Here is a 72,089-nt window from a genome sequence, read left to right on the forward strand (position 1 = left end):
ATTATGATTTCCACAATATGGGTATCGTATCCGAGGTTATCGAGGGTGCAGAGAACAATTAAAAAGGTCTTTAAAAATCAAATTTTGAGATTTTTTAATTAGATTGGTAACGGAATGTGTTTTGTACATATTGTGAGTGAAAAGTCGAAACGTAAATATTTCTATATTTAGGGAATGAAGAATTAATTTAGCATGTGGGATATTGTTAGACAGGCCTTTTATAAGATAATTTAAGTTTATGAATGAATTCTAATTTTGACGATGTAAATGACACCCATGAAGAAAATTTTGTAAATTTCATAGGCGCCATCATGGATTTCGATTTAGACCCGCTATACGTTATTGTTGACCCCAAAATCCATGAAAATGACACCCATGATAAGAAGTTGGTAAATTTCATAGTCGCAATCTTGAATTTCGATTTTGATCCGATATTCGATATTGTTGACCCCAAAAACCATGAAAATGACACCCATGTAAAGAAGTTGGTAAGTTTCATAGGCTTTTATGTAAAAGGCATTAATTATTTTCTCAAAATTGATTCCTTTGGAATTCTTTTTGATGTCATTTCTAATAACTACTAGATTCTACTACCGCTTCGGAAACAAATGGCGCTCTGAAAGAGAAGAAGCGGCGCAAGAAACTCTCCCAGCATTCTTTTTTTGCGCTCTTTTCAATAAAAATATAGAATATTGTACAGTCATTTCTATCGCTATAAAATAATCACAATCTAGTCCCAGGCTGTCCGATCATTTAGATATTCAGCAGTGGAGTAATAGGATTTACGACAGAGCCATTTTTTTTATAAAACATTTAAATTTATTTATTTATATGTGTATAGAACATCATTGGGTTTTATAGCTGATTTATTGATGTCTTATGGATATATTTTATTTTGATTAAAAGGTCAAAGTTATGACTTATCTAGTATTTATTCAAACCTATTGTTTACTTATAAGAAATTTTTTTCCGATTACTTACCAATGTTATGATATTATGATTTAATGTTATGCTATTAATATTTTCCTTAAATTGAGAAGTGTATTAGTTACTAACAGATTTAATTTTATTTTTTGTATATATATATATATATATATATATATATATATACAAAAATTATATTACCAATGTTTATGGTAGCAGTAGACTGAGGGATAATAAATATTTAAATATTTAATTCTCAAAGTCTGTGTCTCGGTGTCTAGAGAATACCAGCGTTGAGAAGTAAAATTCCCAACATAATGCTGACTAGACACCATTTTGGTTCTGTAATGTCCATAATATTATTATTAGTAATAAGATTTCTGTATTTTTGAACCAAATAAAGTATTTAATTACTAATTAATATTATTAAAAAAACATGAAAATGACACCCATGAAGAGAAGTTGGTAAATTTTACAGGCGCCATCTTGGATTTCGATTTTGACCCGATATTCGTTATTGTTGACCCCGAAAACCAAGAAAATGACACCCATGAAGAGATGTTAGTAAATTTCATCGGCGCCATCTAGGATTTCGATTTTGACCCGATATTCGTTATTGTTGACCCCGAAAACCATGAAAATGACACCCATGAAGAGAAGTTGGTAAATTTCATCGGCGCCATCTTGGATTTCGATTTTGACCCGATATTCGTTATTGTTGACCCCGAAAACCAAGAAAATGACACCCATGAAGAGATGTTAGTAAATTTCATCGGCGCCATCTTGGATTTCGATTATGACCCGATATTCGTTATTGTTGACCCCGAAAACCATGAAAATGACACCCAAGAAGAGAAGTTGGTAATTTGCATAGGCGCCATCTTGGATTTCGATTTAGGCCCGATATTCGTTATTGTTGACCCCGATTATCATGAAAATAACACCCATGAAGAGAAGTTGGTAAATTTCACAGGCACCATCTTGGATTTCGATTTTGACCCGATATTCGTTATTGTTGACCCCGAAAACCATGAAAATGACACCCATGAAGAGAAGTTGGTAAATTTCATCGGCGCCATCTTGGATTTCGATTTTGACCCGATATTCGTTATTGTTGACCCCGAAAACCAAAAAAATGACACCCATGAAGAGATGTTAGTAAATTTCATCGGCGCCATCTTGGATTTCGATTTTGACCCGATATTCGTTATTGTTGACCCCGAAAACCATGAAAATGACACCCATGAAGAGAAGTTGGTAAATTTCATCGGCGCCATTTTGGATTTCGATTTTGAGCCGATATTCGTTATTGTTGACCCCGAAAACCAAGAAAATGACACCCATGAAGAGATGTTAGTAAATTTCATCGGCGCCATCTTGGATTTCGATTATGACCCGATATTCGTTATTGTTGACCCCGATAACCATGAAAATGACACCCAAGAAGAGTAGTTGGTAAATTTCATCGGCGCCATCTTGGATTTCTATTTTGACCCGATATTCGTTATTGTTGACCCCGAAAACCATGAAAATGACACCCATGAAGAGAAGTTGGTAATTTGCATAGGCGCCATCTTGGATTTCGATATAGACCCGATATTCGTTATTGTTGACCCCGATTATCATGAAAATAACACCCATGAAGAGAAGTTGGTAAAATTCATAGGCGCCATCTTGGATTTCGATTTTGACCCGATATTCGTTATTGTTGACCCCGAAAACCATGAAAATGACACCCATGAAGAAAAGTTGCCAATTTTATAAGCGCCATCTTGGATTTCGATTAGACCTTATATTTAGAGATGAACTTATAAATCATACATATTTTACACAATTTTCTATTACATGGTATAGCTTAGAAAGTCTTACACAATAATAAATAACGAATTTATTCTTTAAATAATTAAGCACATTACCCTGAATAATATATATAAGTAAAAGAAATCGAAAATTCGTAGCAAACAGTCACTTTAATTTTGAATGAATGATATGTCACATGACACTCAAACCAAAACAAACCACAGAGTCGAATATATGTTAGAGCGAGACAGCGTTTGCCGCCATTATTTTTAGTGCAATATCATACATATTCGAGTATATAGAGAGTTGCGCCAGGCTGTCCAATATCCACAGACCATAGTTTTTTTTTTTTTTTTTTTCTTCTTTTGGCAATAGCGTTTACTTTTTGCCAATAACGTAAATTAAAAGATTGGGAAACTAAGTTAAAAAAGGATACGGAACACGGGAAAGGATCAGATATGTAGAAAGAGGATTGAAACGGATATTAAAAATTTCATAAATATACATATATACTTGCTACTTACACAACATTACAAATATTTAAACTTTAATATGATTCTGAAGAATGAAAGATGACAATATTTTATAAAATTTACATGGATACATAATTAGACAGGATATACAGGTAGGAAAAGGAACATTAAGAGATATTAGATCATTCAGGAATGAGGAGCGGTCGTATAGAGAACATGAAAAGAAAATAGATCATTCAGGAATGAGGAGCGGTCGTATAGAGAACAAGAAAAGAAAATGTGATCTAGATCACATTTATCGGATTCACATTCACACATGTCAGTAGATACAATGCCTAATCTATTAAGATGAACAGGAGTGCAAACATGACCCAAACGCATTCTTATGATAGAAGAACATACTAACTTATTGCATTTGGCACGGAAAAACCATGGTTTAAATGAAATAAGTGGCTGAAGGTTAAAATATTTCCTGCCTTTTGATTGACCAGTTTCAGTCCGAAGCCTATTCCAACAATCCTGAAGGTGAACTATAGGAAGAGCACCTAGATCCTGGCAAAAAACTTTATAAGGGAAAATGTCGCCATCGACCACGGCTTCATTAGCTAGTTGGTATGCTTTTATATTACCAGGAATGTCGCTATGGCTGGGGATCCATACAAACAACACAGAAAGACCAAAGTGATTGCATTTATTTAATAGATTTCTTAATTCTATGACAACAGAAGAAATGTTTTTTGATTTAAATGGGAACCTATTGAGAGACTGTAAGGCACTTTTTGAATCAGAGAAAATTATTGTTTTTGGAAGTTTAAATAGAATAATATATTCAATAGCCTTAAAAATACCATAACATTCCCCAGTAAACACCGATGTTTCCGGAGGTAGTTTAATTTTCTGTGATATTTTAAATTGAGCGTGATAGACACCTACACCAACGGGATCCGAGGAGGAATGTTTAAACGCGTCTGTGTAAATATGATGGTAATCAACCCAAACAGTATTTTTAAGAAGATTAAACGAAAAATTTGTACTAATATCGTGCTTATTTAAATCTGAGTTAAAATTAATTTCTGGAAGCAACATTATTGCTTCAAAGCTAGTACTGAAAAGAGGATAATTAATGGATCGATGAATAGGAGCTTTTATGTTGATAAATTTCTTAAAACTATTGATTAGACAAGGTGGTTTTTTATTTGACCAATATGCAGATGAATCTATATAATGAGAAAGTTTCTGAAGTTTGTTATAAAGAGAGTGGTTAAGAAACTGAAAAGATCGGAATATAATTTTGTCTGCTAAATATTGACGACGTAGATGTAGTGGAGGATCACCACATTCTACTTGAAGAGCATTGATAGGACTTGACCGCATAGCACCAGAAACTACTCGTAAAGCTTTGGACTGTATGAGATCTAGTTTTTTAAATGCCTTAACACTACCAGGCTCCAGCAAGAATGTACCATAATCTAATATACTTCTTATAAGAGCATTATATAACAATTTCATGCAAAAAGGGTGCGCACCCCACCAAACACCTGACAGACATCTTAAAATATTAAGAGTACGCTCACATTTAGCATTTAGGTAATCACAATGTGGGATACCAGTTAGTTTCGAATCTAAGACAATTCCCAAAAACTTAACATTATCTTTAACTGGAATCTGATAACCCTCATAAAATATAGAAATAGGAGGAGGAGTTCTTGATCTCGTGAATAAAACTATTGTACTTTTTTCAGGTGATAGATCAAGGCCATTTAAGTCCAACCAAGTTTTTAAATTTATCAGCGGTTGTGTTATAGAAGAACTAGCTTTTTCAATAGAAATATCACGACAGTAAATTAATAGATCATCAGCATACTGAAGAACATTTACACAATTAAGTGATGATTTTAAATCGTGTGTATAAATATTATACAATATTGGGCTAAGTACTGATCCCTGGGGGAGGCCCTTTGAAACAAGTCCAGTAATTGACTTCCTGTCATCTAGTTTCAGGATTATGTATCTTTCGGAAAGCATGTTTATGATAAAATTTGTTAATAGCAGAGGTATATTAAGTTGTAAAAGCTTACTCTTTAAAATACTTATTACGACATTATCATAGGCACAATTTATATCTAAGAACGCAGCTATTACTGATTTATTATTTGAAAATGATAATTGAATATTAGAAATGAATATACTTAAGCTATCAATAGTACTTTTCCCACGTCTGAAACCGAATTGGGATTCACATAATAGACCGTTATGCTCAACAAACCATTCTAAACGATTTTTTATAAGATGTTCTGTAATTTTCATCAAAACAGAAGAAAGTGCGATTGGGCGATAGGCAGAATGGTCTGCAGAACACCTATTAGGTTTCAGTACGGGAATTATTTCTTGACGTTTCCACGTGGAGGGGATGTTACCAGATGTCACTATGGAATTTATAAGAGATAAATAATAAAATAAAGCATCATCATCTAAATTAGAGATAAAGGAATACGGAATACCGTCCAGTCCAGGAGCAGAATCCTTAACATGAGACAATACACCTTTTAGTTCAGTGAGAGAAAATATACTGTTTAAACCAAAACAGTTATCATTATTTATATTTATTACAGGGTAACCAATTATTAAGTCTTCAGGAACGACAGGTGGAGCCAATTTATTTAAAAAGCTATTAACTTAATGAAAAGGGATTGATTTTGGAGATGAATCTTTGTATGCAGATCTAAACCTTCTTATATTTTGCCATACAAGAGCTGGTTTGACATCAGGTGATATTGAATACCAGAAATTTTTCCAGCCATCAAATTTCTTTTTCTTTAGAAATTTTGAAGTTTCTGACATACTCTTTGTAAGAATTTCAAAATTCTCATCAGTGGAGCATTGACAGTATGTTATTTCAGCATATTTTCTTCTCTTTACTGCCTCAGTACATTCGTTATCCCACCAAGGAGGAGAAGGAATAAAACCCAAAGAGCTATTTTTACTTGGAAATATCTCATTGGCAACCTCAATAAAGATTGTTGCTAAAGAATCTGCACACTGAGATTCTGTACCTGGATTAATTTTTGGAAGTGTAATAATTTTGTTTTTTATTAGATCTTTATATAAATCCCAATCAACATCATTAAGCTTATATTTTAAACGAGGAGAATAAGTTTTATGTAATACTTTATTGTTATTATTGCAGGTTGGAAATGATAATAATAGTGGGAAGTGATCACTACCAAAAGTAGATCGTAATGGATCCCAGGACAAAGAAGAAGCAAGATTAGGTGTAGTGACTGTTAAATCTGGAGCACTTGGGCCCTCTTCAGGATGAGAACGTCGTGTAGGACGACCATCTTTTAATATACACAAGTTCACTGAATCAAATATATCTATTAATGTGTTACCATAACTATTAGAAGATAAGTAACCCCAGGATTCATGGCGACAGTTAAAATCACCAAGGATCATAAAAGGCTTCGGAAGAATGGAAATAATATCTTTGATTTCATTTAAGATTGTAGAAGAAGGATGAGGTATATAAATAGATACATAACAGATATTTTCAACTAAAGCAGCAATAATAGAAAAATCATTACTGTGAGAAGGAATAGAGAAGAGAGAAAAGGAAAGAGGGTGTTTCACAAGCATGGCTACTCCGCCATGCCCATCCACACGATCTTCTCTGAGACATGAATAACCTCGAATCTTAAATAAAGATCCTGGTTTCAACCATGTCTCTTCAAGAACACAGATATAAGGTTTATATTTATTTAATAAATAAATAAGATCACTTTTTTTAGGAGTGATGCTTTGACAATTCCATTGAAGAACTTTGTCCATTATTTGGTTTATAAATTTGAGTAATTGCAGAAACTAATAAGGCAGCGTTGGACGGTGAAAATTCATTCGATTGACTAAGAGATTTTATAAGAGAAATAATTAAATCAATTACTGAGGATTCCAAAGGATTTTCATTTACTTTGTTAATTAATGCACATCCATTAGAGGGTTGGGGAATATTAAAATCCCTTAAAATTTCTTGGTGAGCAGATTTGTCATATCCTTTGCTAAGTGTAGGTGGAGGCTTTGGTTTAACAAAAACAGTTTTTTTATATGAAGTATTGTTTATAGCTTTATGTGTTGAATGTTGATGCTGGGTTGGAAAAGTATTAGGAGTGATGTTAGGTGATGAGAGTAATGTATCTGCATATGAAATTCGAGAGACAGTTGGATGTATCTTTGAAGCTTCTGAATAGGAAATACAGTTTTTAGCCATTGATTCCTTTATAGCTCTTTGTCTTTCATATTCTAAACATTTTTTATCAGTTGCAATATGGGAACCTTTACATAAACAACAAGATATAAAATCATCTTGAACAGAGCAGTTATCACCACTATGTCCTTGACCACATCTAAAACATCTTGGTTTAGATCTGCATTGAGATTTCACATGACCAAACCGACAACAATTGTAGCATTGAATAGTAGGATATATATACAAGTCTACAGTAAGAGAAGTGTAGCACATATATACTCGTTTAGGCAAAAACTGTCCATCAAAAGTAAATACCACAGACTCAGTACATTTAAGATGGTTTTGTCCATCAATCATCATCTTTCGTTTTATTCTCCTAATTTTTATGATTGGGCCACAGCCAATAGGAACAGAAACATTATCTTTTATTTCCTCTTCAGACCACTCAGCTGGTACTCCTCTGACTATTCCTATTCTACTCACAGAAAATGATGGAATAAAAGCCTTATATTTTTCATTTTCTAAATTTTTGTTTTCAACAAAGTCATTTGCATCTTGGTACTTAGAAAAAGAAATAGATAACCTATTCCGGCCTATCCTTTTTAAACTTCCATTCACAATATTTTTAATAGAATTTCTTTTGAGAAAACGACCAAATGTAACTGGATGTAAAGTAACATTATCATCGGGAGATGAATACTGTTTCTGAATGTGTACAACAAAAGGAGCAGCATCTAATGAGTTATATAACAGCCTTGCAACAGGTGGCTGTGGTTGTTGTGGAGTGTCTGTGTTATTTGTTTGAATGTTCTCTACTACTATAGAAGAATTATTGCAGGAATCGACTTTGGAAAGAATTTGTTTATCACTAATGTCTACACATTTGCAATCACTTTCCTTAATATCTTTCTTATCACCACGGTGTTTTCGTCGTCTTTTATTACAGTGTCTGCATATTCTGGGTCGAGCTGATACTCTTTTACGGCCACTAGATGTCTGAGACACAGAACCATCTGTATCCATCGTGCTACCTTCGTCATTATGAGAAATTGTCACTACATGCCAATATCAGGGGCTGTCCCCCCAGGATCATCCGGGGGGTCCATCATATAATAGAAAAGTGAAGAAAAGAAGACTTACCAATAGGATGAAATTTACACAAATTAACACTTTAATAAAAACTAACTACTAAAATATATACAATCTACAACTTATCTGATCAAAATATCAAAATATTTACATGAAATTTAAAAATAAAATGAAAAATTAACAAAATTACGTGCGACCGATCTTAAGTTTCCCGCCCTTTTTCCAGACCATAGTTAAATACACTTTTTACTTGAGAAGGCTGTCTTTGAGTGCAAGGTCCTCGTTAGAGTAAAAGAAAAGTGCTCTGTGGCAAGGTCACAGTCTGGTGTGTTTTTATTTGTTGTACTATGAAAGTAATGTTTTAATTTACATAAAATGAATTTGAAAAACGGAATCTAGAATCTTTTGGTATTCGATACATGTAATATTTTATTTCAGTTCGAGAATACACGTAACTTTAAATATTAATTTATATAAATAAGTTTTAACAATGCGGTATGCTCAATTAGTTGTTGGACCGGCTGGCAGTGGAAAAGCAAGTATTTATTATTTTTCTATATAACTATTCTATGTATATACAGACTATTGTTTTATTTTGTCGGATTTCAATAACAACAATCTGAAAAAATATTATGCATATTTAGTTTCATTGAATAAGCTGTGTTAATGTACAACCTAATTATAATTAAATGTAATTCCAGTCAACTTATTGCTCAACTATGGTAAAACATGCAAGTGATTCAAATAGAATTTTAGAGGTTGTTAATTTAGATCCAGCTGCAGAACATTTTGATTATGAGCCTCTGGTGGACATTCGGGAGTTAATACATCTTGATGATGCAATGGAGGATGAAGATCTCCATTTTGGGCCTAATGGAGGACTTGTATTTTGTATGGAGTAAGTATACATATAAAAACAAATACAATAATCAAAAAAAAACCATTGGTGCCTATCTTTTTCCACAAAAACATGTACCTGTAGGAGATATAAATTATAACAATTAATAATGTTTCATTATTTAATCTGTAATAATATATTCTAAATATTTTATTGTGTTCCTAACATACATAATTCCTAATGGTGTTCTATTGTATGGTATAAGTATGGTTAGGTCTGATTTTTGGACACTATGGACCATCTTAAGTATCTGAGTGAAGAAATTTAAGAGCCCACTATATTATATATATTATAATGATAAATACAATCAATCATGCCACACAGACCTCCATTATCCACAGTACTGACTTTCCTGGTTTCTATCACACATACCAACATTTTTCCTAAGAGCTCTCTTATTTGTTGTGTTATTAATGTCAAATATATTTATGTTAAATTTGCCGAACAATTCTCCATGCATAGTAAAAGATAGAGCATAATTTTATGGCTCATGCCCAGGTATCTTCATCGTGTTCATTAACAAGGTCTCAATTTGATGTTGAGAGTCACATCCAAATTTAAGCAGGTCTACAGGTGCTATAAATGATAATGTGTTAAGAACCACATGCTGTCAGCAGTTGACAATGTGCACAGTATGTCCCTGCTGAAGTCATAGAATATTTATCATGATTAATTTATATTGGCTTGTATGTACATGCAGATCTACTTTCAACATGAGAAAGCATGAGTAGAAATTATAAGAAAACTGTCACTAGTTTTACATATTCTTGTGGTTCAATCTTATAAATTTTTATGTATTGATCAGAATCTTTTGTAAATCTATAAAAAAGTAGCTCACATAAAAAGGATTTTTTTATTAAGAATACTGATTTGCAGGATAGGTTAACATCCTTAAGATACTTGATAATCAGACTAATTAATTTCAGGACTTTACTTGAAAACTGTGAATGGTTAGAGGAGCAACTTGGAGATGTTGATGATGATTACATATTATTTGACTGTCCAGGCCAGATTGAGCTTTACACACATTTATCAGTTATAAAAAAACTTGTAAACACACTTGAGAAATGGAATTTTAGGATATGTGTGGTTTTTATGATCGATTCACAATTCATGGTAGATGGTGCAAAATTCTTATCAGGTAAAAATAGCATTAAGTATTTTTATTAAAGGTGGCAATTTTATCATGGATTGTTAAAACCAGCAACCATGGACATCCACTATATGGAGATCAAGAGATGTTTTACTGGCCTTTGGAGTCCCTAAATTGGTCTGGTTCGGGAATACAGAATACATGGTTTGGGCAGATAATTTCAAAAAGTGCCTGTGTGGGGCAAAGTTTATTGAGAAACACATTAATTTTGAGGAATTTCAGATAGCTTAAGTAACAGATAATTAAACTTTTAGCTAAAATAATTTTATTTGATATTCTAGTCTGAGTTTGTTTGCTTGTTTTAAGCTGCACATTCCTCATTACAGGCACAATGGCAGCTCTGAGTGTAATGGTAAATTTAGAACTGCCACATGTGAATATCTTAACAAAAATGGATCTTCTCAGTAAATCGGCAAGAAAACAGTTAGATCAGTAAGTGCTTGCACATTAATTTCACACTGATTAATAATGTCTAGTTTTAATATAGATCTACGGGTCACTTATTATAGTAGTAGCAGCGGAACTATGTTCATCCAGGGAGTACTGATATTATACTATTTCTATGGCAAAATAATTGTGCACTTGTGGTTACTACCATCTTAAGACTTACCTGCTCAGCACGGGCACTATAGGACAGGAGAGAGGAATGAGATGCAGTATTTTTTACATCCTATCTATGGAGGCTGATTAGTTTTTCGCTGGATGATGCACATGCGGCCACTGACGCTGTTGTGGTACTGCAAGGTATGAAACTCTTAATCCCATCCTCCTTGGGGTTGCAGGCCTATAGGTTGCTGGTCACAACCTTGCTTTGACCACTCCTGGAAATGACCTCTCGCCGAAAGCTGGAGTGCTATTAGTATTGGGTCAATGTGGTGGTGTGATATTTTTCTACATACACATTGCATCCCTGGTTGCCTATTTTATTTAAGCGACAATCTCTAGGTATTTACTATGGAGTTCAATAAAACAAATAAAAGTATTGATAATTATGTAATTCAATGTTTGTGACCATTTTATAAGAATATTTTTAGGTACCTAAGTAAAATAATATGTCATTATGTACTTATTGTACATTATGATATTATTTTTACTTTACTTATACAGTATGGAAACAGTTTATATGAAATAAATGAAAATACAAGTAATACTGGTCCACAGAAGTATAGTAAAATTAATAATTAAATTAAAATCCCTAAATTATGAAAAATAAATTTTCAAAGAATCTAATTATCAAAATTGAATTAGAAAAAAGAAAACTGTCTGTTTAGACTACGTACTTTGACCCCGAGGAGCGACAACGTAGCTCACGGCGGCGAATTGGCTGTTACTTCTCTTCTCGTAAACAAGCTCTCAACAATAACATAATTATTAACGAAGAAATGAAATTTGATTGAAACATTTCACTTGAACTTTAAGAAAGTTAAATGAATAAATACAACTTTAACTTTTTCAACAAAAACTTGAAACAATCGCGGGCTGCGTAAAGCACTCGCTTGGACACTCCAGACATCGTACGCACATTCCGAAAGCTCGCGTTAAACTGAATAACAAATTACAAATACTTAAATGAAATGGCGAAAATAAATAAAGGCGTAAAGTATTGATAAACTAGAATTGTGGGCATACCCCACAATTCTAGTTTATCGATACTTTATTTACAATTACTAACCAACCATCTAAAAAGGCATTAAAAACTAGTAGTTTTGCGTTATTCCAATGTTTTAATATTTTTAACAATTAATAAATGGATATTAAGCTTTGTAAAAAAATAGTTTATTTTTGTAGTTACCTACGAAACCACTGTTTTCTGAGTGATTTCCTGAGCAGCGAACAAATAGGAGGCTCCTTTGCACAAGATGCCGGCTAGATTATGGATACCACAACGGCGCCTATTTCTGCCGTGAAACAGTAATGTGTTAGCATTACTGTGTTTCGGTCTGAAGGGCGCTGTAGCTAGTGAAATTACTGGGCAAATGAGACCTAATCTTAAGGTGACGAGCGCAGTTGTAGTGCCGCTCAGAATTTTTGGGGTTTTTCAAGCCTGAGCGGCACTGCATTGTAATGTGCAGGGCGTATTCATTACCATCAGCTGTGCGTCCTGCTCGTCTCGTCCCTTATTTTCATAAAAAAAAAATTAAAAAAAGTTAGTTGGTACGATTTTTGATAGGTTGCTTTCAAATTATTGTTTATTCACGATCATTATCTCTAAACTACTTCATCATTTATAAAAAATAAAAAATCTGAAGCTGCTTAGTTTTAAATACCTAGGTAGATGTAGTATTTTTACAATAATCATTACAGAACAATCTCAAATAAACAGCTTATTATGTATTTATCGATTAACAAAGCTAATTATCGATAGAAGATGTCCTTCCCTACGCCGGACGACGACCTTGCCTTTGAATAGCGCCGCAGTCAAAGAGATACCGCCGGCACGTGTATCTCTTTGACGGCCGCGGGCGGCGCAATTCAAAGGCAGCTAGGCAAAGCGCAACGCCGCCTATATTGAAAAGTTCATTGAATCATTGACCCAGTAACACGAATCTTACAGGACGTTTAAATTTGTTCAAAATGAAAAGCCTACTTTTTGACAAAACCACTGCACGGATTTCGTTAATTTTTGGTGTATCGTCAGCGAATATGCTAACAAGTATGTATCTACATTTATTTCATATAAGCTGTTTCCATACTGTATACTGAATTATTTTATGAAGTTATTTTGTACAATTTTAACTAATATTATATTGTTTCATTGTTTAGTTACTTAGATCCCGATCCTCACATTTTATTATCGGATATGCGAAATGTGCAATCAAGGTGGCATGAAAAATACAGAAAATTAACAGAAGCAATTGGTGACGTTATTGAAAACTTTAGCCTTGTAAGATTCTACCCATTGAACATAAAGGATGAAGAAAGTATAGAGAATATTCTAATTACCATAGATAATATTATTCAGTATGGGGAAGATGCTGATGTTAAAGTGAGAGACTTTGATGAGCCTGACGAAGATGATGGAAATGGTGATGATTAAATCAGTAACTCAATTTTGTCTTATTCTTACTATTCAGTCCCATTGAATCATACGTTTTCACAGCTCATGTTCAATTTCATATAAAAATAGTTATAAGTACCTTTTTGATTTGTGAATTTTAGACGCTCTGTTACAGGGATTCTTTACACTTTCACTTTTTTATGGAAACGGAGGACAGAGTGTACAGGTCACCTGGTGTAAAGTGAACACCACCGCACATATTCTCTTGCAACACCAGAGGAATCACAGGAGCGTTGTCAGCCTTTAAGGAAGTTGTATGTGGAAGAAAGTTCCTTGAAAACGCATTGGCTGAAAGTGCCGCTCAGGATTCTTGAAAAACTCAAAAATTCTGAGCGGCACCACAATTGCGCTCGTCACCTTGAGACTAAGACGTTAAGTCTCATTTGCCCAGTAATTTCACTAGCTACGGCGCCCTTCAGACCGTACGCGACATATGTGGCCGGACCTGCACTTTGTTAAGCGCTAGAATGTGGACGGGCTTAAAGTATGGCCGTGCTATATTTATGACGCCCAGCTTCTTCGAGCCAATTTGGCTTTACCCTCCAGATGACCGCGGAATTGGCAATCGCTCGAGATTTCGAGACCCAGTATTGCGATACTAGGCTTTAAGGGAGGTGTTATAGAAGAGCGGCGATTAGGTTTTTTCCTACAAAAATATTACAAATAACACGTCATTGGTACACGTAACACAACTTATACAGGATCTTGAGAGTTTGAAATAAGAAAAAGTAGGTGTCGACGGCCAAAATTAGTTTTCGTTTATGTCGACCCCGGGAAACCGATATCGACAGCAAGGCGTGTCGTAACTAAAATGTTATTTTCGGGGCAATGTAAAATTTAAAAATAGTCGTAATAAAAAGACAAGTGTAAGTATTGCTTGTGCCCTGTTCTATACTTTTGAAACAAAGATTCATTTAATGGTAAGTATAAATAAAACAAATTATTAATCAGATGGTAGGTAGGTATGTATAGCTGTATTGTATTTGAAACTTTTATCATCTATACTCTATAGTGTTATTCAGCTATCTGTCTCCAACAAACTAGAATAGTATGAACTCCATCTAAAGCCACCAGTTTTGTCTGGTAACGTAGTGGTAGTAGTAATCATGAAAATTACTTGACCTTGTTTGGTTTGGTGTGTTTGTTGTTGTCCATACGATGATTGACTTGATTGGCACTATGTAGCGTCACATCCATCCTAGAAGATTCTAGATATCGGTCAGATATCTATACGTCATTATTGGCAGTGTCTGTGAAACAATAATAAATTGCCGAAATTAATATAAGAACTGTATCTGTGTATCTCATAAACTTAGTATACTAGCATAATAGACAAACACTCCTCATTACTGCGTGACTAAATTTAAAATGTTCATGTGTGCTAGTTTTACAGATGTGTTAGTGAGTGAAGTGTGTAGTATTTTACTTTTAGATGATGATGAGAAGTATTAATAAACGGCGTCATATTCATGTATACAATATTTTATTTAGTTAATATAATCTTTATAAAATAGAGTTTTTACCGTGTATATAAAATGTAATATTTAGTATTTTAGTGCATAGGTATGTTCTACGAAAACAAACATCTAGAAAGTAGTACTTATTGAAGAATTGGTATTTACCTGTGAAATGTTTCTTTAGTTGGATTGTTGCTATATGTATCAACACAATCTAATACAGAAAACGACATTATTATATTTTAAATAATATCTGTTAAAACACAGAACAATAAAGATAAAAACTCTAAAATTAAAACGCGGTCCAATTTGACAGGAGACTAATGGACACTAAATTGTTTCAAAACGGTATCATGGTCTTCTTCTATTCCGTCTCTTTCTCACACCAAGGTTTTTATGTAAAGATAGTTACCTCACTTTCACACAGGTATTCTAAGTTTGTGGTGTATCTACGCTTCATTGTTTGAATTCAAATTCAAATATTTTTATTCAAAATAGGATTTATAATCACTTATTGAACGTCAAAATCTACCACCCATTCAAAAGAGACTGCCTCAGACCTGAGAAGAATAGGCGCAAGAAACTCAGCGGGCTTTTTTTTTATATAAAATATGGATTACAATGTAATATCGTACAATAAACATTTATAATAAAAGAGCCTGAGGGTGTTCGCTTTAATCCCAGTCCGTGGTGTCATTAAGAAAATCGTTTAGGCTATAATAACCTTTCCCACACAAACGTTTTTTAACAATACTTTTAAATTTCGTAACACATTTGTTTTGTACATTTTCTGGGATCATATTGTAGAAGCATATACATCGCCCAACAAAAGACTTACTAACTCGACCCAACCGAGTAGTAGGCATAACAAGTTTATGTTTGTTCCTCGTGTTAACATTATGAATGTCACAGTTTCTAGAAAATTCTTTAGGACCTAGGTTATAAATCGCGTGAATAGCCCTCTTCTGCAGCACAAAGATAGTATTAATATCGGCCGCACTGCCCCATAACAATATAATATATTTGACATTTTATTATCCAGCAGGTATTTATGCCGGCTGCTGGCCTACCGTTAGTCGCTAGGTGGTTTTGAATTATCGATACAATATCATATTATTCTTACCCTGAGATCTAGAAGAGCGAAATTTGGCTTCAATGAAGCTGGGCGTCATTAGAAGAGCACGGCAATACTTCAAGCTGGCCTACATTCTAGCGCTGTACAAAGCGCAGGTTCGGCCACACATGGAGTATTCCTGTCATCTCTGGTCTGGCGCACCAAAGTATCAGCTCGATTCGTTTGACCGCGTGCAAAGCAGAGCAGCTCGAATTGTCGAGGACCCAGTGCTGTGTGAACGGCCGGATCACTTGGCGTTGCGTAGAGAGTAGAGACGTCGCTTCATTGTGTGTCTTTTATCGCATTTATCACGGGGAGTGTTCCGAAAAGCTGTTTAACCTGATTACTGCAGCTCAATTCCACCTTCGCACGACACGCCACAAGTTAGGATATCATCCCCACCATCTGGATGTGTGGAAGTCCTCCACAGTGCGGTTGTCAAGGAGTTTTCTTCCACGTACTACAAAGCTGTGGAATGAGATTCCTTGTGCGGTGTTTCCGGGACGATACGACATGGGTAATGAGTTTTAAATTTCGAATAACTTTACTTCGCGTTTAATAACACAGTAAGCGTTTTTCCTTCCTTATTTCCCTCTCAAATGTAGTGGTGGTAGGCTAAGCTCACTTTCCATAACATGTATGGGGGTAGGTTTTCTGGATAAAACCAATAATAATTCTCATTGATTGATTTTGTATTTCATCTAACTTATAAACATTAACACGACTATCAAAAAGAAAACTTCCATAATCTAACTTACTTCTGATCATAGCTAAATATATCTCATCAAGCTGTTCTTAAGTTATAAAAGGACAGACAGACAAAATTAAAGATCGAAGATTTGGTGTGAGTGGATCTTAAATTGTTTATTTTCCAGGACATAGATATGATAGATTATAATTCACAATTAAGTACAATTTTAAGTGGACGAATATAATCATCGTTCATTACTATATAATAACCTATCAATTAGTCATTCACGTGATTTAACTACACACCAATTTTCATGATGATCGTGCACGCCGATATAAAAGGACATAAAGAAAATCAGATAGACAAAAAATGATAGAATTGTTGTCAGTTTATATAAAAAAATCACAAAATAGTAAATACAGAGTTATATAGTAGTAGGTACATATAGAAATTAGAATAGTAAAAAATTTTGCTTACAAATAATTATAAGTATTAATTTACACAGTTATACAGACCTAAGGAATGTCGGGTTCAAAGCATAGTATACCCATAAAGGTTCACCGTGTATAGTAGTATTGAATAAGATGGATATAGATAAATAGATTATTTTTTCTTAGCCATTTAACACACCTCTCGATAGTCCCTTGTGTAAGCTGTATAGAGTTAACACTGTACTTAACAAATAACGTATTCCCGATTTTTTTCTTTGTGATGAATATGAAACCTAGTTAAACCAAGAACCACAAACGTAAGTATACTAATTACTCACTTATTTCGGCTTGATAACACCCGGTCCTGGGAAATGGTCAATGTTCTTTTTGTCTTTAAGAATTATAAATCCGAAATTCCGGATTACATAAAAGATCATTATGCGAAATGTAGTTTTGGAAGATTATCAATAAGCAACCAAGAAACTGCTAAAATTCGGCAAGATATATCAATAAGTTTAAAGTGTGCTTATTAAATTTAAAATAAATAAAAGATACTCAAAATATATTATATGTACCTTGTACTCTTTGTGTACGTAGGTACTAGGTTAGGTATTTCACAGTTTTGGTTACTCATATTGTCGTCGCGCTGTGTAATTGAGGTAGACTTATTAAGTAACTACTTTTTACAAGGTATTTTATTGCCACGCCAATATCTATTAGTACTAACTGGAGTTATTAATTGTATCTAATAAATATCTGAGTAGGTACATCGTCATTTCTCGTAAATCATTTGCTCAAAGACACTGGCATAGCCTGGTAACAAGATTCATCTTTATGTTTATAGAAGTCCGAATTCAGCTTTAGAGGTGTGTCATCCTTGGGCGTTTCTTTAAAGATATTTACAAAAGCGTTTGATAAACCGTATCTCCACATTGCTATAGTTGGCAAATATTCAGCCAAAAAAAGGAGAACTTTATAATAACAGTTGATTAAAGCTCTCCCAATGAAAGTGGAATAAAACGCCAAAGCCATTTGGATAAATGCCAGGTGGAATTTTGATATCAACGGTAATTGTTTGTAGGCAGGCGAGTTCTCCACAGTTGCGAAGTCTTTCATAAACAGACGATACGAATTGTTCTGTTTAGATATTAGGCCACATTTTTGAACTAACTCATTTGCATCGACACCTGCAACGAACAATATTTTATTAGCATTTTTATTATTTTTTGAGCAAAATGTCAAAATAATGTAAAAGTAAGCCAAACATCAAATTCGATGTAAACCGCGTTCAGTTGTTTGTTAACTTCCCGCTTGACAATTTTAAAAAATTGGGAGTTTTATTGGTTTTTCCCCGTTATTTGAAAATCGAGTTTTCGTCAGATTTTTATGCTTCCCTGACTATTCGCGCGATGGTGTTCGTACGTCTGTATATATGTAAACCTTTTATAACCGCTTCTCTGAGTCACTTTTGATTGTATAGTTATTTGTTAATGTTAATAATCTATTACAACTTCACAATATTTTCATATAAAAAAATTCGAGATCATCCTAAAACTTTCTAAAACATTTTCATTTGATGAGAATAAGGCTTACATTTGAAAAGATTCCAAATAATTCTAGAAATCTTTAGATCATTCTAGAATTTTCTTGCACAGTGTTAATATTAATGATTATCACACATTTAACATTTATATCACATGTTTCAACCCCCGTATCTTCTACACCCTTATAGGTATCAACTTGCAGCCACCATAGTCCACGATGGGAGGCTTGTACCTATTGCAATATAAAAACTGTGCGTCTGCGACGTGCAGTTTACATACATAATACTATAACGCTGTTTCAGCTGCCGTGCTGATGCTATTTTATATTGGTGATTACAAACGCTCACATGGAAAACCAGATCTTATAAACACAATGTAATAATCAGGTATTTCATACAGTGAGCTAACTCTGTGACTAGCCGGAGCAACGATGGGATGCAGTATGAAGGAAAGAGAGGCATCCACCTCCCGCCCGCGGCGTCCTCGTACCGGCTCGTTGAATTGCGTCTCGGTACACGTATTTAGGGCTTAGGCATGTCACGTAGAAATCAGTTGCGCGTGTTTTTGTGTTCTCATGACATGATTTTATTACTTAGTTAAATTTTCATCAATGCTGTAAATTGCTGTGCGTCAACATCTAATATTATATATTTTTAGAACATAAACCGAAGACTAGACGTCGAAACAGCGCTGTAACTTATAAGTATAAAGCGGCGGAACAAAGGAGTTACCCACTAATTGTATATTTATCACATAAATGTCTGAGAATGTAGTATATAAATATCTTATTATAATAAATTGTAATAATGGAGCTAGAATAGAACATCAGGCCTTACAGCCAAGCATTTCAAATACTTTTATTTTTATTATTTTGAATGGTAGGTAATTTTAGTTTTTAAGATGATGGGCTCCTAAAACGCTTTAGAATATTTGAATAAACACTTGGGTACAATTGAGGTAGACTAAGCTCAATCTAAAAAGTATGACACAAATAAAACTGAAAACAAAATTTTATTAACTATGCGGGACTCGAACCCGCGACCTCTCGCGTTCCGTGCGAGCGCTCATTCCTATTGAGCCAACCGTTCGAGTGACGTATCGATTAGATATAAAATCTTGTATGGTTTGTTCAACTCTCAAGTAATGGCTTTACAAATTGTTTAGATTCGCAAGAGCAACATCTCAAGTCAATTTCATAATATACAAATATTGGGGTTGAGCAGGTCATCAACTCGAGTCCCGCATCGTTCATAAAATTTTGTTTGCAGTTTTATTTGTGTAATTAATCCCAGAAGGGATCACTTTAAAAACATAACAAATTGTCTAAAGAGTATTAATCATGTTAACCTCACAATGCATTACTTACCTAAATCATCAGATCTACCACCCTGCAACCTCTTCAACTTTCTCAGTAGAACTAATCTGTCAACCTCGGTGTAAATATATCCGGGCACATTTGCTAAATGTTTAGTTTTGTAAATTACAAAGTTCGCTTCAATATTTGAGAAATATGCTGATGCACCTAGTGTCATGGCTCGAGCGCTGTGTTCAAAGTACTCTGGCACGTTTGTTAGACAGGGGGTATATACTTTGTCAAGAATAACTTGGCAAATCTGATGCGTTTCTTCGTACGTTTTTCGGCAGATATTGTACCTAAAACAGCAATTGGATTTAGTCAGCGGTGCATCACAGATATTTAGGCCACACGTAGCTAGCTTTTCGGTGTACCTACTCCTCAAATTAAACTCTCTTTTGACCAGGATAGCAGGATTTATTTATTTATTCAAGGTCGACCAACACAATACACAAGACAATTCATAAGATTGTATCATAAATTTCAAAAATCGTGTTCCTGCAATTACAGGTGAACACATCATGCACATTAACATACAAACAATTTAGTTGTTAATTATATAAAAGTAAATTGAAGTCCTATAACGCTAACATGTTAAAACAATATAAAAAGATAAATTTATTCCACAAATCATTACAAGCCACAATACAGTCACTTCAATATAATCACTAAAATACTATATAGGTACAATATATTTTGTCAATCCGTTTTTAATTAAGTATAAATTAAGTCATTACATTTTATTAATCAGAGTGTCAGGTTTCTCTTAAATTGTGCTACTGTATCTCCAAAAACATCTATAGATCGCTTGTTTGACATTATAGTGTTGTATTGACGCAACAGCCTATTCAGTGGGGAGTTAAATCCGAGATTAGAGTTTGCTCGATCAGGTATAAACGGTTTATATTTTGCCAGTTGAGGCGCTCTAGTTGGCATGTGAATATTTGTCTTGCTCAATAGCTGCGGTCAATCCAACATCCCATTAATAATTTTATATAAAAATATCTGTTCATGGATTTGCCTACGATCCTCCAAGGATATCATTTTATAATTTGCTAGCCTGCTACTATAGCTGTTGAGATGTCTCGTTTTTAGGCGAAAGCTAATAATTTTTAGAAGTTTTTTTTGGATACTCTCAACGCGTTGTATATATTTGTTATAATAAGGGTTCCAAACAGCAGAACAATACTCAATGCAACTTCTCACCAGCGCATTATATAGTACAATCATTGTTTCAGAATTTTTAAATTCCTTGGTATTCCGCAGAACAAACCCAAGCATCTTAAAAGCCTTGGAAGTAATGTTATTTATGTGTTGGTCAAATCTTAGGTTGCTATCCAAAATCACTCCAAGATCCCGAATCTGCTCAACTTGCGTAAGAGGTGTATCACTTATTTTGTACACTATATCTTTACAGCTATTTAGCCTTTTTCTTGAAAATCTCAGATGAAAACATTTCTCAGCATTTAATACCATAAGGTTACATTTACACCAGTAAGCTAATCTATTTAAATCCTCCTGAAGCTTTTCAGAGTCGCTTATAGAATTCACACATCTGGCAATTTTTAAATCGTCCGCAAATAAATAACATTCTGAATGATGGATATTTGTCCATAGGTCATTAATAAACAAATTAAATAAAATAGGATCGCTAAAGAAGTATTATTGTTTATTCCAGGATAATACTTCTCCACTCTTTATTAGAGCATTAGGGTTGTCACTCTTAATTCTTTAGGTATCACATAAAATACTATTTATTATAACGTTTATTTGGGTTCTATAATAATCGAATACATATTATGTACTAATTTGAGTTGAATGAATTGATAGTATACATGCAAAATTGAGTAGTTAAATAATCTTCAGCTTAATGTTTTAATCTAATCAACTAAACAGCAGGGAAATTCAGTAATGCCACTTTAGAATTGTTACCCATCGTCAAAAAAACACGACCATCCAGAACCGAAAGCGAAGACTAAATATGGTCAAAATATTATGTCTATCAATTTGTATACAAACCGTGAATTAAATTAAAAATAATATAATTAATTAATGCCCATTAAGAATTGGTTAAAACGGCTCTAACCAAAACTCAGAAGTGGATATTATTGGAAATACGGAAACCGCACCAGCTGTGGTTGTCTTGAGTTTATTTTAATGAGAAAAGCTAAAAAAATATTATAAGATTTACACAAGAAAAAGCTGTATTCGAAAACTAAACGGAGGTACCTATACCTACGTCAGGGACGGTTGAAATCAAAATGTTAGTGTTTGTGAAAAAACTTACCTGTCTTTAATTCCCAGCATAGATCCAATAACTCCCCAAAAATGTACAAAGGCGTCCAGATCACCCTCCTTCAATTGAGTGATTTGAAATTCGTCTGGCTTAAGCATGGCAAACCCCATGAAGCCAAAAATGGTAAGGGACAAATCTCTTTGAGAAACTGTCCCCTGATTCTTCAACCTGGCTGTTGTACCAGCTCTTAAATGACGTTTTCGGACTGTTTCTAATGAACGCCATGATCTGAAATATACAAGATGGAACATTTAAATATTGCCTGAAGAACTGTGAATAGTTTAAACATAAACAACTATTGTGGAAACCTCACATTATTTATCAATCCCAACCAGACCCCAATATATTTCTTACTGTACAGCATGCAAAGTGTGTAAGTTAGTTATAATTAAAGTATTTTTTAATATGGAATTATTACTAGTCTAATATTTATTGCAAGACAATGATTAAACTAATTAACAATAAATTTAAAATGTGAGAACCATATAAACTATAAAGTGTGGTTCCACGTTTCAATTTTTAAAATGTGAAATTACTGTTATTTAATATTATTAAATTTAATTTTAATATATATAACTAACAGGCTTGACAAAAAAAATTGAGCAATTCACACGAGTGAGAAGTGAAACCTTCAAAAATTATGAAGACCATACCATCACGCAGGCGGTCTATTTATCAAGAAGACTTTTACTTCTGTCTTAGAAGTAATTTTAACAGCAGCTGCAAACAATATCTCTCAGTGCCGAAAAGGATTGTAAACGAAACGTGCGACGCAGGTAAGACAACAACCAAAACAAAAAAATTGCGTGCGTACAAAGTACACATGTCAGAAGTGAAACCTGCATTATGGTAAAACCTCTAAACCACATATGAAGTCCTGGTACATGTTACTAGGATTTCACATGATTTCAACCACTAGGGAAGACATTACTATCTACCATATATATATTCTCCTGGACCCTGGTGTCTATTTAGTAATACGTCGTGCACATTGCGCAAAATATATTAAGGTCATCACGACATACATTAGACAGTCTCTTCTTCAACTATGACCGCCTGGTACCAATACACTGTATAATGCTTCCTACCTCTTTTTCTCCCACGTTAAATCTTATGAATTCATGCGTCTGTCTCTTTTTAGTGTGGCTTTTTCGTTTCATCGACTTATTTGATTATTGAATTAAGGGGAATGTTGTCGGTTTTACAACAAGTCGGTGATACAACAACTTGGGTTTCTTAAGTGGTTAATGTAGAAACTTAATATTTCAGAGGTTAGGTTAAGGTAACAAGTTCCTCAGGCACTGATAGACGATTTCCCGAGCAACCTGCATGGCCGCTATAAACGGGATCTACAGTAATGTCATACGCTTAACAATACATGTTGGAGGCATCCAACATATCATTGATAATATGCAGAAGACATAGTATAGGTGATACCACACATCCTTGGGGAAGCAGGGCATTGTCCATCCAGTATAGAATTTTTGGCGACAGTAATAGTTTGAAGCCAAAATAATCTTAATGTTGATTGGGGAACATGCTAAGAGGGTTTTAAAAATTAAAAGTTTTTATTCGCTTTTTAATAATAGATCTCACTGTGGGAGTAGGTATTGGTAGCTTCAATAAAGCTCGTACACTTTTCTAAAAGCTCCAGTGATTCCCTTTCTCGTTCGAAGAGAATGTGGACAGCGGTGATCACTTACCAACCATCACCGTGTGGTCGTTTGTCTTCCTGTTCCATAACAAAAACATCCAGACTACCAAAACTTAAGGTATGACGTTAGGCCCAGTACTGCTGTAACTTAATACACTCTTTTGCAAAAAAACGGTCTCCTCGGTAAATAACCTGTTTCACTGGAATCTTCAGATTATTTCATAATTCTAAGTAGCTTGTATCATCATAATACTTTAAATAAATAAGCAAAAAAAGTAGTTTCTGTCAATTTCGTCATTACATTTCGATGATATTAATTAAAAGTGATTCCAGAGTCTAAACAGCTACTTGAGTATCTGTTCATTAAATTAAAAAGCAGGCTAAAATAGTTTTTTTTAACATAAACATAAAAAAGTTTAATATTGAGTGTGGCCCCACTTACTAAATTGACAGCTTGTATTCGTCCGGGCATGGTATCGACGCTACGAGTATTTTTGATTGTTTCTTGTGGAATACGTTCGCATTGCGCAGCAATTACATTCCTTAGCTCCCTGATGTTTTGCGGTGCGGGCTGCACCGATCTTACTCTTCTTCGTTTTATAACATCCCAAATGAACTCTATGGGATTGAGGTCGGGACTTCGAGCTGGCCAAACCAAACGACGAATCCCTACCTCTTGAATATACGCTTCCACATCACCAGAACTGTGAGCGCGAGCGTTATTGTCCCAAAAATCAAATTATTTCCAAGAACCGTTAATGCGGGTTGTACGTACCGTTGTGCATTCAAAGTGCCGTTTTCTATGAAGACTAACTCCGTACGGTCCAATACTTTAATCGCTGCCCAAAACATAACTGAGCCTCTACCAATAGGGGTTATTTCTTCAAAGTAAGTATACTTTCTGCGAAACGTACCCCTTACCTTCGCAGTACTCGCCGGCGTGGTCCTCACCATATAGTGATATTCTGCCTTCATCCAAGAGTAATACTCTACCCCAGTCCTCTTGAGTCCACGTCGCACAACTTCGAACGAAGCTAAGTCTAGCAACTATGTGCTCGCGGAGTAATTTATGACCACGGGCTGGACGGCGACTGCATATATTGGCAGGGAGAATCCTCCTCCTGAAAGTCCATAAGCTAGTTCGCACACCTCTCACTTCCTCTAGTCTTTTTGAAGTTGACATAAGAAGATTTGCGATTTCTCAATGCCTGGTTCACCAGGAAGCGGTGATCTCAAGCTTCTGTGCATGGTTTTCCTTCAGACCCAAGCCTTCTACTGACGAAATCTCTGGATAGTCAAACGACTCACATTTAGCCTCTGGGACACATAACATTGGCTACACCCTTTCTCAAGTAGCGTTATAATTTTGGATCGCTGTCATCGATCTATCAACCATTTTAGAGACCCCGGACCCGGTAAAATAGTTAAAGAGAGAAACTGGTGGTACACAATATGCTTTCAATGTGCTGACTATGACTAAAACTATTTAATTTATAATATTTTCAGACTCACTTTGACCCTGGCTTCAGCTCATAAGAGTACCAGGAGAGCATATGGAGATGGGTGGAGAGGTATCGTTTGTATGATGTATATTCTGAGTTGGATCTCTGAGTTTGAACCAATACTTGAATGATTGAGGGTATTGATAGAACCGCTATAAATCCCATCATAGTGCTGCCAGCAAAGGCGAAACAGAAATCCCAGAAGAATCGACGACCTCTGAAAGCAAGAAAATATATTTAGTGTAAAATAATAAGCTATCTGCTCTAAGCTACTTACTTTATCCTTGCTTTATTAAGGCCAGTGATGAAACATGTTTTAGTAGACGACAAATAAGTGCAATAACATAAACATGCAAATATATTATATATATATATGAGTTTCCTTAAAGTAATCGTGATGTTAGCTCAGTTGGATTAGTCGATCCCATGGCCACGGTGCGTCATTTACGTCACACCGAGCGCGCCAACGAGATGCGCTTACGTTTTAGCCACAGAATAAAGAGTAATCGAGTGGGAGGCTCCTTTGCACAGGATGCCGGCTAGATTATGGGTACCACAACGGCGCCTATTTCTGCCGTGAAGCAGTAATGTGTAAATATTACTGTTTCGGTCTGAAGGGCGCCGTAGCTAGTGAAATTACTGGGCAAATGAGACTTAACACCTTATGTCTCAAGGTGACGAGCGCAATTGTAGCGCCGCTCAGAATTTTTGGGCTTTTCAAGAATCCTGAGCGGCACAGGAATGTAATGAGCAGGGCGTATGAATTACCATTATCTTAACGTCCTGCTCGTCTCGTCCCGTATTTTCATTAAAAAAATCGAGAGAGGTAATAAGAAGACTTTTCTCAACTTAATATGCTTATGTTTAGATCTCACATTTTGATTCTTTAGATAGATTTAAAGTCTATTCTCGTTTTATATCGTTATGTTACAGATTTATTTGAAACACTCGCCAAAAATTGATCTTCATCTGCTACTAATGTTTTCAGTTTTGAAATTAATATAGTTATCATTAATTGGATGCCTCATCAGGTCGGCAACACTCTTGTGATTCCTCTGGTAGTACATGAGAGAATTGGCAGCGGTGATCACATACCATCAGGTTAGCCGTATGGATACTCAATTGTGCTCTTCTTCTATAGCGAAATACCTAAATTTATGACTAAATATTATAACAAATACTGAACTTATCAATGACACTAGTCTAACAATAACTTCTTGCCTCGCCCAGCCACTTTGTAACGACGGTAACTCACCTTATCCGTACACGCTGTCTGTCATTGGGAGGACGTATAGCTTACCAGCGATAGATGGTTGTATGGAATAATTCACGCGTCCCAATATAAGGCGATAAGAATGACTTATCGGGTATATTGAGACAGCTTCAGATTATTGACAGCTAATTACTGATAGTAGAAGGTAGCAATTTATCTCTATCTGTAGTTAGTATATTGGGAACGGCCGTAAGAGACCTTGAAGATTAGAGCATAGGTAACTACTACTTAAAGGAATATCAGGCTGGCGTATCACTTGACCCCTGGTGATGCGGATATCAATTGGTGGTTGCCTCAGCATATTCCATCACGTGAGTCTCATTGCACGTTTACCCTCTTATAAAAATTAAACTGTATTATAATCTATAGGTGTGTTGAGGAATGACTTACTGGTTAAATTTCTTTTCATCGAACCATTGCGGTAGCGACATCTCCAAATCTTCCACTTTAACATCATCAGATGGTGTATCGTAGGCCTCAGGACTTAGCAATCCATCTAGAACTTCTTCCACTGAAACATTGTAAGTGATCATCATTTGCCAATCCAAAGAAAAGCATAAGCAACTAAATTTTTAATTTAACTAAATTTTTAGACATTCGCACTGGCTCAAGTCGCTGATGATCTAAAGCGGTAGAAATAGACATCCCTTGGTGATGAATAAGTACATATTTATTTCCTTTGGGATGGGGACTATGGGTCCTTGGAGTCTATTGGCACGAATCCTCATAAAGGAATTGCCCAGGTGACCCGAGAAGCGGTAACGTTGTTAGTTTCTTTTGTACCTTTCGAGTAGACTCAAGTCAAAATTACTTTTATTTATTAGTACCTAAACAATTTCTTATAAGCTTATTTTAGTTGATTTTTCTTTTGTTATATTATTAAAAATATTTCATATGAATTCACTCAAATTTAATGGAATAAAGAGATCTATAAATATATCAGTAGATGTAAGTAATTTTTAATTTTATTTTGATCTAGCTTACAATGAAATCATCTCTGTATGTGACAGCGCCGTTCACGTAGGTAATGTTTGAACTAAAAGGGCGATCAAAGCAGTGAAGGAAAGAAGTCGAACAAATCTTGCCCGAAAGCAAAAGATTTTAGCTAGGAATATAACACCAAAAACCATGACGCGTATTTTAAGAGATGACTCAGGACTTGCAGTATATACAAGAGACGCACTTGGTAAGAAAATGCTATGGTGGTAAAATCTAAACTAGCAGATCAACCTAGCCTATGTTCAAAGTCTTTTTAAAGTTTTTAATTATTCAGCAGAATACAACCTGGGCATTATCCGACTTCAGTGATTCTTGGAGCTCCCCGGAGTGACTGACCAATATTTTTGTGAAAAGGTGACAGATTAGCACAGGTGTACCAAAATACGAGTCTTGAGAAGGTTGTTAACAAAACCCTATTCTTTAACTCTCAGCGTTGGGGCATAAAGCTCGATCCACACAAGCACAAGTGGCTGACACTTAGCCCCGATCTTAATAGTTTATGGTCACTTTTAAAGAATATGGTATCCTCTAAACGTCATAATTAAAATTCCCTAAGCTACCCATAAATTTGGCGGTGAACCTTGTCCTTGGAGAAAGTGAGATAGCTATAATCCGCAATTTCGAGTAAGTAAGTCCATTATATTATAATCATAATTATTGATGTGTCGTGTTTGGTAGGTACAACGATTGTATCTAATCGGATTATATGTGACGATACAACGGATTTTGGCTGAAATCTAAGTCCAGGAATGATTATTTACAAAAGTATCTAAGGCGAGATATTATTCTTTCATAAAAAAATCCGTTTTCATCGACATATCCTGGTGGTTAGATTCACTTTATGGACTTGGATTTGTAATTTTTTACTATATTATTCAAGATATTAGATACTATCTCTTAGAAGTTCTTGATACAATAAGCCAAAGTAGGCTCAACTGTTTTTGCCATTTTACTATCAAGTTTTTGATAGTTACATCTTCAAATCTTGAATGAAAAAACGTTGGTACGGCCTTTAGACAGTTACGTCTTGGCACTTCCGTTACTTTCATCATCATCATCAGCCGGAAGACGTCCACTCCTTTCATTACCTTATTTACCTTAAATTGGAGTTGCTTTTCCTCTTTTATTCCACACGGCTATAACTACCACGCCACTAAAACCTTACTACATTACCATATGGTAGGTACGTATCTATCTCTACTCATGTACTACGTGTAGGTGTGTATACCTACAGGATAGGTAGAATATAAATACATAAGTACTAAATCTACACCTACGGGTAGACCGATCTTAACGAGACTTTCTCTGGCAGATAGCTCGAAGTATAAGGAACTTGTGTTACTTTTGTTTTTAGGGAATGAATATGGGTTCCGCCCAAAAGTAGATTCAACCCGTGTGTTTGCCACGAAAATGAAAAATACACGAGCGAAGTCGCAAGCGGGCATTTATATTCTAATAAATGTTTGCAATGCGTTATATTGTTATATTGATACCAATATTTATGTAGGGTATATTCCTCTTGACCGTGACATTTATTTTACCAGCTAAAAGAAATGAATCGATTGTTTCAATTGTTAAGCGATTCTTTTCTATTGCAAGAATCGCTTATCAGTTATTGTTTTACAAATATTGTGGCGGTAGGAATTGAACTCGAAATAACAGTTCCCCTTACCTTCAACGTTTAGAATCATGTATACCTACATGATCCTGGTTGTGACATTGTTTTTGTGCCAACGCGTATCTTGTGATTGGGTAAGATGTATTATTTTCAATACGATGAATGTGGGAACTTTGTTAGGTTTAGAGAAAACCGAAATGAGATGCATATGCAACACCAAATTAATATACAATATCACCTGTTCTGCGATACAATAATCGCCAGATTCTTCCTTCAGGGTCCAGCTAGGTATATGTAGGTTAAGTTTTATTGTCAAAACTTTCGTTTTATTCATTTTAAAATCAACTTCCTCATTTTGATTGTAAAGAAGTTCTTTTTTTTTGGTCAGCCTTATACCTCCGTATACCGCCATATAGCCTCCAAATAGAACAACATTATCCGCGAATCTAGGTGAGTAAGTCGATCTCGATTGATTTGAATCCCATCCTACTGCCAGTTTGAGATTAGGTATCAAAAATGTTTTGCATTACTATTATGAACAACTCGGGTGATAGAGGATCTCCTTGTCTCACTCTTCTACAGATTTGTATAGTCCGTACTCGTGTCTCTAGTTTGACTTGGCTTACGCTTCCCTTGTGGATGCTTTTTAGTAGTCCTATATACTTTTCGTCTATTTCATATTTAATCAGAGTTACCCAAATAGCATCATGAAAAATCATATCAAAGTGTAATAGATAAAAGCCATCTATAGTGTTGAGACTGTTGAACTCCTTGTATTTCTCTATCACTTGTTGCATTACTTGTAGGTATGTGGTCCGTTGTTGGAAATTCGGAACGAAACCCCGCTTTTTCTGTCGGCTGGAGTTTATGGATTGTCGGACTTTTATCGGCGTTGCTACATTGTATTGCTTATAGGAATTGTGTATGTAAAGTAAATCAATTTAAGTATTTATTAAGCGCTGTTTGTCCGATGCAACATGTTGGCCCGCAGTATTTCACGGTGGACGGGGACTGTCAAAGTTGCTCTTTTCAAAGCGCACTGTTAATCCTTATACACCTACAGCCTGTGAGTTAATCATACACTGCGGACATACAGCGATCTGCGAGTTCAATGCAATAACGCGTTCCGGGTGCTGATGGGACTGCCGCGCTACTGCAACGCCTCCGGCTGACATAGATGGCTTTGCGGCTATCATGCGTAAGCGGTGCGCTTCTACCATGCGCCGCATGCGCGACAGTCCCAACAGCATACTGCACGTGCTATCGGACCGATGGGACTCTCCGATGCTGGAGGTCTACTCGCAAAATCGACAACGATACATTCGGAACGATACGACAATACTCCGAATATATCGCAACTATCCTACTCTAACAAATGTTCGAATTCCTTATCGTTTATCGTTACCATAGACTAATATTTTGATTTTTTTACTATGTTAGTGTGAATGAAATATGTTCAAACCTAAACATTATCTGTGCTATGTCGCTGTTAAGTGTCAAAAGTCAAAACATAGTTTAGGCGCTAAGGACCATGTCAGGCTCTGCACCACCAATTTGGTATAATTTACACATAATGTAGGGGAACATGGGTATCAGTGGATCATTTTTTTTTTGTACTGATGTTTTCGATTGAGTTTCTTCTTTATTGACCAAGGTTTTTATTGTAATATGCTAAGGCATTCCTAATCTTTGGGATACGTGCCTAAAATGCCTATTTTATAGGTTAGTATCCTTTATATGATAGTTTTTTCTAGTGCAGGGAATTGACCCAATGTGGCCCATGCACGGGTTACAAAGAATCAGGGTTCGGGCTACAATGGATCAAATGGGGCACCCTGAATCAGAAGTATTTAAAAATCAATAAAACTTGTTTTTATTAAATGAATCTCTTTATTAGTAAAAAAGATATAATAATTAGTCATAGCTTCTGTTTTCAATCAGTCTATAAAGTTTCTAAATCACAAAATAGTCTTAAAGATCAATAAATCTAGAAAGTAACTAAAGATAGGTTTCATAACATAAAAAATGTAGATATTTCAAACTACAAAAATTTTAATCTAGGCCACAGTAAAACAAAAATGAACAAATAAGGCATCCAAAAATAAATCAATATTAAATATTATGCGATCAATTTTTAATCTTATGGCCTATCTCAAAGTTTTGAACATATTTAGAACAGAAAAGAAAACTAAAACTTAACGTAAATCTATGTTTGTAAAATCAACGTCGAAATAATATAGACCTTGAGTCCTTTTTGTACTCTCAGTATACCCAGGTTTAGGCAATATCAATTAAATATCGAGCAATGTGACCGTGGCAAGATCTGGAACAACAGGCAGGTGAAATTTGTTTGAGTTTTTGACTGATTTCCTAAGTCTGACCTCGGTCTCTCCACCCTTTTCTCCTATTACTTTTGCAATGTAATAAATATTTTTACTCTTCACTTTAAATAATACTAATACGAAGTCCCCTTCTCTTGGCAATTTATCAGGATTAATGACTAGAAACAACCTCTTCAAACACAGGTTCTTCTTCCGAATAGATGCTCATTTCTTCGCCTTCTTCACTAGAGCTATTATTTAAGACTTTTCTTTTCATAACAGCTTTAGCCTGTATCATAGTCTTTTTTCGCTAATGTATATCTTCTGCTCTTTTTTAGATTTTTGTCTTTTTCGGGTGTATCTGTAGAAATCATGGTTTTACCTTTTCGTCTTGCTGCTCTACTACCTTTTCTAGGATCAGCTTCTGTTAAGCCACGAAATTCTAAAGGACTAATGAATTTCCTAGCTTGTGCATTTGAGTCTATAAATGTACTAGAAGTTGGCGTTGCACCATTAAATGCAGTGCAATGTGTTTTCACAGGTAATTATTTGACTAGTGTACAAGAAGCTGGTTCAGTTAATAGTTGATGAATGAAAATATTTTCTGAAGGAGATATCAATGGCACCAGTTCGAAGTAATTTAAGGTTTTAATATCTTTCGTAGCTGATTTGGCAAATTCTGCAGATAATGTATTTTGAGGGTTGGCCAAAGACGATGTTTGGTCATGAACAATTGCCGATGATAGTTCTAAAGGCAGAATTGTTGTTGAAGGAGTTCTTGTTCTGTTCTCGTCATTGTCGTCTCTGAAAATATCTTCATGTTGTCTGTCGGTAACTTCACTGGGTGCGAAATCCTCGCCAGTAAAAATATCTCTGTTGAAAGGGAAAATCCCTGTTTCGCGAAAGGCATTGCATAAGTTATCCGGCGTCATTGCTTTCAAATGGACATCTCTAACACACCCAGCAACTTCATAAATTGAGAATGTTTTCCCTGGATTGCGCATCATCGAGCTGTCAACAGCCTTTTTGTAGGCAGTTTTTAATGGCCCAAAAACACCAACGTCTAGAGGTTGCATTTTACCGGTTGAATGCGGTGGGACGGTAATAATTGTCACCCCATTTTCTTTGGCTAAATTTAGTGCCTCAATACAAATGTGCGACTCATGATTGTCCAGTATTAAAAGGCTGGGATTAATTTTACTTGAATTTGTATGAGTTATAAAATGATGTAATGTCATTGCAAATAATTCTCCATTTATCCAGCCAGATTATGTTGCGAGTCCTAAAGTGCCAGGTGGTGCATCATTTATCATGTGTTGCTTAAAATGGACCCTTGGAAAGATCATTACGGGTGGCAGAGTATTACCCAGTGCGCTGACTATGTAACATGTAGTTACTAGTGTTCCGCGCTCTTCACTGCTAACTTTGGAAACCTGTTTTTGGCCTTTGGGGGCGAGTACTTTGGCTGAATTTTGAACTGTCATGGTGTTGGTTTAGTCAAAATTGAAAACCCTGGTTCCGTTTCCAAACACAATTTCTCTGGACATAACGTTTTCTAAAATGTCAAAAAACATTTTTACGTTATGGCGGTTTAAAAGACGTGGCACGGCTCAACCTTCACGTGTTCTTAGGCTTAGATCAGGATGTCATTTCCTAAAGCCATTTAATACCTACCAGTTTGGTTTCATGCCATTTTTGTGGAACCTGCATATTATTTAGCAACGCCATCTCGTATGGGCCTTACGCTTGAAGCTTACGAATACGTGGCATTTTAACCTGTAAAAAAAGTACTTTGAAGATCGAAGCTCTTTGGGGTACAATGGATCGTGATCCAATGAAACCCATAACAACATGATTCACTGTAACCCAAGTACCAAAAACACAAATAATATTTTTTACATTAAAATAATTTGCTTTTTTCCTGAACCTCAGTACGGTTCTATACGATTGAGTACATATATATAAAGAAGAAATGCATTTAATAAAAAAAATCCAAGTAACTTTGAAGTAAGACAATTTTAAGTAGCACGTAAAAAATTTTTTGCGTACTTACCTAATGATTGATGCGCTATCGCGCGTCCTCCCGCTATGATGGAAAGATTGTGACTAGTTGGGCCGCGCGGGATATGGAAGAGAGTTATTGAAACCATCGCGTGTATGTGTGGGTGCTATAGATACAGAACTATATCAAATGATTCACTGTTCCCCGTGATCCACTGATACCCATGTTCCCCTAAATGTTAAAAAAATATGTAATGAATATAATATGACCATTTAAAATTGAATAAATAATACAAAACTTGCGGATGTAAAAAAAAGTAGGTAAGTAGAAAAATATCGAATATCGATTTTAGGAGGCCCCCTGGCTCACTGGATACGGTGCACGCTTTCGTATAGTAATTTACCATCATCATCGGGAAGTCCAACCGTACCAACCTGTTATTTAATTCTGAATATGTCAATTAATAAATATATTAAGTGGATTCTCGGGATGAATTTGAAATAAATGATAAAATTATTATAGGGCGTTAGTTAACGATATCTCTCGTGATCTATCTAACAAAATACAGTGTGACAAATGTTGAGAATTTTGTGTAATTTTGAATAGGTATGTAAGTGGCTTTGATCGGCCTTGAGTTTTTGGATGTGTTTACTGTTTGTTGTCTCCCATGCCATTTGCTGGTGGTGGATTGTGTGTCGTCTTGAGAATTTCATCCCCGTCCACGTTTTCTTGCAACAACAGAGGAACATTAGAAATTAATCAAGGTGTGCGGTTTCTCTATTTATCGTTCAATACTTATTCGGTAGCCAACGATGGAGAAAAAGGAGAGCATCGGGTGTTTTAGGAAAAATAAATTGTTTTATTAAAAATATCGGCAGTCGGCACTCCGCAGACAGTGTTCGCGTACCACCAGAGTCCAAACGCGTCGCTCTGTGTAATTCTTTATAATAAACGATCTACCGATATATCAAAATTTGGAGGTCCTCCGCTTTATCTTCGCTGCTTTCGGGCGTCCCTAGATTGCTTATTGTTTTTTTTTTTAATAAAAATATTTGAATTTGAATTCTTCATATTACAGACGCTTCAATTATATTTAAATACGTATGTATATTAGTTATAAATTGCTAAATTTTATCAATATCTTTACAGGTGAATGATTGGCTAACTCCAGTGCAGCGAGAATAGTAAATTATATTTGATCTTTAAATATTGTATCTGTTGCAATTTCATTTCATAATTCCTTAAGATTCATTTCATGTTTGTCATTCTTGCCATGGGACAATGGTACCTACAGGTATCGACCTTATAACTCAGTAGACTTCTAATTCCTGTATATTCACAATTTAAACAATGAGCGAGGGGTGAGCGGGCGAAGACCTAATGTTGTATGTGAAAACGCTCGCCCTTTAAGGCTACGGGTTATAAATTCGATGGGTACAGCCTTTGCTTCTTCCATCAACCATCACCAATAATCATTTACATCAAAATAACTTATCAAAAACATCGTTTTAACCTAGTTTTTTCTGTTCTATGGTTTTAACTGACGATGCAACGACGAGTAGTCGAGATAAAGTGTCACGGGGCGAGTTTTCGCGATTATTTTCGCTTCAACCCAATTGGGTTATAATTATAAGCACTTATTTCTTATAAATATTTACTTTTTGAGTTAGGTATGTGAAAAAAATCGGCATAAAAATGGTGTTGTAAGACAATTAAGTCCACCATTCGTCAGTGCTCGACTCTTAAAAATCGCCGTTTTCCAATTCCAATCGTTGACTTATCCCAAAAGTCAAAACATCCATAGATGAGAGATATTAAGAATAAAGCGATCTCCGTCAGGATTAAAAAAAATGTAAAATAGAACAAAAACCTACCTGCAAAAGTTTCTTGTACCCATTTTACTTCGTTCTGAGGAATATAATGTTTTCGTACCTAATGGTGGTAGATCCTAAACCCAAACTGATTTAATAATGCAACTTCTGATAAAAAAAAATGAATTTAACTCTACCAATTTGTGCAATCAATCTACTTTCATTCACTTTTGCTACATGGCAAAACCTCAGAATCCACCTTTAAAATGTTATCGAAAAGAGTTTTTTTCCCCAGCCTTCCTGGGAGGAGGGGACCTTTCCACTGCCACAAAAAATCAGCTCTATTTTCTCAAACTGACTTCACAAAAATAACACAAATGACAAAGATTTCATTTCTGTGCCATTTATTCCGCCATCATTCTCCTACTGCACTACTATAAGTATTATGTAAGTTCCACCACGCCTCAATGAACAGCCATGCGTCCCTTCTTGCAAGCATTCTATTTGGAGACACGTGAAATTCGAAATAAATAATAGTAGGTGTAAGATTGGCTTACTAATACTTTACAAAATATATCCACTTAAGTAAGGACAAATTAAACAATTATTGTAAAATGATGAAGCTGTTTTTATTTATTTACAAGAATAGCAATGAGTTTCTTGCCATTTTTCTTATTAAAGCTTAACCTTTTAACATTGGTAGGTAAGTGTCATTTTTTGATCTAATTATAATTTGATTTTATTTATGCATGGAATAGTAATGTTACCGAAACGCACACGTTTAGAAATTAAAATGCAATAAAGAGAAAAACAACAATATAATTGGCTACAAATTATAAAATATGCACCTTTGGTGATAAGCTTTTTTAATGTTGTACAAAATTAAGTCTTTTAAATTAGTAGTAAATTTGGAAATCATATAGGTTGATATATTTTTCCAATTAACAATCCAATTCGAGTACTAAATCGGAGATCTATATAGCGTACGTCATTTATAAAAAGGATATCATTAAATTTATTAATAACAAAAGTATCATTTGATTTAAATTCTTTATTTTTGTTATCTTGTCACTACGGAATCTTCTTCGCGGCCGAGTGATACATATACTTGTCTTCTTTCTGAGTAAATTTATTTATCATTGTAAATTTGTTAAACAGCAAACAAGATCGAATTGGTATTGATAGCAATGATGAAAAATTATTTTACGGCGATGGAAACGTGAAACTACCTAATCCGTATCCCGAAGGAAATCCAAAATACTACGAGTCTAAGGTGATGTTTGATGGAATTTCCACAAACACGTTGAAGTTAAAACTCGAGACCACTCTCCAAACTGCCAATGATCTCGCTGAAACGTTGAGACAGCAAATAAGTAAAATAGAGAAACGGGAACGTGTGCTCAAAGATTCGATAGTCAATGGAAGGTAGCGTATCATTTAAATTATATTTACACTATTTTTTATAGAATAAAAGGACAGAATCACGCCGGTGGTAAGTGGTCACATCATTAATACTTTCTTGTAACTCCAGAGGAATCACTCTGGCGGTGCCTTTTACCCACTTTTTAGACACTGCCGAACCTCCGCCTTTCATAAGGATAAAAAGCGAGCTAGATTTACTTTATCGCGAGTCAATAAGGGTAGTGCTGACGGAGACTGGTGATAACACAAATGGGGTTCGTTTCGTGGTTTACCTTGCCAATTTTCTCAAATTGAAAAAAGATCACATTACTCCATTCGAGAGGACTTGATAGAAGATAAAAGGTCCTCCTCCGGTATTTGATCATAGGCGCTCAAACTTTGTAGCAACACCAGACGACTCAATGAATATTTGGCTGCATTCAAAGTATTCTAATCTTTTGAGGATATCCATACCATTTGGAAACATCCAGTAGGTAAGTTAATGCAAGATCAAATCATATTTATCAAAGTAGTCCTAATCACTATTAAAATTCCAAACTTAGAACTATTTGTTAAAATATTGTTTACTTCTCGTATATTCGGAAAAATTAGAGTCCATTTAAATAAAAAACCCTCTGGCCAATCGTTTTGATTGTGAAGTATTTGACGGTATTCAGTTATTTTTTTCACACTCACCTCGACATAAATTTCTAAGGGGCTGTAAATGAGTCACTTGTAGACTGTTTTTTTTTTTCTGCATCATAATGATTAAGCCACCTTTCATCCAAAGAAGCTCGCGAAATGTTCAGTCTCATCTGTTTTTGTACATCAGTGAGCATTCTAAAAACCCAACTCTTTTCATGCCCAAGTGTTGATTTAAAATGCTATGCACAAATTATTCTAAATCTTTATTTCTTCAGCTAAAAACATTGGTGGGGGACACCAGCGAGGGTCATCTTAGATGAATTTTCTTACAAGCTTAAATTAGTCACACCAACGTACAACTGTAGAAAACAGTGGAGCATTTTATTATTACTTTTTAATATAAACTCTTCGATTACCATTTGTTACTTAAAACAGAATAATGTCTAAAACAATAATAATTAACAATCTGTTAATTTATATAATATAAAATTAAGAAAACAAGTTCTTTAAATATGCTGATGGGAGCAAAAAGCTTAGACAAAGTTTTGTTCCAAGATTGGCAAACAATGATATACAATTTCCTTAAATATCGGAAATAAATTATGCATATAATTTGCTAGGTATGTTTAGAGTTCAAGGCTGGAAATATTAGTATTTATCATTGACAAACAAAAAATTAAGGATGTTGGTGCTGGTATCGCCTTTCCGTCGCGAATTAGCGACTACCTATACGTACGTATACATATAGCAATCAATATGACGTAATAGTACAAGTACAGAAGTACTCACCCTGCAAAACTAATTAAAGAAATAGGGACTCTAACTGCCATGCAATAAGATGCGATTCAGATCGCACAGCGCTATTAACCTATATTTTTATTCACCTAGAAGTTGCCTCTCTTTCTATCGCGTGACTCTTGCGTCTTCTGACGACATTAGGGTTGTAGTCTTTACCTAAAACTGTACCTAGCTAGTATAAAGGCCGGAACGCATTAGCGCGTCGCTGCGCAGCGCTGCACTGCGCGGCACCAAGCGTCATAATATTATTTCAACCAATTTGTATGGAACATGTCGCACTAGAGCGGCGCTGCACTGCGCGTCGCGTCAGAGTTGCCTCCGAGAGAATATTTTGACGGTTAATTGCCTAATTGAAAAAAATTTATTTGACTTTGAAATCTAATTTTTTTCTCTGATCGGTTAATAGGTTCTTCTTCTGCTTACAATAAAAAAATAATTATATAATCCTCGTCACTATCGCTCATCTTATAATGTTGCTCGCACACAAACTGCTATAGAAATGACGCGAGCTGCCGCTTACTGCAGTTGTAGTGCGATAGGTACCGTCTAGCGACGTGAAGCGACGCGCAGCGCAGCGCCGCTGTAATGCGTTCCGGCCTTTAGGCTAATTGTAAAAAGGGTTATTTGACTTTGAAATCTTATTTTTTTTTCCTCATCCGTTAATAGGTTGTTCTTCTCACACAATAAAGAAATAATGACCTAATCCTCGTCACTATCGCCCATCTTGTAATGTTGCTCGCGCTTGTAGTGCGGTAGGTACCGTCTAGCGACGTGAAGCGACGCGCAGCGCAGCGCCGCTGTAATGCGTTCCGACCTTTATTATACCAAGTATTAGGTAATCTTGCTTGCATCTTGCGTTGCATCGAAATTGCTCACTTTTTTTATAATATAAATAGGTATGTATTCATAATTTTAAATATATTCTTTCGTTGTCAAACCTACATTCGTTGCAGATAGTAAGGAATGCGTTGAAAGACCAAAACATACTAGACATAGTTCATTAATATAAATATATAATATAATACAAAAAGTAGAAACTATCTGTATAGCCGAGTGGTAAGCGATCCTACCTACTAAGCTAGAGGTCCCGGGTTCGAATCCCGGTAGGTGCAAACATTTATATGATGAATATGGGTGTTTGTTTCCGAGTCATGGATTTTTAATATGTAATTTATGTATGTTTAAGTAAGAATTTATTAAAGTATACTCGCGTCATAAATAAGACAATATCATCTTCTTCAACTATGATCGCCTGGTACCAAAACACTGTTAAATGCTTCCTATCTCAAATAAAAATGACAGATTCCAAATTCAAGAGTAATATTTTGTTTATTTTTAATTGTAACAGTATTTATGGCCAGTCTAAGTATATATTATCATGCAATAGATATCTTTTAAGCTTTTCTCCAAAGCTTTGCATTACTCTGCGGATAGCGTGAGTGTTTCTGATTCTCAGTAATTGGTAATGTCTCTTGTATTTGCCTAGTTATCTTATACCTATTCTTAAAAGTATTGTTTTCTATGTGAAATTATAGACGTAATAACAATAAAATATTTTGAGTACTTTTAACAGATATTTCCATAATTTTTTTTCTTGTAGGTACTGTGAGGAGCTTAGCAGAGCTTTCTATTGTATTCACAATGGAGTGTGGAACTCGAATCCTATATTATATGCCTAATTTGGGGCAAGATAATTAGTGTAAAAAGTGTGTCAAAATTATTATTATTAAATAGGTAGGTAGGTACATACGAGCTGGAATAGAACCATTACGAGAGCTAGACTTGCATACGTCTAAGGTGTTTACAATAACAAACGACTTTTTTGCGGTCGGCCTCTAATTATGAAAAACGAAACAACCACTGAACATACTTAGTTATAGTTAATAAATCGGTCTGTGATAGGTACCTCTCATGAATGGTAATTTCATAATAACAATAATCATTTTAAATTAGATTGTTTTAGCGTCATAACAAATTATCATAAGAGTCATAATATTATCGAATGAAAAATTACAGGTCTGGTGTAACAACACTATCTTTGACTACAATGGGAAGACTTCCAAAAACGTATATTATTCGTGATGGCTTTTGGAGTATATGCAATGGTTTATTACAGCATCCAGTCTCAACACAATCGAACACTAATCTATTTAGTGAAATATTTTCAACGCCACGATGTATTGGACAAGAGGTACATACATTTAGCTTTTTTCGCTATTATTATATTATTATTTACACTAAAACCTAGCCCTCGGATAAATGTGCGGCATTTATAAAACTCTCAATAGGTAAGTATGTTTAATGATTTGAAAATCTTACGATTTTTCTGGGTAAGGCCAGGTTGGGTACGGGACTACGGCCCGTCTACGGGGAAAGGTAAACAGTGGTTATAAGTCTAGAACTATAGACTGTTGCTCTGTGATTTGTCGGTAGAGAAAGGAGTAATTAAGATTTAGTTCTAAAACAAAAACAAAGAAGGTACCTACTTGACAAAAACAAAAAACAGTTGGCGCGCTACAAAACCTCGAGTTAGACGCCTATAAGTAGTGTGATGTTATATGACGAAACTTTAAGACCGGAGACTTCCAGTATTGGTAGATAAGTATTATTTTCGTCTTATATAACTGAACTTGAGTAAACTATGCTGTAAATAAGAAAATTCAATGTGATTTAAAACATAACCTACGAATTCATTACCGGGGTAACGGCAACTACCATAGCTGGGTCAAGTGGAACATAATAATATGTTTCCCTTTCCCGATATCAGGGGTCATCAACATTTTAAGAGATACGTATAGGTACTTACAGATATTTTGTGCCCATTGATTCAAGAATCCGTTTTTTGATAACGTATAATTATTATTTTAATATATTAGAATAGTATTACTTACAATTAATAGTCGTATTGTTAAATACTAACATAAAAAAGTTGGTTTCAGAAAAGTAGGAATTTATCCATTAAACAAACTTGCAGTCCCAGAAAACCAGTTTAAACAAGATCTTTTACGGGAATGGAAACAAAACATCACCTTCTAATCCTACGGAACTTGTTAAAATTCTGACCAAGCACCCGTTGATGTGCCCTTATATGTCAACCAAATTTCAGCAACGACAAAGTCGCAATAAGCTGGCACATCCACGCAAGCTGACACAGATATTATAAGAAGAGTCACCCAATAGTAACGCATTTACCGAATTTTTTGCTTTATCTATTCTTGTTAAAAATAATGCGTTTAGACTTGACGCAAATTAACTGGTAACAGGTGCAGAAGTTATAATAAGTGACGATGCTTACAAAAGAACTCCAAAACGAAAAACATACCCTTACCCCAAAAACCGGGAAAGTGAAACATCAGAACCAGCCTAAACGATTTATAATTTTTAAACCACTTGAATATAGCTAGTTTAAAAATTCACTCGATACTAGAAAGCCGACTTAAAGAAGAATAATATCTTGTGTCTGTCAACTTAATTACAGGTCATTTAATACAGTGATTAAATATAAAAAATGAAGTATGTTTCCATTACCCCACCTGACCTTAATGGTTTAATTTTACAGATATTTTTGGCTTTAATTCTTCTTAAAATAGCTGCGGACGAATTTAATTGAAATTTTGGAAAATTCACCAATTAAAATCAATCCTGATTTCATTTCAAGAGTTTAATATTTTAAAATCTAGTTCATCTCAAAGCATGTAAATAAGGTGTAAATAACATTGTGTTAGTGTAATTATAATCAATGCAGCTTATAGAAAAACGTAAGAACTTGAAATACTCATTGTTTTTGTAAATTTTTAATCATTTATGACATTTTTAGATACAATCTATACGTGATCCTTGTGCGTTTAATTCAATAATTAAATATGAGACCATACCATCACGCAGACGGTCTATTTATCAAGAAGACGATTACTTCTGCCTTAAAAGTAATTTTAACAGCAGCCTCGAACAATATCTCTCAGTGCCGAAAAGGATTGTAAACGAAACGTGCAACGCAGGTAAGAAAACAATCAAAACAAATAAATATGCGTGCGTGCAAAGTACACATGTCAGAAGTGAAACCTGCATTATGCATGAACCTCCAAACCGCATATGAAGTCCTGGTACATGCTGCTAGGACGACACATGATTTCAACCGCTATGAAAGATATTACTATCACCGCTACCATACCTATGTTCTCATGGCGTCTATGTAGTAATACGTAATACGCAGAATTTATTAAAGTATACTCGCGTCATAAATAAGACAATATCTTCTTCAACTATGATCGCCTGGTACCAAAACACTGTTAAATGCTTCCTATCTCAAATAAAACGACAGATTCCAAATTCAAGAGTAATATTTTGTTTATTTTTAATTGTAACAGTATTTATGGCCAGACTAAGTATATATTATCATGCAAAAGATATCTTTTAAGCTTTTCTCCAAAGCTTTGCATTACTCTGCGGATAGCGTGTGTGTTTCTGATTCTCAGTAATTGGTAATGTCTCTTGTATTTGCCTAGTTATCTTATACCTATTCTTAAAAGTATTGTTTTCTATGTGAAATTATAGACGTAATAACAATAAAATATTTTGAGTACTTTTAACAGATATTTCCATAAATTTTTTTCTTGTAGGTACTGTGAGGAGCTTAGCAGAGAATACAATGGAGTGTGGAACTCGAATCCTATCTGACTATACGTACTACCCAAGGCAAGACGTTTTAGAAGATCTACCGCTAGAGTATTGTTCTGGGTCAGAGATCGCACCGTCTTGCAAGCTGATCGTGGCATGGCAACTCTCCAATGCAACGATTGAAAATTTCGACATGTTGTATGACGATCAGGACTTTAAGAAGCAATTTGTTAATAGTCCACTTATTGATTCTGCTTACCAAAATTTCTATTAATAATAACTGTATTATATACAATATCAATCAAAGGACGATGATTGTTTTATTTAAAAATTGTTCAGAAATAGAAGATACACAAAATATTTCTGGCCAATTTCTATATATTCGACTCGCTTTTGCCCGCGACTCCGTCCACGTCCACGTACCCACGTCAATTAAGGAATATTTGTGCAAAAAGAGTCAAAGTGGTATCCCATCATACTTGAATACCTTGGTATGGTATGGTATAGGGGCTCCTGTTTCCGCAATTAAACCACTAGCATGGGTCCATTTTGCGTGCAGTAATTGCCGGTTACTCCAACCAGCCCAGCTCAGCTCAGCCCAGTTCACAGACTTCTTGGAGCGACCTTGTATTGGTTAAGGTTTTTGCCCGTTGGTTGGCCACCCCCGTACTTGAATACCTTTTGGAATGTCTTTTTATATGAGGGGACAAGCGGGCAAGACACTCACGTGATAGGAAGTGGCGAGCCAACCGCCCATTACATCCGCAACACCAGGGATCAAGGGGTGCGTTGTGTTTAGTGATTATGTGCAGAGGAGCAATATATTGTATCGTTCCTCCGCACATTTAAATTTTTTTAAACTTATATCATCGAACTTTAACATTGTAATAATTATTATGACGGTTACTATCGAAATATCAGCATCAAATTAAAAAATATAATAATAATTAGTTAGTTGGTGTTTTACTTGATCTGAAGCTATTATCCAGTTGCAAAAGCGGGAGAATAATTCAATTTGAAGAAAGAGTAGAATTAAAATTTTATCACCGGATTACTTAAAATGCCTAATAAATCGTAAATTTTTCGTAGATTATTATATGATTGATGATATAATATGATATGTTTATGATGATAATGTTTTAATCACAAACTTTGATAAACATTGTTATAATTATATTATTTTGTATATACCTACTTGACTATATTTATGTGTTTTGCCTGAAAATCGGACTTTAAATATTTGACTTGAATGAAAGTATGTTTTTTGTCAAGTCAACTTATATAGCCTGCTAAAAATTTTTTATACCATGGCTTTGGAGGATAGACGAGGCCACGAAATCTTCCATGAAAATCTTTTTTGTAGATATAATAAGGGTCAACATGCATGTAGAATTTTAAATTTATCGTATTACCACAGAGTGACGATAGATAATTACATATAGTATCAGCTACAATTACGTCAGCCACACGGATCTAAGTAACAGTTTTTTATTCCGAATTCATAAATATTCAAGGATTGTAAGCTAGAGGTGTTAATATTGGTCGACCTATGATGTCAACCTGTGTATATACTAATTCTTATATCTGGCTGTTGTAAATAATAATAATAATACAAATCCGACTGTGCAAACCATAAAACTCTTCAGCATTCGTAACGATTTGTGTGATAAAAAACAAATATTACATACCGCTTATATCCATAGTGATAGTAATTAGCGACTAGATCAAGATTCAGGATATACAAACATGTGATCAGATGCACCAACAACAATCAACTAAGGATTTCGAGATATTAATAATTAACTTATCTACGTAACAGATGTCTAGATGTTTTTCATAATACTACGATATAACATTAAAGCCGTTTGGTATTAGATAGCTTTTGTTCGCTGACTCATTCTGATTATTATAATAAAAATATGATAATAAGTAGAGTTCCGCTTAAGTTATCCAACCAAGTCCCTACTTTGGTTTGAGTTGGGATTTTTATGTGTTGTTTTTGTAAAGTTAATATAGTGTGTGATAGTAAACAATGCCATCTAGGGACGCCCGAAAGAAGCGAAACTTTATAAGATAAAGCGGGGGAGCTTCTTTTTGATATATCGGTATTTAGTATATTATTACATACAACGAATTATAGTCTATTTTTCCTTACTTGTCTTAAATAGTAAAGAAACACGACCTTGAATGAAATTCACTTATTTTCGGACAATCACATATTTTGATTTGTTTTCATGATTTTTAACTATTTACGCTTGACCCGGGTCTCCTCTTAAAAGGTGGCTCTGAGTGACTCCTAACTGAAATCACCCGACGGCTTTTTTACTTTTTATTTTAGGTATATAAAATTATTATAAGATAGGCATAGTTTTTATCATCGGAATCCGAATGATAAAATTATTAAAATAACTTTCGTATTATTTCTACCCTTCTACCCGATACTTTTCGTTCACTGCATAAAAACCATTAAGTTCAGTCGTTCATACGTTCGATGATCCCCATCTCTATTAATATGAATATGAATCTTTTAGTCAGAGCTAGTTCTCTTTACGCCATATTTGTTTACTATTTAAAACCATTAAGGAAAAATAGACTATACAAAGAGCAACGCATTTGGACTTGCCGTCCACGGAGTGCCGACTGCCGATAAGGCCAACGGGCAACCATATAAGCCCAATATTACATACAGCACGGAACCTTCGATTATTGACAGTTAAATAATCAAAGCATGGAAATGGCAATAATCAAAACTTTTCGTGTACCTACATACCGGCTACCGAGTAGGTATTGAACGATTATTATTTTTACAGTACCTACCCATGGACGAGTAAAAAAAGAAGGTCTCCGCGCCGTGATATTAGCAAGTGAAGCACCGTTATGCTAGTGTGTGTGCGGTTACGGAGGATACTAGTTACACAATTTTTTCTCCCTTAAATAATCATAATATATGGCTACAAATACTTATATAGTATCATTTTTACACTTTTTCACAATGTACGACGGCATTATAAAATATTTTATTGAGACGCAATCTGGTCTGTCACAGACGATGACAATTCTCTTAATGGCCGCTTATCGGGGCTGTAGTAGTGTAAGTGTGTGCGTGGGGCTATGTTTTTACACGTTAATCGGCTTGTTTTGGTGCTACACTGTTTATGTAAGGTGACACGGAGTCCTTATTTTTTTACTAGTCCGTGCCTTTACGCTAAATTTAAGTAATTAGGAAATGATATTTTTTGTGAAATAAAAATACATAATTGATGCTATGGAAAATTCAAAAAGTAATGAAGTTGGACAAATAATTAAGAACGATTTATTAAACTGCTCGAGAGTTGTTTTATATGAAACTTAGGTTAAATAATCACATTATTAATTATTAGTGTGTGAAGAAATATAAATAATTTATTACATTTAAACATAAGTTAATTGCTAATAGCGTGTCCATGACTATCAATTATTACTGCTTTACATCAGCGACGCATTGACTATCAATTTTTGACATTTCGCAAGACAGATAGAGTTCCATTCTTCTAGGAAAACATCGAGGCTCTTTTAAATTGTCACATTATCGATATGAAACCTATTTCTACCACTTACCGCTAAATATGTTCTATCGGGTTTATAATTGGGTTGTTAGCTGGCCCATCTATGAAAGAAACTGATTGTTATGTAAGAAATTCCCAGTGTGTGCAGTTTGAGGTAACATTATTTCTTCTATTATATTTTTGTATTAAAATTGTTCGATGTTTCCTTCTATCAACTTAACAGGTTCAACGCCATGTCCACTAAAGTAACCCCAAAAAAAGCTTTTTGGTCATACGTTAAAAGTAGAAACTAAAGCGACAACTATCCGGATGTACTGAGACTCGGACAGAATTAATCTGACTGTGAAGAGGATATATTTTGTAACATGCTTAGCAGCTACTTTCACTCTACGTTTTTACCACGATACATTACCTATGAAACACCAGGTGATTTATTGAATGAGTATAATCATACATTTAACTGACATTGGAGACATTGAGATTGATGCATTGGAAGTATTTAAACTAATACAGTCACTAGACCTAAAGAAGTCAGCTGGCCCTGACAACATACCTGCTTTCTTTATTAAATGTGCTAAAAGTATATTTATGTACTCATCTTACAATCCTATTTAGGAGATAATTCAAAGAAGCTTGCATTATAATCCTCTGGATGTCAGCATAGGTACACATAAGTCAATATATAAAAAAGGTCGTAGGGACCTAATTATAGTTATAACATTATAGACCTAAATCTAAGCTGTGTCTTTTTTGCTAAGATATTGGAAAAAATTGTAAACAAGCTTTACGCTACTCTTAAATATACATTTAGCCAATCATAGGTTTATAAAAGGCAAATCTACTACTCTCAACTTAAGCACCCTCGAGAACCTCGGACACGATATCCATATTGCTGAAATCATAATTATGAGCGGCGGCCATCTTTGAATTAAAAAATGATCACAAAATCGTTCTCTGCACCCTCGAGAACCTCGGACACGATATCCATATTGCTGAAATCATAATTTTGTGCGGCGGCCATCTTGGATTTCAAATATGATCACACAATTTTTCTCTGCACCCTCGAGAACCTCGGACACGATATCCATATTGCTGAAATCATAATTTTGTGCGGCGGCCATCTTGGAATTCAAAAACGATCATAAAATCGTTCTCTGCACCCTCGAGAACCTCGGACACGATATCCATATTGCTGAAATCATAATTTTGTGTGGCGGCCATCTTGGATTTCAAATATGATCACACAATCGTTCTCTGCACCCTCGAGAACCTCGGACACGATATCCATATTGCTGAAATCATAATTTTGTGCGGCGGCCATCTTGGATTTCAAAAATGATCACAAAATCGTTCTCTGCACCATCGAGAACCTCGGACACGATATCCATATTGCTGAAATCATAATTTTGTGCGGCGGCCATCTTGGATTTCAAAAATGATCACAAAATCGTTTTCTGCACCCTCGAGAACCTCGGACACGATATCCATATTGCTGAAATCATAATTATGAGCGGCGGCCATCTTTGAATTCAAAAATGATCACAGAATCGTTCTCTGCACCCTCGAGAACCTCGGACACGATATCCATATTGCTGAAATCATAATTATGAGCGGCGGCCATCTTTGAATTAAAAAATGATCACAGAATCGTTCTCTGCACCCTCGAGAACCTCGGACACGATATCCATATTGCTGAAATCATAATTATGTGCGGCGGCCATCTTGGATTTCAAATATGATCACACAATCGTTCTCTGCACCCTCGAGAACCTCGGACACGATATCCATATTGCTGAAATCATAATTTTGTGCGGCGGCCATCTTGGATTTCAAATATGATCACACAATTTTTCTCTGCACCCTCGAGAACCTCGGACACGATAGCCATATTGCTGAAATCATAATTTTGTGCGGCGGCCATCTTTGAATTCAAAAATGATCACAGAATCGTTCTCTGCACCCTCGAGAACCTCGGACACGATATCCATATTGCTGAAATCATAATTTTGTGCGGCGGCCATCTTGGATTTTAAATATGATCACACAATCGTTCTCTGCACCCTCGAGAACCTCGGACACGATATCCATATTGCTGAAATCATAATTTTGTGCGGCGGCCATCTTGGATTTCAAAAATGATCACACAATCGTTCTCTGCACCCTCGAGAACCTCGGACACGATATCCATATTGCTGAAATCATAATTTTGTGCGGCTGCCATCTTGGATTTCAAAAATGATCACAAAATCGTTCTCTGCACCCTCGAGAACCTCGGACACGATATCCATATTGCTGAAATCATAATTATGAGCGGCGGCCATCTTTGAATTCAAAAATGATCACAGAATCGTTCTCTGCACCCTCGAGAACCTCGGACACGATATCCATATTGCTGAAATCATAATTTTGTGCGGCGGCCATCTTGGATTTAAAATATGATCACACAATCGTTCTCTGCACCCTCGAGAACCTCGGACACGATATCCATATTGCTGAAATCATAATTTTGTGCGGCGGTCATCTTGGATTTATCTAACTTCCCTAAAGTACATATATACAAAAATCCCGCGTGGCATTATATTCAAAATAATATTACGGAAATTTTATTTATATTTCAACAAATACGCTGTCGCATCATCATTATTTTTTTACTATGATTCCCGCTTTGTACTTGTTTGCTAAAATCTTACGTAATGTGAGCCCGAGAGACACGAACACAGTACCTTCCTTGACAGTGGTCACGGGCGTACTGCTGGCTTGAGCGAGCATGCAACCAAGGCGTCCCGTTTGGTTTATTAGGAAAAAAATTAATATAAAATAATTCATAAAGCGTATTGATAAATCCCACAGTGAAAACTTATAAATACTAATAAACTATCAAATAAAATAAGTTTTGTGTTTATAGCTATCATAGTTATATGATAATATAAACAATTCAAATAAAAAAGACTATTTTTCAAAAAATAAATCTATCGAGATTTTTTTTCGTAATAGCGACTATAGCGCCTTAATGATATCTCTCAACGCTTTATAAATACTAGGATACTTTTATATACTGCTATCAGTGATTGTAGATGCAATTAAGCTACAATACGATCTCATAAGATTTAAAATACACAGGATAAACTAGATTTAAATGTTAATAAGTGTTACATGTGCTCATTTAATCGAAAAATCAAACCGGTTCTATTTAATTATAAACTTAATTGGATCGCAAGTTACAAGAGTTACCTCAATAACAAATCTAGGAATTATCTTTGAGTCTAAATTATTATTCGACAATAATAATAATAATAATAAATCTTTATTTGTTGCAAAGAAAAAATACAATTTTGCTTAAAATTACCCTCGACCCCCAAACTAGGACAGCCCGTGACATGGAGGTCAGTCTCTTCCCAGTTGTGCATTCTAAAATGTCAAATAACAAACATCAACATATTTTAAGGTCTAACAATGGAAGTTATGCAACAAATGTGTGTGTATGTGTGTGTGTATATGTGTGTGTATATATGTGTGTGTGTGTGTGTGCGTGTGTGTGTGTGTGTGTGTGTGTGAGTATGTGTTTAGCTTTTTATTTTTCAAATGCTATACCTGGATTAAGTAGTGGTTATCGAATAAGATTTTCAGTAGCTTCGTAATTTAGGTTTCTTAACATGTTCTTGAGTTTATGTCTAAGTTCATATATATTACAATGCATAATTTTAAGTTTTGTATTAATATTTTTGAAAAGTAATCGTCCCAAATAGTTATATTGGCGTTGTGCAAATGAACTTTTTGTTCGGGGAATGTGTATTACAGGTCGACGTCGGGGAGTACTGTCCAGTGGTGGGATTCGGACAATCACATTGAAATATCATTAACAAAGCATCAAAATCATTTGGTTTTATAATGAGAGTCTTATCTGATTTTAACCTTATTAAAATTTTGTATTGTACTTTTGTTCGAAGTCATTTCGAATACGGCTCACAAGTCTGGAACCCAAACTACAACACATACATAACTTCGCCTGGAGCGTATGCAAAAGCGCTTCCTCAGACATCAACAATTTAAAAGTAAAATATATATCCCGTAAAATATATAGCTCAGCAAAAAAAAATCGATTAATATCGACAACAAATTTTAAATATATTTATTTTATTATTTATTGTTACGCAAACAAACAAAGACTTTTTTTCCTACAATTCATAAATGAAATCTTGATTATAATGAAATGTGAAACTTGTATGGAGTCAGAGGGCTCACTGATGAAGAGCTACATTAATTTTACCCAACAGCCTGTGTCTTTGTTCTTTCTTATATACACACCTATTTTTTTATTTATATAAAATCTATCAATATTGGTGGCAAGTACTACCTTTCTAGAATAAAAAACGGCCACATATGGATTTGAGTCTCAAGTCGACTGCCACATGTCGTCACTTTCAATCGCACTACTACTAAGAATATATCCAAGTTGCGCGTTCTCCGGGCTTCATAATTGCTCCGAGCTTGAAGGAATCTTATTCGTGCAGTAGCAGTGTAGTGAAGATTAGTGTAATACCTCGTACGTACCTCAACTAGCACTGCTCTGCAACTGCACAACTCAAATGACAAGCATGGCAGTGCAGCTGCACTTATTTAACAAATTACAAAATTGCCCTTCTGTATTTAATGATTCGGAATTTAAAGGGGTAGGTTATATAATATCGGTAGTCTTATGGGTGTACCCCAGTTTCCCTGATATTTCAGTTCATTTCAGTTAATTGGCCAAAGTATATAAATATAACCAACGTTACTAGAACTGCTCAGAAGTAGAAGTAGTGTCAGAAGTAGAAACCTCAAATTTTTCTGTCATTATTTGCATAAAATAAGTTGGTACCTACTTACTAGTAAGTAGCCAAATTTGTTAAGTGACGAGAAGAAAACTTGTTTAAAAAAATATTTATTATAATGATTCACAATTTACAAGTTATATCTATGACATTGAAGTCGTTCCCTAGGATACCGTCAGCAATTATATTGAGATCGGCTATATGAAATTTATATTTAGGGAAATCATCAAGAGAAATTTCGGAAGTGCCGTAAGTTTGTATTGTAGATTTTGAGTTAGAGATGCCAATAATTGAAACTTTATTAGAGGGATTGATAGTGTTGTTATCGATCTTATCTCTCTTAATGATAGATATAGCGGCACCGGTATCAACTAATAATGTTACTGGTACATGGATATGAAATTTGCAATGTAAAAGGTTTTCTGGAGGAACGTTTAGCGAGGAAATATTGTATGATTTGGGCGAACTTTATTTGTTTATTTTTAATTTAGATATTCTCTTTGATTTGGGATTTTGACTTGATTTAGATTTGTGTTAATATTCTTTGTTTGCATTTTAAGTTTATGTAAAAGTACTCTGTGGTTACTACACTACTTAGCCTGTCGGACTGTGGACACTGGAGAGTGGTGAGTTGGCTTAGAGGTCTCGTAAGTTACGAGTCGTAACTTGTTACCAGGCCATAAAATAATATAAAAAAAAAGAGTTTTTGTTGTTTTTTATTATTATTGTCGTTCTTTTTAATAAAATATTAATAATAGATGATTTCACAGCGTACCTACCTTTTAATAAATTATACTGAAACCGTAAGCGTACCGGCAGTTTTTAAAAATATAAGTTTAAGCGCACTGCGGAAGACTTCTATGATGAATCCAGGCCAATAAGATAATTTAAGAAAAAATGTGTACAAATTAAACTTGATTTGTTCTATGTTTATGTTTTTAATTAATTCAATGTAGAGGCAGCATTAAAAAGGATATTACCAGAATAATAATTACTTTTGAGTCTCAAAATGAAGTGTCACATTCCAGGACCAAACGTAAAAGGTGAATCTTTTATAGGCCAGGCAAAAAAGTACTGATGGTAATTTAAAGGTTAATAATAATAGCACATTCTATTTAGTTTTAGGAAGAACTATCCACGCTCTAGCCAGGCTTGGAGATGAGTTGTATTTAGAATCATTATCTGATTGTATACTTCTAAGAACACTGAATGCTGCAGAATCTGCTTATGCAATGGTTAAATTCAATAAGAATTTTTTCTCTTATTTTAACTATAATTACTACTGTACTGATGATAAAGAAGGCTTAAAATGCAAAATTTCAATGAAAAGTGCTTTAAATACATTTAAATCGCCCACACATATGGATAAACAAGTAGAAAACTTGGAAATAAAACTTGACGCCGATTCCTGTAAATTAATATTTGTAGTGAAGTGCAAGCACGGCATTGTGAAAACACATTTTGTCTCGATATTAGACTGTAAAGCAATGCAAGCAGTTTATACTAAAGATCTTGTACCAAACAGGTAAAAAGATTCGTCATCAGAAATTCTTTCTGGCGTGTACATCCATGATTTACCTCAATGTATTATTTCAGAATTACATCACCCCACAAAATACTTTCAGAAGCAATTGGAAATTTTCAAAATTCTGATGATCAGCTTACAATCGAAGCCTTCAGCAACTCACTTATTATTAGGAATTATATAGATAGCAAAACAGATTTAACAAAAGTTATAAGAACACAAATAAGTATTAAGCCAATTGAATTTGATAGTTATATTATAGGTGAAGAAACAACTATCACATTTACATTGAAAGAATTTCGAGCTCTGCTTGCATTTGCAGAAGCTTTGAGCCTACCCATTCAATTGCACTTTGAGGTAACTGGCAAACCAGCTGTGTTTATTGTTCACAATGGTTCAACTTTTGAAGCACACTTTGTCCTTGCTACTTCAAAACCGGATATCCCAACTCAGGAAACTCCGACACAAAACAACTCTATGATAGACAGGAAGAGAAAAGAAGTTGATAATACACAGGGGACAGTGAGGAAGAAGGCACATTTAAGTATTGATTTGTCAAAATGTTTAGATGAAGATTCACATTTATTTAATTTCATTGATATACCTGAAGATGGCACAGAAGTAGAGAAGGAAAACCAAACACAAAAAGTATGGCACACTAGCAAAATAGACTGTGATAATATCCCTCCATCACCTACATCTAAAATGAAATTAAAAACTATTTTCAAAAGGTGTTTTGAGAGCACATTTGATGTTCGTAGTATACAAGGTAATGTTTTAGCAGAAAATTCGGACAGTGAGTAGTAGTATGTTATTATATTATATTATTATTAAATGTATTCAATACTGTTACATGATATTTTATTTTCTGATACAATTTAGGATAAAATAATTTTTACTTTTATGGGAGTAAGTGGTGGAACAACCATGGTCAAGCAAAGGTAAATGAGATGATCATGAAGCCACTGTACTTGTCACCCCAAGAGTTATATCATGTGCTGGTAACATGATACCCAAGTCAATAGAGAAATATTATCAAAAAAGGTGTTGGTGTTCTCATTTTTTCGAACTTTCTCCAAATTGCTAATACTGCTTACACATATGGTGTGAGAAAAACACTTAAATAATTTAATCTTTTAGTTATTAAAAGAGTGGAATTTTAGGTAATAGATAGTATTTCTTTCTTTGTTAACCATTTGAATTAAGCCATCATAACTTTAAATTCCGCATAAATAAAATAATAGAGGTTTTCATTTATGCGCGTATCACGGAAAACTGCAGTTAGACGACGTTGTCACGTACATCAATGACATTTGAATTATTCTTCTTATTTAACTGCGCGTAGTCAGTGGGGCCTTCGCATAGACTGCAACCCGTTCGAATTCAAACTACCCTCCCGCGCCTGCAAAATTCGAAGATTTGACGCGCATAAATAAATAGAGCGTATTCTGCTTTATCAACGTCTTTACACCCGCGCGATCAACGCTAGACGTCCAATGTCGACGGCGCGATCGATTTCGTGTAAAATAAGTTTAAGTCGCCAAAAACCGGTACCGAAAAATTGCCTTCGACATACAACCAATCTGAAATATACACCCTTGGGCAGCGTTTCCGGAGAATCACGGGACTATTATATTTTGCAAAAAAAAAATGGGCACTTGATTTTTAGGTACGAGTACAGATTTAGTATTAACAGTTGTAGAAGGGATTTGATGGAAAAAAGTATTATTTACTGATGTAAATTCACTTTTAGTCCATTGAAATGTTACATGAGCTTTGCATTTTTTAGATGACGCAATTTTATTTTTGGGGCATGTGTGGGGCTATAGAAGCTTAACCTTAAGTTTTTCGCGATATCTCGCGTATATGCGTCTTACAAAAAAATCATAACGACATAAATTGTTTTGCCTACAAATATGTTTATAAAACTTTTTGGTCTGAATTAAACATTAAAGAGGTTATAAGCAAAAAAGTGAGTGACATGTGTCCCAAAAATAAAATTGCGTCCTCTAAAAATGCAATATTCGGTCCTTAAATTGTAACATTTCAATGGACTATTTTGTTTGGTAATCAAGTCGATCTTAATTTGTTTTAGTTTGATTTTTAGGAAATATTCATTTTAATAATAAAATATTAATACCGAGTGTGGCCTCCATTGGCTGAAATACTTTCTACAACTCCTCGTGCTTTAAAAGAGGTTTTTTATGAATGCTTGGGGAATACGCTCCTATTCGGCCGCAATAGCAATAGGGTGTACAGCTCTAACACGTCGTTTTAGAAAGGCCCATAGATCAGATCCCGACTTCAGTTAGGCAAGAGTCTACGTCACCGGCTCGATGTGATCGAGCATTACCAGTAGCTCTTCCTGTAACAGCTAATGCTGGTTGTACTAGTTGTTGAATTAGAAGTTCGTGATATTTGGGTGCAATTTTCTACGAAAACTTACTCTGTATGATCTTCAGAAGTTATGACAGAGCAGTTAGGCGTAATTTCTTCAAAACATGGGGTATGTTTTGCTTATTGCTCTCCTGGTCTCCTTAGCACTTTACGACGTAGGTTGGCACAATAAAAAGATTTTGGCTCAGAAGATCTGAAAATAAAACCTTGCTCCATACTACATCCGTCCACGTCGCACAATTTTGGGAAACTTCTAGAAGTCTCCTCCTGAAAGTCCATATGCTAAGATTTCAAGATTGTTTTAGATAAGCCTTCCGATTATGTAAAGTTTGGCACACAATATATCGGTCGTCCCTTGGCTCAGTAGGTACTTACATGTTTTTCTTCCTTATCCGGTTTTCTTTTCAAAGAACTGGTCTTCTGGACTGACACCAAACCATTCCGATACTTTACATTTACTTATAGCCTTCTTGGAGAAGAGTCACTATATTACCAGCAATAATTGTGTTGTCTGCCATATTAATGTATAGAATTTGTCACGACAAAACTAATTTAACATCAACATCAATTCATTATAATCCCAAAAAAACGTTTTTTATTTATTTATAGCACAATAAACTAAACACAAATTACTGTGAGCAATACGTAGTATTTACATCCTATTTGCTGCGAGCAAACGCTCGAGCCTTGAATAGAATATTTTTAAATTACCTACTTTGAAATTTTCAAATTTACAACATTGTTTTTTACTTGCCAACATTTTAATATGTAGACAATTGTTTTTAATTAATTGAATGCATATAAAACCACTTCTATAAGATAGTTGTACAGTGAAGTTTTGATTGCCCGATTTTTTTATTTTGCAAATGGGTAAAAATATCTTTGATTAAGGGTTGGTCTCCGCTGCCCTCCATCTGGATACCTCACTACCTAAAAAAATAGCTTTTTTAATACGGCAACTATTCGATACTTGTGAGCGTGGCATCTTGCCACTCAATGGCATCTTTAAAATCTCGCAACATACCCTTCGTATTATTTTATATTGAAATTAATAAAATACAAAAATCTTTCTGAGGATACCTATGTGATCTCAGTGTCCTACTTATTTCTTGTAGTATTATTTTTACAAAGTTTTAGTACACAACCCTACTTACCTACAAATAATTAATAGCAAAGTTTAACAGAACATGACGTGGCACGTCAATGTCACATTGTTCGGGACTGGCGCCAGTACGCCCACTTGGGCGTAGTATTAGCTGCCGCACTTTGCGACTACGTCTGCGCGGCGGTATCTAACTGGAGCGCAGCGGAAATCAATCTACTAAGGGGCTTATATAATACCAGAGCCAATTTTGAAGTAAATGACGGCAATTGTTATTTTTCAATCAATCCTCTCCGCTTGTTTGGAGTTATGTTGTCATTGTTTGTGCGCAAAATGGCAGATTGTGTTTCAGCTAGGATTCCCAGTAACAAAATGGACTACCGATCGTTTGTAGATGCGTATTCTTATTTTACATACGTGTAGGGTTGCCACTCCTACTACTATATAATATAGTATCCCTACTAAGGTGTCAACCTATTTTATCAGCATACCTACAGAGTATCTGCATAGCATCAGCAAAGCATATTTAATAGAACCAATATCGGTCTGATAAAAGCAGAGTTACGAAGGTCTCCATAACAATAAAAGCTCAAAGCAGTAAAATATACTCATAAAAATGATTTTAAAATATATTTTTTAATTATTTTAAAATATTTGGGAACAATATTCATTCCCATTCTACAATATTTTTTTTGGGAACTGAATCCAACACTAATATATTCGGTCTAAAAAAATTGACAGCCCTACATACGAGTCACCTGATAGTAAGTAATCACCGCGACCCATACTCTCTTGTAACACCAGAGGAATCATAAGAGCCAACCCTAGTAAATGTGAACACATGAATTGGAGAAAACATTGGTAGGTATGTGGCGGGTGAGGAATGAACCTGAGGCACCATGGTCAACAGATCAGTGAATAAACAGAAGTTCTGTGATTTTAAGGTATAATAGGTGTTCTCTCAGTTATTCCAAATAAATAACATCAGTTGTATAATGGGCCTCACCACACCAGACCTGGCATCATGTATTACAGATTGAACAGGTCCAATTATGATCACATAATTAATAGACACTAATAAATGGGATCTAGGATTTAATTGGTTTAAAAAAATTTAAAGAGCTCTTCTGTAAAGATTCGTTTACTTCTTTGACATTATTCCAAGCATCATTGGATAAGTTCTAATTCAGATTTCAGCATGTGGAAAGTAAAATGAAAAACTATTGCACTGCATTATGATTTTATATTAAAAATATACATACTGATATAATATTGTACACACTTTACAAATCAATTATCTCTTGAGTGTATGCTGTGCAACGGACACAATAAATTTTATATAGTAATATTGCTTTTACTAATGTCACAGGAACCATTTCTATTTATTCAAAACAAAATTAATAAATAGAAAATCAAATAAATTGCTGCCATTCAATTAAATACATTATATCATTTCATATTACAATGAAAAACAAAAGCCCAATTTCTAAAAACTATATTAGCAACCAGCTTTGTTCTACATTGAAAGCATTGGTTATCAAATACTGCTTAAAAACTGTTCTATAGATCTTCCTGTTTAGTTAGTAGTATGAGAATAACATATATTTCTATGTGAATAATGTGCATGTATAAAATTATAGTATGTATGTTAATTGTGTGTGACAACTCATTGTCTTGTTTATTGTTTGAATCAATACAATAACAAAATAAACAATGTTGATACACAAACAATAACCATTAATAGTAAGGTAAGGTAACTATGATTTACAATGAGATAAAATATAGAGAAACCTAATGAATTTTGACAGTTACAATAATATGCTGACTAATCTTTGTCAAAATAATATTATCAATTATCTCATCATGAGATCACACATGTAATTTAATTGAAAAACAAATGCAGATTCATTTTTTAAAAAAAGGTACCATACACATTTATTATTAATATAACAATAGCTAGCTAATATGCCTTAAAAAGATGAAAAAGACCTCAATTTCTACATTTAATTTATTAATAATACGGCAGCATTACCAATTTATTACAATAAGTATTAATTCAATATTGTCTCTGGCCCGGTTGGTGCAGGGCGTACACTTTTTAAGTTGCTGGTTGTGATACAATAGTCACGAGGACATCCTAGTGAATCACAAAACACTCACAATTCTATTAAATCAAGGACAAAGGGCACTATTACTTAGGAACAATCCTCTTGACTTTTTCTCACACACTGTGCTACTTTTCTTTTAAACTCCGAATATGACTCTCGCCATTCTTTCTGTAAAAAAAACTAAAATAAGCACTCATCAACAACTCTTTGTAATGTATGGTTGTGCCGGTCAGAGTGTGTGACCTAAAAATATTGGTCATAATTGTTGTTTGTAGAATGTCCCGGTGCCCCTTTTCTGTGGTCTTTTTTTTATTAAATTCCTTTTCATCCTAAAAGCAATCCTCTTGACTTTTCCTAACACATCTGGCAACTTTTTTTTTGAAATCCGAATATCTTTCCCTCCATTCCTTCTGTGAATGCAAAAAAAAAGTTATTACCTAGTTATATTATTGTATGCAAAGGAGTAGAAGCCAAGAATTGTTCTGTGAAATTTAATTAAGCTTAGTAAAAATATCATAACATATACTAACTGCTGCATCAACATTAGCAGGGCTCTCATCATTTGGATCAGCGAGCATTGAAATAACACTAATTAAAATAGTCTCCACAGTGTGGACGGGTAGCCATCGCTCTGATGCTTTCTCATATCCCCATTTGTCATCACCAGGCTCATGCAATATTGAAATGCAAACATCTCCATTCTTTTCAACTGGAAAAAAAAAATTGTTATTTCTACAACTTATGTCAATACACTTATAAGATAGGTTAATTACACATTTATCTATTGTGTATCTAGAATGTTCCATGTGTCAGACAGCTATGCATTATAATATTCTGGGAATAATGGTGACCATCTTAAATCTATTCTCTCCGCAAATATTGATATCATATTCCTTAGAACAAAAAAAGGTTTTTTTTCTATAAATTTTACAAGAATGTTAAACTAGAGATAAAATTGATTTTTTTACCAGGTTTGAGCTGGTATTCTTGATAACACAAAATGGGGAAGGCCAGAAAGGGATCCTTGTTCTGTACGCACCTGGGTACTGTACAGGACTAATAAGGAGTTCTGACACCATTCAGCCCACATGGTGATTGCTAAGTGCCATCATTTTATTTTGAGTCAGAACAGTTAAGCTTTTATTAAAATGATAACTAGTCATGGGCCAGTTTTTGGAGTAGCTAGTAATTATTTACATTTTAACTATGGAAATAAAGTGAAAGTCTAGGAATACAACAAGAACAATATTAATTATGAATTTTTTATTTCAGTGTTATGGATGTTTTGGATTTATTGTGGTATCCATACACAAGCTATGTCAATTATTAATTCATAAATACAAATGCCATTATGTAAATATGAATAAATAGGGATCTGCCCTAATTTTCATACTTTTACTACATTGTCATAGACTAAATAATATAAGTATAAAAAGATAATGTAAAAAATAATCTTAGGGGCCGGAATTTAGTTCAAGATTTATGTACCACATACATACATATTATGTACCAATTATCCAAATACATGTGTGTTTAATCACTTTTACAGTGTAGGAAAAAATTATAACAATACCTACAAACACCCATGAAAATTTTCAAATTTGTATGATTAATAATCATGTAAAATTAAAAACCATCAAAGATCAAACTGGCAGCATTATATGTATATTAAGAGCCCATGTATATTTACTATGCTATATAAAAATAATTCAATCTCTCCAATATTTGTGGCATAAATAATACTGAGCAGACACAGTCTATATACCAATAAGAATACATTTTTTTTTAAAACTACAAAATTGCTGATCTTTTTGTAGTTAGATATTACTACTACCTTTTGCAACAGAGAAATACAAGAACTATGCCAAACATTAAGGAGGTTATGAGCCTGTTTTGAAGGTATCTGTCATGGAGACTTGTAAGCACCAACAAAAGACTTATCATGTCATTTCAATGGTGCATGGAAAAGTTCTGAGAACCAAAATGCATGAGCACTACTTACCTATATGATATCTAAGTTGGTGGTGTACAGTGGCAGGAGCCTTGTCAAACTTATGGATGTGAAAACATAATTTGTAACAATATATGTTCTACAAGAAATTATATTACAAATTAGTACATAATTCACAATTTCACTGCTAACCCTAGAGACAGGCGGGGCTACAGCCCTGGAGAATAATACATTACAATAAATTATTTATTGAAAAACTTGTCCATTATATTTGAAACATAATTTAGGGACAGAGAGCCTCCACTCCAAAGTCTCCAGAACTTTAAACCTGGTATTGTCTAGAGAGGTCTAATATAATATTGTATTTAATAGTGCATATACTGTTAAAGAAGAAGTACTTACTATTTGGATGCCATATTTCAGTTACAAATTTCATCCTTGGTGGTCTTAATGGATACTCCTTAGGAAAATATAAATGTGCTTTGAAGAATCCACCCTCACTGTAAAATTATAATATTTAATTGGCAACAATTGCATATTAACAAAAGAAAGAACAGTTTTTGTAATAAGGTTCAACAAATACAAATATGGTTAGTGAAAATATGTATTATTTTTTCACATAAAATTTTAAAATACTTTGAATTAAAATATTTATTATATAGTAGGCAAGGAGCTCAGTAGTGAATTAAAAGTTATTAATGAAATTACTGACTACTAACCCTTTCAAATAGGTTTATAGAAGTTAAAGTTACTTGTTTACAATGAGAGTACTAAAACTTACTATAAAGTATCTGGTGGTCCAATGATGAGGACTTCCCATCTGTATATGTCATTATCATCTATTAGTCCAGCAGAAAAACCTTCCACCGGATTCTTGTTCAATTCTGAAATGTAAATGAAAGTACTTAAATTTCGGAAACCATTCACTATAAAAATTACATAATTTATAATTTGATTGAATTCCTCAACAACTTCGTTCAACGAAATTAAAATGAAACTTTGCCAAAAATCCCAAAAATAAATAGCACGAGCACGTTATAATAATAATAAAACGACTAGCAGACAATTCGTCACTTCAGTAGATATTGATTTTAACAAAAACTTTTGCTGCTTTAAATGGGGTACATTTTATCAATATTTTAAAGGAATCATTAACTTATTTATGGAAATATCGGTAAGTGTACAAAAATCCTGAAAAGTTAAGTCAATGATTGTACGACTTCATGATGATATACGATTGCACATTGATGAAAATTGCTTCACAGCACTACACGAATTAGATATTTATTTACCTGCTAGTTGCTTTTTCAACAAAAGCGAAGACTGTGGCTCTGACATTAATTACAATATGAAATTTACCCTGATAACACAATACAAACGATTTTTCACAAAAGATGGCTGGCTAAAATTTGTGCAGGTTGTAAAAGAGAAACATATGAGATGTCAGATGTGTTGAGAAATGAGAGTTTAGTTTAGACTTTAGAGCTGTCGCAAATGTCTATTTCATTGTTTCCGGTACGAATTAAGCCACAGAGTATAATAGTACGCTCGGTACACGGAGTCTGTAGTATTAAATTTCGTAATTAGTTGTTTGAACTAGGAAAAAAACGGTCAAATATTTGCATTATTATGTAGGTTTCGGCTAAGAACAAAAATGAATTAAATATCAATATGTAAAACGTCAATATGTAATATGTCAAAAAACAAAAGTTGTAGATCTATATATTAAATACAACTTTGCAATTTGACTTTTTTCCATAGGATTTGCAGTTTTGCCGGAATTAGAGATAAACTGTTTTTTTTCCACTTTTTCCACTTCCCGAACTCAGATCGCCCGTAATTACTTTTTCCTTTCATTTTTGTTATATTCTCTTTCGTTTCCAATGGGTTTCATCCTACTGTTATTATTTTTTTCACTTTTTATCTTTTTCAAAGGCTTCTGCACCGGTCTATATTAGATAAGATACTTTATATTCAGTCTGACTATAGAGACCGACAACTTTTCCTATATAGTAAATAGTGTTATTTTTCTAAGGGAACCTCAATAAAATAAACGAATTGTTTTTAATATTTTCGGGTATTACATCAATTGTCAATTGGCTTCTGTTCATTTCAAAATTTTCATGCTCGAAGGCTTATATCAGATCCATCACAATCAGATTCATCACTTTTCGTTTTTTGTAGCTTTCTTGATCTTCGTTTTTAAATTAAAAAGCTGAACTACGTTTTATTTGTCTTACCCTAGCCCTTCTTTCCTGTTCTAGCTTTTTCAATTGCTTTTCACTGTGGTTCTCTTCAATTAGGTTTCAATCGGGTGTGTCTATATAAATACGTGATTTTCTTGGCCGTCGTCCTTTGTTTGTTTTATTACTTTCTTCTCCGGATAGGGTCAAATTGCCTCTGGTTTCAAAACTGTCTTTAAAAGTGCTGCTATTTGATGGATTGGTGATTTATTCAAAGCATCTGGTTCACATTTCACAAGCATCTAAATTAAAACTTTGTCGTTCATCAAAGTTATCGATGGTAAGTTGATAGTTTCTTCTGTAGATTCCCGCGGAACCTCCAAGAAATTCTGTCTTCCACAAGTAGAGGGTTGGCAGATATCAGAAACAGTAGTGCGGAGTAGCTGCAAAATTTTCAACGACGTTTTGAGTAGGAGGCACATGTTCTACGTTACCGGATGTATACAACTCAGTTGGAGCAAAATCTTCGTCACTAAAAGGCTAATAACTAAAAAATAGACGAATAAATTGCTATTTATCCAGTTACTTTTATTTGCAGCGCAAAACTTCCCTCGGGTGCTCCTTCAAGAAAATTATCTATATAATAATCAACGTGTGGCAAACACGTAAAGTCGAGGAACGGTATTTGCACTGGCAGATATAATTCCACTCAAAAAGTTACGAGCTCCCCTCTTTCAGCTGATACAATTTGTTCGACCTGTTTTTGACATCTTGGAGCCAAGACTTTGGGAGTAGCTAGAACGTTAGATACACCTGATTCGTCGAAATTAAAGATTCTGTCAGTAGTAAATGGACGTCGCTCCAACATTGTCTTCAAATTGGTATAAAACTCAAAAGATCTGGCAGCGCTTGTGTGTTCGGTTTGCGTAAACTGAATTCCGGGTTTCTTCTGCGAATACCATACATCCATTATTTCCCAGCCATCTAATTTTGTTCCCACTTTGCTGGATATTTCAAACTCAAAGTTTTGGCACACTCATATGCTTTCTTGCTTGAATTGTTGTAAGTCTTTATAAGTATTCGATAATATAATCATTTAGCAGTTTTTCTTCTTCCATAGAAAAAAGACTTGGAAACTTGTATATTTAGAGTCAAATGTACGGTTGCTTGACCCTTCAGCATCATTGCTATTCGTGTATTTTTTGACTAGGCTTTCTAATGTTGAAAATTTCAAATTGTACCTACTTGTCCGCAGCTTTTCTATATGACAATACTCCTTGCATAACATCATGTATTGCTGACTGCATGGATTCTTCATCCACAACTTTTTGCTACTTGTATATGGAATCTTTGTAATGACAGTGACTAATCTTTTAGCGCTTGTAATTGTCAATCACAGGATGAAATTTTTTGTCATGGATGAATTGGCATTTCTTGGTCTGAAGCAATTCAATGAAATCTGAAATATATATAGTGTTGCGTAGCAACCCTTCGAAGGTTATGACGAGAGTTGTCAAACTTCAAGACATTGTTAATTTCAACAGCTCCGTCAGCAATACTCGTAGCTCAGCAGAAAAGTGTTTACTTTAGACGCTGTAGACCCGGGTTCGATACACCTACCAGTGTATGGATTTTTTTGGGTTTTGTAAAGTTAGAGGAAATTTCTAGTAAGTTCAGGATCAAATCGAACAGAAAAAAAGGGATGGAAAATGTGTAAGCAGGATAAAAATAGTTAAAAGAATTTTCTAGTACAATTTAAATTTACAGATGGAATGGGAGAATCATTTTGAAAATAGAACGGATCCCGGGGTATATAAGCCGTACTAAGCGTGGCCTACGGCAGTTCTAGTTCTGACTCGAAAGTGTAAAGAAGAAGAAAAAGGAAAGAAGAAGTAGTGGAAAAGTGGAAGTGTTCCAAGAGGAAGAAGATAGAAGAGACTTAGTGTTCGGTGCGGTGTGACGCGTTGAAGGTACCGCCGCCCACAAGAGGAACAGCGGCAGACCGGCGAAGTGCAAGTTCAGAAAAAGTGAACGCAAATAAAGACTCGTTCCTATAAGCGGAGTATTATTTCCAATCCCTGACCCACTCCCGTGTCAATTGGTGTCAGAAATGGGATTGGAAAGATGCCATTAGTGCCCAGGAACGAGAAGGGAGTGACCACGCGAGCAGCTGCAGCGGCAGAGGACGAGTCACAACAAGCATCCGGCTCTGGACTCAGTGCGACCGTGTCAGCACCGCAGGCTCCTGCCATAGACATCAGCGCGCTCACGCAGCAGATGACCGCCATGATGCAAGAGCAAGCGCGCCGACAGGAGGAGCAGCTGCGGAGATTGCAAGAGGAACAAGCGCGCCGACAGGAAGAGCAAGCGCGCCGACAGGAGGAGCAGCTGCGGGGCTTGCAAGAGGAACAAGCGCGCCGACAGGAGGAGCAAGTGCGCCGACAGGAAGAGCAAGCGCGCCGACAGGAGGAGCAGCTGCGGGGCTTGCAAGAGGAACAAGCGCTCCGACAAGAGGAGCAAGTGCGTCGACAGGAGGAGCAGCTGCGAGCCTTGCAGGAAGAGCAAGCACGTCGACAGGAGGAGCAGCTGCGAGGTCTGCATGAAGGCCTCTCCAAGGAAATTTTATCAGTGGTGCAGAAAAACTCCGCCCGGATTGACGCTGTAGAAAAGGAGATCGCCAGGATTGACACTGTAGAAAAGGAGATCGCCCGGATTGACACTGTGGAAAGGAAGATGGGGGAGATGGAAGCAACTATTCATCAGCTCAATAGGAAGGTCATGTGTGGGGGTCCTTCAGCCAACCCAGGAGTCACCTGCGGAATCACATCGACCAGAAGTTTGAAAGTACCCCCCTACGACGGCAAGTCTTCCTGGGCCGCCTTCAAGCTACAATTAGAGACGGTCAGAAGAGCAAGTGGTTGGAGTGACCTAGAAGCACACTCTGCCCTCACACTAGCGCTCCGTGATGAAGCACTTTCCGTATTGGAAGCACTCGGCGCTGGGAAGGAGGAAGTAACCTATACGGACCTTCTTAACGCGTTGGAGGCACGCTATGGTGATAAACACCTCGAACATGTGTACCGGGCGCAACTTAAGGACCGCAGTCAAAGGGCCAGCGAAACTCTTCAGCAGTGGTCCGTGGAAGCCGAGAAACTAGTGCGTAAAGCATATCAGTCGTCGCCAGCTGCAATAGAAGAAATGTTGCTCCAAGTTTTCATCGATGGAATACGGGACGCCGAAGTTAGAGCAGCCGTACGATTGAGTCATCATACCAGCTTGAAGAAAGCGGTGGCACATGCGTTGGAAGTGGAAGCGATTCGCCACGATTCTCGGGCGTCGAGACTCCGCAAAATTGTACCAGCAGATTCCAGCCGAAGGCAAGCATATAACCCAGCATGCTATGGTTGTGGGGAGCGAGGACACATTAGAAGCACTTGCCCCAGGCGTGAGAGCATAACGCAAGGTAGGAAGGATGCGGCGGTCTCAACATCACCGCTGGAGCAGCAGGAAAAGGCCAGGGCAGTGGGGTGGGCGCTGGCCGGTAGAAGCAAAGCCCCAAGGATCTTCGTTAAGCAGACATGTGACGGAAACACTTTAGTTATAGAAGGAATGATAAATGGAAAATCTTGCCGTTTCACTTTGGATACGGGAGCCTCACGTACAGTCGTTAGCCAAAGAAGACTAGAGAGCATCGGAAGACGACATATGCGAGAAAATGTAAACTTAACACTCACAACAGCTACCGGCCAGCGCATACCAGTCCAGGGAGAGATCGTGGCCATGAAAATCGGGGATACGTTGTACTGGCAAAAAGTGGTAATCGCGGATATCACAGATGACTGCATCATTGGGTTGGATTTTCTTCGAAATCATCAGTGTACCATTGACATGAAACATGGTGTATTGAAGCATGGAAGTGAAGAAATTCCAATAAAAGGCGGAACTGTTGGGAAAGTGTTGTGCTTAAGAGACACTACTTTAAATCCGAGATCGCAGACCCTAGTCCCGGTAGTCCTGCCAAGGGATGACAGAGGAAGACCTTGTAAATGCGCTATAATAGAAAGAGAGACATCGGACACGACATGGATCCCAGCCAGGACTGTTGTGGGTAACTCCCAGATTGCGATGGTTCCCGTGTTTAATCCTCATGAGGACAAGCAAATCATTAGGAAGGGAACAGTGATCGGAGCTTGTGAGGAGATAGCTTGGTTAAGAAAGTGTGAAGAAGGGAGGAAGACCGAAGCTGCAAACCAGGATGTGGACATACAGAAACTTCTGGATGGCTGTAAGGACAATCTTACCAAGCTACAGTTAATAAAAGCGAGAAATTTCCTGCTACGCTACTCCGGGATTTTCTCAAAGAACGACGGGGAAGAACTGGTTTGGTGAAACACAAGATCGACACAGGAGACACTGTTCCGATACGGGAAAGACCAAGACGTATTCCGTTTGCACGCGAACAAGAAGTGGAAGACATGATTCGGGATATGAAAGAAAATGGTGTGATAGAACCGTCGTCGAGTCCATGGTGTTCTCCAGTGGTTCTGGTGAAGAAGAAGGATGGATCAACTAGATTTTGTGTGGACTATCGGCGTCTGAATGATGTTACTAAGAAGGACAGTTATCCATTGCCAAGAATCGATGACACCTTAGATTCACTTTGTGGCATGACGTGGTTCTCTACTCTGGATTTGACAAATGGCTACTGGCAAGTTGATCTGGACCCTAAAGACAAGGAGAAGACGGCTTTTTCAACCGGAAAAGGATTATGGCAGTTCAAAACAATGCCCTTTGGATTATGCAACGCCCCAGCTACTTTCGAAAGGTTGATGGAGTATGTGCTGGCAGGTATGTTGGGAGAAACCTGCCTTGTCTACTTGGATGACATAATAATTATGGGACGAAGTTTTGAAGATCATCTTAAGAAGCTCGAAAAAGTCTTCGCAAAACTGCAGGGTGCCAACTTGAAGTTGAGTCCAAAGAAATGTTCCTTCTTTCAACGTCAGGTGAATTACTTGGGGCACCTTATCTCGGAGCAAGGCGTTGCGACGGATCCTGCCAAGATAAGTGCTGTCAAGGACTGGCCGACGCCGACAGAAAAGACACATGTGAGAGCATTCCTTGGACTATGCTCTTATTATCGACGCTTTGTGCAAGGGTTTTCCGATGTTGCTAAGCCCTTACATCGACTGACGGAGGAGAAAAGAGCCTTTTCCTGGGATGAAGACTGCGAACAAGCTTTCTTAGAGTTGAAAAAACGACTATGTGAATCACCTATCCTCGGATATCCTGACACGGAGGGAAGATTCATAGTAGATACTGATGCTAGCAATTCTGGAATTGGTGGAGTGTTATCTCAGAAGAGGGGAGATCAAGAAGTTGTAATTGCATACTTTAGCAAATCTTTATCGAAGCCGGAGAGAAACTACTGTGTAACTCGTAGGGAGTTACTTGCCGTGGTGAAGACATTACAACATTTTAAAAAGTACTTGTTGGGTCGCAAATTCTCTCTCTAAGACTCGTAAGGACTGATCATGCCGCCTTGAAGTGGTTACTAGAATTCAAGAATCCGGAAGGACAAGTGGCCAGATGGATTGAGCAACTTCAAGAGTATGACTTTGAAATCGAACATCGAGGAGGAAAAACTCATGGAAACGTAGATGCTTTATCTAGAAGACCTTGTCCGACGGAATGCAAACATTGCATTCGTCAGGAGGAGAATGAAAATCCAATAATCCGACTGATCAGAACAGATTCGATCGATGGGAACTGTAGCAACGATGCAATGAGAAGAGCCCAGGAAAATGATAAGGATCTTCAACCACTTTTACATTGGCTAGCAAGTGGATCACTTAAACCAAAATGGTCTGAAGTGGCTAGACACAGTACGGCTACCAAGAGTCTCTGGGCACAATGGAATAGTTTGGTGATGCATGACGGGTTGCTCTGCCGGAAATGGGAAATCCCGCAAGGAAAGGATTGCCATCTGCAACTGGTCGTTCCCAGGGAGAAGGTGAACGAGATCCTGAGAGCTTATCACGATGGTTCTTCAGGTGGACATTTGGGAATAAGAAGAACTCTCATAAAAATTAAAGAACGATTTTACTGGTTGCATTGCCGTGATGATGTGGAAGACTGGTGCCGTAAATGCAAGAGTTGTGCAGCTGTCAAAGGACCTCAAACCCGGAGCAAAAGAGCTATGAAGTTGTATAATGTTGGGGCTCCGTGGGAGAGAGTAGCTCTGGATATAGCCGGACCGTTTCCAGTCACCAAAGCTGGAAGCCGTTACATAATGGTGGTGATGGATTATTTCACGAAGTGGCCGGAAGCATTTGCTCTACCGAATCAAGAAGCAGTTACCGTTGCGACGAAGCTGGTGAATGAAGTTTTGTGCTGATTCGGTGTGCCTTTGGAGTTGCACAGTGACCAAGGGCGGAACTTCGAGTCACAAGTATTTCAAGAAGTTTGCAAGATCTTGGGAATCCATAAGACCAGAACTACGCCATATCATCCACAGTCGGACGGGATGGTGGAGAGGTTTAACCAAACATTGGAGCGACATCTGGCAAAAGTAGTGGACAGTCATCAGGATAACTGGGATGAGTACATTCCACTGTTTCTTATGTCGTATAGAAGCGCAATACACGAGACAACAACGGTGACTCCTGCGTACGCCAATTTTAGAAGGGAATTGAAATTGCCAGCTGATTTACTCTCAGGCTGTCCACCGGATACTCCGAAAAGTATAACAGAATATGTGGATGAGTTACGGAAAAAGATGGTTGACATCTACGAGGAAATTAGAACAACTGGGCTTAAGGCAAGTGAACGGATGAATACCCGCTACGATCGAAAAGCTAATATTCCTAGTTTTGAAGAGGGAACCCTGATTTGGTTACACAATCCTGTAAGGCGAAAGGGGAAGTCTCCGAAGCTCCAACCAAGTTGGGAGGGACCATATAAAGTAATCACAAGGATAAATGATGTGACTCTCAGGATCCAGCGTACCCCTCAAAGTCCCCTGAAAACCGTACATGTCGATCGGGTGGCTAAGTACTACGGAAGCAACGATGATCGGGACGATCATGTCTTGGGAGGGGGCAGTGTTGCGTAGCAACCCTTCGAAGTATATGACGAGAGTTGTCAAACTTCAAGACATTGTTAATTTCAACAGCTCCGTCAGCAATACTCGTGGCTCAGCAGAAAAGTGTTTACTTTAGACGCTGTAGACCCGGGTTCGATACACCTACCAGTGTATGGATTTTTTTTGGGTTTTGTAAAGTTAAAGGAAATTTCTAGTAAGTTCAGGATCAAATCGAACAGAAAAAAGGGATGGAAAATGTGTAAGCAGGATAAAAATAGTTAAAAGAATTTTCTAGTACAATTTAAATTTACAGATGGAATGGGAGAATCATTTTGAAAATAGAACGGATCCCGGGGTATATAAGCCGTACTAAGCGTGGCCTACGGCAGTTCTAGTTCTGACTGGAAAGTGTAAAGAAGAAGAAAAAGGAAAGAAGAAGTAGTGGAAAAGTGGAAGTGTTCCAAGAGAAAGAAGAGACTTAGTGTACGGTGCGGTGTGACGCGTTGAAGGTACCGCCGCCCTCAAGAGGAACAGCGGCAGACCGGCGAAGTGCAAGTTCAGAAAAAGTGAACGCAAATAAAGACTCGTTCCTATAAGCGGAGTATTATTTCCAATCCCTGACCCACTCCCGTGTCAATAATAAAACTCTAGTAATGATGCGCTTGTTCCTATTGACGCCCACCATGGAGCCTTATCTTTGATTATTAAATTCACCGCGAAAAGTTTTCTCCAGTCGGCCCCTAGGCGTAGATACATGTTTAACTGCGGTGATTACGAGGCTGAAATAAAAAGCATTAATTGGCATGGCGTTCTGTCGGATTTATCCCTTGATGAGTCGGTCACATTTTTATTTACCATTTAAATTTATTAAACCTAATCCATCCAGTGTACCACTCTATCCATCTTAAAAAAGCTATTAAAGAAAAATATAAATATTTACGTAAATACAAAACTTATGGTAATAAGTCGGATATGGGTTCTTATAAAATTATACGTGCAATAATAAAAAATCTTGAAAAATCATGTTACGATAATTATATACGTACTGTTGAAAATTCAATAAAACTGAATCCAAAATACTTTTGGTCGTATATGAAGTCTAAACGAAATCTTAACTCTATGCCTAGTTGCATGCACCTTGCTGACAAGACCTTCAATACTGGCACCACTATTTGTAATGCCTTTTCTGTTTTGTTTCGTAATAACTTTACCGATCCCCCAGTCAATAAAAATGTGTGATATCTCGCAAATATACGTAGACGTTACTGAAGTAAAGGAACTACTCCATGGTATTGGATCCATCAAAATCCGATGGTTCGGATCATTTACCTGAAATATTCTTAGTGAAATGTTCTGATTCCATATATGTACCCATTACAATTTTATTCAACAAATCTCTCTATGCGGGTGTAATGCCAGATTTATGGAAAATGGCTTATATTACTCCAGTGCATAAAAAGGGGGCTAAGACTAATATATCAAATTACCGTCCAATTTGCTTAGCTTAGCTTTGCATTATATCTAAGGTTTTTGAGAAAATCATTTATAGTCTAGGTTTATCGTGCACTAAGGCAAGCCTTTAGCCCCGGTCAACATGGTTTTCTTAGAGGTCGCTCGTCTGTAATCTTGCACTTCTTAATAATTATCTAACTGAAACAATGCAGCAAGGTGTCCAAGCTGACGTAATTGACACCGACTTCAGTAAGGCATTTGACCGAATATGGCATGATATCCTTCTTAATAAGCTCTATAATATTGGTATCAGCGGTGATTTGTAATATGGTTTTCCTCCTATATTCATAACTGCACTCAAGCTGTTGTTGTCAGTAATTATATCTCAGGGTACCCAACCCATATTTATTTATTAAAAAAATACAATGTAACATAACAGATTAAATCTAATGCGTTACAAATATATTATACTAAAGAAAAAAAAACAATGAAAATTATAAACTAGTTATCTTATTTTATAGAGCTTACAGGCATCATACTCTCAAATCTTTTCTTACATTCTTTGACCAAACATCCCATCGAGCTGGCAAATAGATCACACTGTGGTGCTATTATTTATTTATTTATACTATTAATCATTTACTGAAAGAATCTTAAAAGCTTATATAGTCCCGCAAAACTGTTTGGACAGTTTGTCTGCAGGATCAAGTCTCTTGCTACCTCAAGTACAGAGTTTAGAAGACAGATGGCTCGTATTACAGGCGT

General features: G+C 35.7%; 5 protein-coding genes and 1 long non-coding RNA gene across 11 annotated transcripts; 4 read left to right on the forward strand and 2 right to left on the reverse strand.

The window, feature by feature from the left end:
• Positions 1-6,096: 6,096 nt before the first annotated feature.
• LOC126974234 (uncharacterized) lies at positions 6,097-7,150 on the forward strand. The gene is made up of 2 exons (XR_007731489.1): positions 6,097-6,270; positions 6,385-7,150. It is a non-coding gene; the product is annotated as an uncharacterized LOC126974234 (long non-coding RNA).
• A 1,679-nt stretch (positions 7,151-8,829) lies between these two features.
• LOC126974218 (GPN-loop GTPase 3) lies at positions 8,830-13,630 on the forward strand. Of its 2 annotated transcripts, none has more exons than XM_050821673.1 (6): positions 8,830-8,882; positions 8,968-9,064; positions 9,231-9,427; positions 10,354-10,568; positions 10,907-11,012; positions 13,344-13,630. In XM_050821673.1, exons 2-6 carry the CDS (start codon positions 9,020-9,022, stop codon positions 13,615-13,617), a joined length of 837 nt encoding a protein of 278 aa, XP_050677630.1. In that variant the 5' UTR covers positions 8,830-8,882; positions 8,968-9,019; the 3' UTR covers positions 13,618-13,630. The 2 variants fall into 2 exon arrangements, with proteins under 2 accessions (XP_050677630.1, XP_050677631.1); XM_050821674.1 differs by having other exon boundaries at positions 8,830-8,854.
• A 3,403-nt stretch (positions 13,631-17,033) lies between these two features.
• On the reverse strand, positions 17,034-45,006 carry LOC126974196 (uncharacterized). Of its 2 annotated transcripts, XM_050821642.1 has the most exons (7): positions 44,855-44,942; positions 33,946-34,125; positions 27,345-27,465; positions 25,692-25,898; positions 22,517-22,753; positions 20,242-20,528; positions 17,034-18,518 (listed from the first exon to the last, which is right to left on the reverse strand). In XM_050821642.1, exons 2-7 carry the CDS (start codon positions 34,040-34,042, stop codon positions 18,118-18,120), a joined length of 1,350 nt encoding a protein of 449 aa, XP_050677599.1. In that variant the 5' UTR covers positions 34,043-34,125; positions 44,855-44,942; the 3' UTR covers positions 17,034-18,117. The 2 variants fall into 2 exon arrangements, with proteins under 2 accessions (XP_050677599.1, XP_050677600.1); XM_050821643.1 differs by lacking the exon at positions 33,946-34,125 and having other exon boundaries at positions 44,855-45,006.
• LOC126974209 (uncharacterized) lies at positions 29,602-44,083 on the forward strand. The gene is made up of 6 exons (XM_050821662.1): positions 29,602-29,705; positions 35,044-35,078; positions 36,864-37,130; positions 40,566-40,740; positions 42,367-42,547; positions 43,169-44,083. Exons 1-6 carry the CDS (start codon positions 29,643-29,645, stop codon positions 43,438-43,440), a joined length of 993 nt encoding a protein of 330 aa, XP_050677619.1. The 5' UTR covers positions 29,602-29,642; the 3' UTR covers positions 43,441-44,083.
• A 7,162-nt stretch (positions 45,007-52,168) lies between the features above and the next one.
• LOC126974200 (cell cycle checkpoint control protein RAD9A) lies at positions 52,169-53,899 on the forward strand. 3 transcript variants are annotated; one of them, XM_050821647.1, is made up of 3 exons: positions 52,169-52,565; positions 52,642-53,047; positions 53,119-53,899. In XM_050821647.1, exons 1-3 carry the CDS (start codon positions 52,532-52,534, stop codon positions 53,849-53,851), a joined length of 1,173 nt encoding a protein of 390 aa, XP_050677604.1. In that variant the 5' UTR covers positions 52,169-52,531; the 3' UTR covers positions 53,852-53,899. The 3 variants fall into 3 exon arrangements, with proteins under 3 accessions (XP_050677604.1, XP_050677605.1, XP_050677606.1); XM_050821648.1 differs by having other exon boundaries at positions 52,174-52,565; positions 52,648-53,047; XM_050821649.1 differs by lacking the exon at positions 52,169-52,565 and having other exon boundaries at positions 52,622-53,047.
• Positions 53,900-57,769: 3,870 nt separating this feature from the next.
• LOC126974228 (ubiquitin-conjugating enzyme E2 G1) lies at positions 57,770-62,074 on the reverse strand. Of its 2 annotated transcripts, none has more exons than XM_050821692.1 (5): positions 61,898-62,074; positions 61,387-61,489; positions 61,008-61,105; positions 59,185-59,363; positions 57,770-58,822 (listed from the first exon to the last, which is right to left on the reverse strand). In XM_050821692.1, exons 1-5 carry the CDS (start codon positions 61,941-61,943, stop codon positions 58,742-58,744), a joined length of 507 nt encoding a protein of 168 aa, XP_050677649.1. In that variant the 5' UTR covers positions 61,944-62,074; the 3' UTR covers positions 57,770-58,741. The 2 variants fall into 2 exon arrangements, with proteins under 2 accessions (XP_050677649.1, XP_050677648.1); XM_050821691.1 differs by having other exon boundaries at positions 57,770-59,064; positions 61,898-62,069.
• Between the last annotated feature and the right edge of the window lie 10,015 nt (positions 62,075-72,089).

This window comes from Leptidea sinapis, chromosome 31 (assembly GCF_905404315.1).
Source record: "Leptidea sinapis chromosome 31, ilLepSina1.1, whole genome shotgun sequence".
Lineage (NCBI taxonomy): Eukaryota > Metazoa > Arthropoda > Insecta > Lepidoptera > Pieridae > Leptidea > Leptidea sinapis.

Coding starts and splice junctions, on each gene's coding strand:
- LOC126974228 (XM_050821692.1), bottom strand. CDS start 61,943: ATGTCAGAGCCACAGTCTTCGCTTTTGTTGAAAAAGCAACTAGCAG. Junction 61,106..61,386: donor GGACCACCAGATACTTTATA/GTAAGTTTTAGT, acceptor ATAATTTTACAG/TGAGGGTGGATTCTTCAAAG. Junction 58,823..59,184: donor CTGCTAATGTTGATGCAGCA/GTTAGTATATGT, acceptor TTTTTTTTACAG/AAAGAATGGCGAGAGTCATA.
- LOC126974196 (XM_050821642.1), bottom strand. CDS start 34,042: ATGGTTTCAATAACTCTCTTCCATATCCCGCGCGGCCCAACTAGTCAC. Junction 25,899..27,344: donor GATGAAAAGAAATTTAACCA/GTAAGTCATTCC, acceptor TCTTGCTTTCAG/AGGTCGTCGATTCTTCTGGG. Junction 22,754..25,691: donor GAGCTGAAGCCAGGGTCAAA/GTGAGTCTGAAA, acceptor TGTATATTTCAG/ATCATGGCGTTCATTAGAAA.
- LOC126974209 (XM_050821662.1), top strand. CDS start 29,643: ATGTATACCTACATGATCCTGGTTGTGACATTGTTTTTGTGCCAACGC. Junction 29,706..35,043: donor AACGCGTATCTTGTGATTGG/GTAAGATGTATT, acceptor ATATCTTTACAG/GTGAATGATTGGCTAACTCC. Junction 37,131..40,565: donor GATTCGATAGTCAATGGAAG/GTAGCGTATCAT, acceptor GAAAAATTACAG/GTCTGGTGTAACAACACTAT.
- LOC126974200 (XM_050821647.1), top strand. CDS start 52,532: ATGAAGTGTCACATTCCAGGACCAAACGTAAAAG. Junction 52,566..52,641: donor TCCAGGACCAAACGTAAAAG/GTGAATCTTTTA, acceptor CATTCTATTTAG/TTTTAGGAAGAACTATCCAC. Junction 53,048..53,118: donor AAAGATCTTGTACCAAACAG/GTAAAAAGATTC, acceptor GTATTATTTCAG/AATTACATCACCCCACAAAA.
- LOC126974218 (XM_050821673.1), top strand. CDS start 9,020: ATGCGGTATGCTCAATTAGTTGTTGGACCGGCTGGCAGTGGAAAA. Junction 9,065..9,230: donor GACCGGCTGGCAGTGGAAAA/GCAAGTATTTAT, acceptor ATGTAATTCCAG/TCAACTTATTGCTCAACTAT. Junction 11,013..13,343: donor GCAAGAAAACAGTTAGATCA/GTAAGTGCTTGC, acceptor TTCATTGTTTAG/TTACTTAGATCCCGATCCTC.